This window comes from Rattus norvegicus, chromosome 9, assembly GCF_021556685.1.
Source record: "Rattus norvegicus strain SHRSP/BbbUtx chromosome 9, alternate assembly SHRSP_T2T, whole genome shotgun sequence".
Classification (NCBI taxonomy): Eukaryota; Metazoa; Chordata; class Mammalia; order Rodentia; family Muridae; genus Rattus; species Rattus norvegicus.
The window spans coordinates 77,304,799-77,376,887 of record NC_141542.1 but is presented as its reverse complement, the minus strand read 5'-3'; the positions used below and the strand labels follow the sequence as shown (position 1 = coordinate 77,376,887).

Here is a 72,089-nt window from a genome sequence, read left to right as displayed (position 1 = left end):
CATGTTTATATAGGCTTCCAGCGGAAGGTGTGGACCAGATTAAATGTATGTCTTCCCGAATCAAAATATTGATCAAAAACCTGTGTCTTCCTACCTCCAAGGTCAGGACTAGAAGTGTATTCACCTGCTTCAAACTAAGCAGAAATCTCAGGGGTGCCCTCCATTTTGGGGTTTTAGTTCATTCCAGATGTAGTCAAGTTGACAACCAAGACAAACCATCACTTCTATCTACCCTTTCAATCTGACCACCTCACAGGTACTGTCAACCACCTGCTTGCAAACCTCTTTCCACTACTCCTTATTTGTGTCAATGCCAAATTCTGGGCTAAATTGTTCTGGGAGTGATATTTATGTCACTCCACACAAACACACTAAGGTGTTCATGCTCCATCAGTCCCACCCATGAGAGTTTGGCAGGTGAACTCCCAGCCTTTTTCCCCATCAGGTGATGGAACTGAACTCAAGTCACACTGCAACCGCTTCTGTAACTTGGCTTTCGGATTGTCTTTCAAGCTGTGTAGGTCAAGATATCCAATGAATTTGACCCAACAACCAACTTTCAGTTCAGATGGTACTTCAGAGCTCAAAGAAGCTCAGATTGCGCTGGACCAAGTAGAGCCACTCCCTCTCTCTCGCTTGTTGCTGGTCCCCAGCTTACAGTTCTCAGCCACACTACAGTCTGTCAGGTGTTCTAAGAAAAAGGCGGCCATGTTAGTGGTCCATCATCTTGCCCTTCAGTTTGTCTTCCAAGATTTCAAGTTCATCTGCCGGGTCCTTCGTTGTGTATATCATCAGTATCTGCATCCTGCACCTGTGAGCCAGGCACTCCCATTGTCCACTTGTGTCCTTTTGTTTCATGAGGCTGAGGGTTTGTGTTGTTGGCATGGCTTGCATCATCAGTATCTTTTATTTCTTTATTCTTCCCTTATACAATACATCCCAACTGCAGCATACCTTCTGTCCTCTCCTCTCTGTTTCCCCCCACACACATCCCTTTGCCCCCAGAACCACTGTTCCTCCATTTCCCCTCAGAGAAGAGCAGGCCCCCCTGTGATATCAACTGTACACAGCATAACAAGATGCAATGATTGTAGGTACACACCCACTATAAGAGACAGCCCAGGATGCTAAAAGCCACTTTTGCCATGAGCAGGCAAGAGTAAGAGACTCCACTTCCACTTTGAGTAGTCCCACAAGAACACCAAGCTACCCACCCATAGCATGATGCTGGCTCCCAGTTGTGATAATGACCAGCCAAAGACTGTAGTGTGACTGAGAACTCTAAGCTAGTCATTTAGCACAAATATCAAATAGGTACCTTTGAAGTGGAAACTTCTAGTTCTTTGGAAAGTCATGTCAAATGTTTTGCTGGGGCACACAGGTGAAAGATGTCTTGCTAGAGCACCCGCATGAAAGACTGTTTTCCCAAAGCAGACACAGGTGAGAGGGTGTTTGGATATAGCAGACACATGAAAGGACACTTGCTGAAGGAGTATAAATACCACCCTGCAGACAGTGGGAGGTGAGCACTGACCCTTGGTTTGTTCTGCCTTGTTATTTTTTGCTAAAGACATTCATATATTGGTTCAACTTACATAGCACTGTTGAGCTCAACTTGTGATAATGCCGCCATTGAGAGAAACTTGCCCAAAAACTGCTCTCAGGGCTCTTGCAGCAGCTTGCCTCTTCTGCAGCCTCACCTCAGGACAGTTCGTGAGCCTGGCAGTTTCATCAACACTGAGTACAGTAGCCAGGTTATACCTGACATTGCTTGCTGAAAGGACTGGACTGTAGCTGCTGGTTAATGCCTGGTGTCTGCCTGCCTCGTGGACTGGTCTGTGGCTGCTGAATTGTATTTGGTGTTTGCTATGGGACTGAACTGCTGCCCAAGAAGACCAAGCTCACTCCAAAGAACTGTTACTCCTGTAGGCATAAATTTTATGCAACCTATTTTAATAAGGGATCAGCCTCTCCTCTAGTCCACCACCCAGCAGAGGTAGTAGAAAGGAAATGTTATTAGGATATGGGGGAAGTGGACCTGTTTATCAATAGTCTTCTGATAAGATTTCATTAGAAGAAAAACAGGGCACAGAAGAGCAGGATCAGTGGCTTAAAGTATTTGCCATGAAGTCTGATGACCTGAGTTCAAAACCTGAAGTCCACATAAAGGTGGAAAAGGAGAATCAACCCCACAAAGTTGTCCTCTGACATCTACGCATGTACCATGACACACACAAACCCCTCACACAACGATAATAAGTAAAACCTTAAAAAATGGCAAGATGAGGTACTACACATAGAGAAATAAGCCACTGATCTAAACGTGTAATAGCATTTCAAGTATGTTTTTAAATGTAAGTATATTTTGAATTTTTAAATTTACTTTATTAATTGTATTTTGAATTAAGGAGTGTGTCAGGAGAAAGAGACCATTGGCATAGAAGACTCTTAGCCTGATTCTGTGCTTTGTGTTTTAAAAGGACTCTGGGAAGTAGTGTGATAGTTCAATCCCCTGTTGATAAAAAAAAACAAAACAAAAACAAAAACAAAAACTTCAACTCTCCCAGATTCCTTCTAGAACATTCTCATCACCAATTCGTACAAAAAGAGAAAGAGGAGAAAGTATTTTAATTGTTTTTTTAATTTATAGTATATTTACAGCATTTCCCCCTCCCTTTCCTCTATCCAAATCCTCACATATATTCCTCCCTACTCTTTCAAATACATGGTCTCTTTCTTCATTAATTTGTGTGTGTGTGTGTGTGTGTGTGTGTGTGTGTGTGTGTGTGTGTGTGTGTTCCTAAATACATAAATACAACCTCTTTAGTCTGTACAGTTACTTGTATATACATACTTTCAGGGCTGACCATTTGGTATTGGAAAACCATTGATACATTCCTCCCTGAGAAGACTATTTCTCCTGCTCTCAGCATTCCTTAGCTGCCTGTAGTTCTTTGTGTAGGGTTGAGGCCTCATGGGTTTCACGCACCACTCCTATCCACACCAGCATGCCTTTTGGTGTTGGCCTTGTTCAGTTCAGGATGGTGAAACATTATGGGTGTAGCTTCTGACATTCTTTTTTTTATCTTTATTAACTTGAGTATTTCTTATTTACATTTCGATTGTTATTCCCTTTCCCGATTTCCGGGCCAACATCCCCCTAACCCCTTCCCCTCCCCTTCTATATGGGTGTTCCCCTCTCCATCCTCCCCCCATTACCGCCCTCCCCCCAACAATCACGTTCACTGGGGGTTCAGTCTTGGCAGGACCAAGGGCTTCGAGACCACCTCACAGCAAACTCTCTGCTCCTCTGGCTGTTAAATCTTTCCAGCCCCTCTTCCGCTCAGCCCCTGATCCCTGAGTCTCAAGTAGAGGAGTTGTATTGTAGATGTGTCAGTTGGTACCAGGCTCCCCAATTCTGCCTTTTGATTGGTTGTGGTTTTTCAGTTGCAAAAAAGCAGTTTCCTTGATGAGAGGTATATGTTCTAAATATATTAGAAGACAGTTAGGGATTATGTTGACTTAGGAAAGTAGGGGTGGTGGTGGGTTTAAGAGGAGAAAGTCTGAATGATTGCTTGAATCTTCTGCTTTTCTCCAACTTAGTGAATATCAGCAGCCAATGTTTCAAAGAAGCCAAATGTCTTCTGTTCTGAGATAAGGACATTGTCATCAATGTTCTGATAACATCTAGTTTCTTCAGGTTGTCAGAGACTAATAACTGAGCATGTCAAGAGGGTAAGGTACTGTTGAGTTCTTTATTTCTCCAAACAATTGTAACTTATGAACGTATATAACTCATAGATTATATAATATACATTATATAATATGTAATTAGTCAACATGCAGAAGTTAATTAGGATATAATATATAACTATATTATATATAATATACATATATATAAACTATATATATATATATATCTTCAGCCAATATTAGGACGTTAATTAGGACAATTAAGCTTCTTCATGTAATAAGAAAGTCCAACCAAAATGTCTTAAATAATAAAGCTATTTGTTGTCAGTCATGTCAAGAAGCTGAAGAAAGATACTTTCAGGGTTGCTCCAGCCTTCAGCTCAGTTTCTTCTAGTTTGCCTGCTTTCCCTGCCCTCCTCTCCTGGCCTCAACCAGCTCTTATTATCAAGCCAATTCTGTTCAGAGTCCAGAAGCCCCTTGAAAACAAAACAATCTAAGATAAAAAAGGATATTCTTTATTTCCAATTCTCTCTATTAAGAACAAAGAGAAACTTTCCCAGAGGTCCTTGGTGCACACTTACTGCCTCATTGGTTAGAACTGTGTCACGTATCTATGCTAGTGTCAGCCAATCATGGATGACAGGGTTACCATCACTCTAGCTTACACCTACCATTATTCACTCTTTGGATTTCCTGGAAAGCATTCAGTGGGGAAATAATGCAGTCAGAGTTCTGTTTGTTGCCAAGTTAGAGGACACAGTTTTTGAATTGAGTGTCTGAGCGATGTCCTAAGAGGCATCGGTAATAAACTACACTTTGACATTTTAAAAACTTGTGTATTTTATCAATAGTTTTCAAATTTCCCAAGCCTTTTCATAATACCTAGTTCATTTAATATATCAAAAGACAAAAACAGTTTTTGTGTATTTTTCAGATAAAAGGTTTTCCATTCATCTATCCACCTGTTTGTTCACTCAGAGAAGGGGTTTTGAGCACCTATGTATTACACTCAAGATATAATATAATCTGAAGAATTCAGTAATCGCTAGGTTTGTACTATCAAGTATTATAATTAAAGAAATGTTGAACTTTTAAAAACAATGAAATTGTTTTTCATGCTATTATGTAAAGGTGATTTTCAAATTAAATCCATACCAGAAAACCCACATAAATATTTCTAGGCTAAATCTGTAAGTAATTCACTATTTATTTAAGAAAAAGTGACTCAGAATTTTTAACTAGTGAAGATAACCTGTACAAGAAATTATAGGCTTATTCAAATAATCCCAACAGATAAATCCCAAAGATATGCATGCATATATAAGAGCTATAATATGAAAAAAATAAAACAGTTGCAATGTGGGATTAAAAAAAGTACAAGGCATCTGCACAGAAGTCTCTTCATCTAGTCCTTTCATATAGTAGTGAGTAAAAACCAAAGACAATCTGCCATTGTTCCAGAAGAAGGTTCAAGGGCCAAGCCAAGGTTCAGCCCCAAACTTAGTTTTCTATGGGGCACAATAACTCATAATTTCTCCCTGAGCTCCAAACTTGGAAGTTTATTCTTGCCTTACCACACGCGGCAAACAACCCACTGAAAGACGACAGAGTTGAGGGGCAGAGAAGATTAAAGCAAAGAAACAAACAAAGAAACAAAAACAAACAAAAAAACAACAACAACAAAAAACAAAAAACAAAAAAACAGGAGAGAGGTGCCTGTAGTAGTCAGGACCTCTCTTCCTGTTTTGTTCTCAGTGGTTTTCATCCTAGGTCACTTCCTTTAGAGAATGAGACTATGCCTCTCCTTATAAAGCTCAGTAACCAAATGGCAGAAAGATCGCAGCAGGCCCCACATGAAGATAAGTTCTCTCCTGTCACAGCTTCCTAAGAGGAGGCTGAGCAGACTTCAGTCTTTCTTATCCCCTCTTTAGAAGTCCTTGGGAAGGGAACCGAGTGAATGACCTACTTAGTAGCCCTATATGCTATGTAAGAAAAGTCTTGGAGGTCCTGAGGCTGCTCACCCAGACTCTAACTTGAGCGAATGTGCGAAGCCAGAATACACCATCCTGAGAGAGGTGCGTCATTCCTGATATTATAGACCATTGGCATATTAAACCTTAGGCATCTGACTTTTTGGTAGAAATGTCCTATTCTTGGCTGCACAAGAGAAGCTAAATCTTACATTTGACCCTATTTTTAAAATGCCCAGATGGTACACATGGGTGTGTGGCTCAGAGTGCCCCTATAGGCTGTGCTGTTTCCAGAAGGAACTATTTGTACCTTGGGTGTAACCAGCAGCTGTAGATAAATAGGGCGGAGCATCAATAAGGGATGACAAAGGTTGGGTCAATGTCGTTTTGATCTGTGTAAAACTAACTTTAACACCTACCTGTGAAACACTAAGCTTTAGTTTTCTCTTCCAGTGGGCAGCAGCAGGGGTGGAGGTGAGGGTGGGTTCTCCCGGTCACCTATAAATAGTAGCTAAATTTAGAGAGGAAAACTCATGGAAAGTGGAAGGAGGCCAGTCCCGAGACAGCTGCTTGTAGTCTCTGCTCCACCCACTCCACACTGGAGTGGAGTGTGTTATATGTGGAAGGATTTGCAGGGCAATCAATCTTTTTCATTACCTTGGACACAGGCCATAACCCCCCCCCCTTCCGCCTACTGTGAATAAAATTTTATTTTGTCTCCTTGGAGATTGCAAGGATTTGATGGTTGGATGAGAGGGAAAAGAGCAAAGAAAATGTAACAGTAATCACTGGGCTTTTAGTACTAATTTCCAGAGAATTCTGTCATCTTGCTTTTAGTTTCTTCTCCCCAGGCTGGCTCTTTCTTGGGCGAAGTCTCTCCCTCATTCTCTGCTGATCCATGTCCTTTTCCCTAAAGTTGGACACTCACTACTCCCGAGAGGTCTTTACACACACCCAGACTGATCCCTTCTAGATAGTGGCTGGCATTCAAAGACAAGCTCAAAGCTTAAAAATGGTGGCTTGGTTCTATCTCAGAGGTCACAAACTGCAGCCTATAGGCCATGTCTAGCCACTGTCTGACATTGTACAGCTGTGAGCTTAAGAATGGATTTTACATGTGCATATGACCAGGGTGAAGGTGCAACAATCAGAGGAATCATAAATCACTTGTTTATATCTATAGTGACAAACTGAAACAGCTACAGGAAACTATACAGTCACCAACACTGATATATATACTATACGTCCCTTTACAAAAAAATAATAAATTCAATTTCTGGTCTAAGAACATAAAGATGTTAGAGAAATTAAGCAAGAACATCTCAGAGAAATAAATTTTAGGTAAAGCAGGAAACCAAAAGCTAACAGTAGATACACAATGTCTAAGTCCTTACAGTCAAGACTAAGTATCTGCCCTAAGATAAGTGGATGGAGGTAAAGGGTTGTAAAATATACTCTGATTGGCCCATGCAGAGATAAGAACAACAGTGTTGCTTTATGATTTCTCCTATACCCAGTCCATTTTTCAGAGCTGGGAAGATGGTCATCAAAGTGTTGTTGGATGATGAGGAAGACAGGAGAGAGAAATAAAACACAAATTGCACCCCGTTTAGAATGAGATTGTCCCCATGACAACCTCCAGATAGTCTGGCTTCATATAATCTATATCTCTGGTTTCCAGATGTTAACAAAAACCCTCACTTTGGAATCCAACGAATCAAATGCTCAGTGTGTGCACAAGAAATTGAAAAAAATATGTCTGTAAAAGTCTGGTTAACTTTGCTGATACTAATTCAAACCCACCTTTCTGACCCTCTTCCTCAGTCACCAAATGTACATCAATTTAGTCTAGGCACTAAATTCAGATGTAAGAATTATCAAGGGAAAGGAAATCAAATATGAATTTCATAAATAAACCTCACTTGTTCATCTCCCTCTCTCTCTCTCCCTCCCTTCCTACCCCCTCTTTCCCTCCCCCTCCCCCTCTGCTTGCAGGTGACACCCACACATATCCTTCAGCGTTGGCAGAGATGCTCACTCAGATAATGACTGGAGTTCATGCTGCACATCCTCATCTTCATGTGTCATCGTCACCATGTAAAACCACAACTATAGGAAAACAGAGCTGTTTGCTGCTCTTCTGTCTCAACTGACATTTCCACCCAGCTCACACTTGCCCTTTGGAGACAAAGGGGATTGTCTGTTACTGAGATACCTTTGCATAATGAAGTGCAAGTGAGATCCAAGCTACCCTTTACAACTTTATATCCCCTTGAGTTTGTAGCCCTTTCAATCCTTTCAGGGAGTTTAAGTGGGTAAGTGAAATAGGGCATGGCCGTTGGGAAGCACATATTCTGATCCTTGATTTTGCCCCAAGAATGAAGTCAGTTCAGAAAGTCTGACATATTCTTGGATACACAGACTCTCAATGCAAGTGGTTTCAAGCACTGTGTCCAATGTCAACCCTGAAATAAGCAAAAATCATTTAAGCTAGTGTTACATATTTGCTCTGGACAAGAGTCTACAGTTTTAAGAACCATAACCCCCCACACATACACACACACCCTACTTTCAGGATGTCAGATGGGGAAAAGTGAGGAAGTCCAGTCCCTCAGATATGTTCCCGAAGAACCGAGATCCTGAGTACCACTGCCAGCACATCAATGAAGCCTCAGTTGTGGAGAACACAGAACATAAAACCAGCAAGTTTCTGAGGTGGTTCCCAGACTCTCAGTAGCTGCATTTTACTGTGTTGGTCAGATCTCTGTTGCAATGAACCCAGGCATTTCTTTGATTTGTCTCAACTATCTATCATCTCTGTTCCAGATACAATGAGAGATGGCAAAGATACTGCTTAAATAGGAATGTGGGTCTCAGGAGGTGGCTCAGTAAGGGACTTGCCACACAAGTGCAAGGATCTAAGTTTAGATCCATCCCAACCACTCACATAAAGAGACAAGCTTTGTGGGGCTAGCCTGATATACTAGGGCTGGGATGACAGTGGAGGCAGGAGCTTAGTGCAGCTCACTGGCATGGTTCTACGTTCAGTGAGAAAGTCTGTCTCAAAAGTGCAGTGCAGAAAGATGGAGGAAAATACCCAACATCAGCATGTACATGCACACACATGTGCTTATGCACACACACATACATACACCAAGATAGATACACACATCTCTCTCCTCACTGAAAAGGAAACTACACTGGACTGGGTATGCAGCTCAGTTGTTTGTGTACTTGTCTACACGAAACCCTGGGCTGAGACCCCAACAAAGTGTTGTTGATTGTAGAGTCACATATTTGTGTGGTTAAGGCATGAGAGAGGGGTCTGTCCTGCGATATCATAAAATTTGCCTTGTGCTTCACCTTGAGGTTGAGCTTGAAGGTACTTGAACTTTTTTAACAGAAATGGGTTATGCAATTTTCCATTAGTATAACAAACACATACTTACCGAGATCTGTGTAGAGGTTTTCACATCACTCATTCTGGTACGTTTCCAGTTGATCAGATTTCCTTGTCGAGGCATCCATGAAACTAGCTGATTCCAGACTTTCTTGAGTAGTAGCCTGGATGTGAGCTCATCTTTTCCAAGCTTTCATTACATCTACTAAACTTAATGAGTCTCATTTCAACAAAACAAAGAGTCGGTTTAGAAATGAATTCACAGTAAAAGCCATATACAGCAAACCAGTTGCTAACATTAAACTAAATGGAGAGAAACTTGAAGCAATCCCACTAAAATCTGGGACTAGACAAGGCTGCCCACTCTCTCCCTACTTATTCAATATAGTTCTTGAAGTTCTAGCCAGAGCAATCAGACAACAAAAGGAGGTCAAGGGGATACAGATCGGAAAAGAAGAGGTCAAAATATCACTATTTGCAGGTGACATGATAGTATATTTAAGTGATCCCAAAAGTTCCACCAGAGAACTACTAAAGCTGATAAACAACTTCAGCAAAGTGGCTGGGTATAAAATTAACTCAAATAAATCAGTTGCCTTCCTCTTTACAAAAGAGAAACAAGCCGAGAAAGAAATTAGGGAAACGACACCCTTCATAATAGACCCAAATAATATAAAGTACCTCGGTGTGACTTTAACCAAGCAAGTAAAAGATCTGTACAATAAGAACTTCAAGACACTGAGGAAAGAAATTGAAGAAGACCTCAGAAGATGGAAAGATCTCCCATGCTCATGGATTGGCAGGATTAATATAGTAAAAATGGCCATTTTACCAAAAGCAATCTACAGATTCAATGCAATCCCCATCAAAATACCAATCCAATTCTTCAAAGAGTTAGACAGAACAATTTGCAAATTCATCTGGAATAACAAAAAACCCAGGATAGCTAAAGCTATCCTCAACAATAAAAGGACTTCAGGGGGAATCACTATCCCTGAACTCAAACAGTATTACAGAGCAATAGTGATAAAAACTGCATGGTATTGGTACAGAGACAGACAGATAGACCAATGGAATAGAATTGAAGACCCAGAAATGAACCCACACACCTATGGTCACTTGATTTTTGACAAAGGAGCCAAAACCATCCAATGGAAAAAAGATAGCATTTTCAGCAAATGGTGCTGGTTCAACTGGAGGGCAACATGTAGAAGAATGCAGATCGATCCATCCTTATCACCCTGTACAAAGCTTAAGTCCAAGTGGATCAAGGACCTCCACATCAAACCAGACACACTCAAACTAATAGAAGAAAAACTAGGGAAGCATCTGGAACACATGGGCACTGGAAAAAATTTCCTGAACAAAACACCAATGGCTTATGCTCTAAGATCAAGAATCGACAAATGGGATCTCATAAAACTGCAAAGCTTCTGTAAGGCAAAGGACACTGTGGTTAGGACAAAACGGCAACCAACAGATTGGGAAAAGATCTTTACCAATCCTACAACAGATAGAGGCCTTATATCCAAAATATACAAAGAACTCAAGAAGTTAGACCGCAGGGAAACAAATAACCCTATTAAAAAATGGGGTTCAGAGCTAAACAAAGAATTCACAGCTGAGGAATGCCGAATGGCTGAGAAACACCTAAAGAAATGTTCAACATCTTTAGTCATAAGGGAAATGCAAATCAAAACAACCCTGAGATTTCACCTCACACCAGTGAGAATGGCTAACATCAAAAACTCAGGTGACAGCAGATGCTGGCGAGGATGTGGAGAAAGAGGAACACTCCTCCATTGTTGGTGGGATTGCAGACTGGTAAAACCATTCTGGAAATCAGTCTGGAGATTCCTCAGAAAATTGGACATTGAACTGCCTGAGGATCCAGCTATACCTCTCTTGGGCATATACCCAAAAGATGCCTCAACATATAAAAGAGACACGTGCTCCACTATGTTCATCGCAGCCTTATTTATAATAGCCAGAAAATGGAAAGAACCCAGATGCCCTTCAACAGAGAAATGGATACAGAAAATGTGGTACATCTACACAATGGAATATTACTCAGCTATCAAAAACAACGAGTTTATGAAATTCGTAGGCAAATGGTTGGAACTGGAAAATATCATCCTGAGTGAGCTAACCCAATCACAGAAAGACATACATGGTATGCACTCATTGATAAGTGGCTATTAGCCCAAATGCTTGAATTACCCTAGATCCCTAGAACAAACGAAACTCAAGACGGATGATCAAAATGTGAATGCTTCACTCCTTCTTTAAATGAGGAACAAGAATACCCTTGGCAGGGAAGGGAGAGGCAAAGATTAAAACAGAGACTGAAGGAACACCCATTCAGAGCCTGCCCCACATGTGGCCCATACATATACAGCCACCCAATTAGACAAGATGGATGAAGCAAAGAAGTGCAGACCGACAGGAGCCGGATGTAGATCGCTCCTGAGAGACACAGCCAGAATACAGCAAATATAGAGGCGAATGCCAGCAGCAAACCACTGAACTGAGAATAGGTCCCCCGTTGAAGGAATCAGAGAAAGAACTGGAAGAGCTTGAAGGGGCTCGAGACCCCAAAAGTACAACAATGTCAAGCAACCAGAGCTTCCAGGGACTAAGCCACTACCTAAAGACTATACATGGACTGACCCTGGACTCTGACCTCATAGGTAGCAATGAATATCCTAGTAAGAGCACCAGTGGAAGGGGAAGCCCTGGGTCCTGCTAAGACTGAACCCCCAGTGAACTAGACTATGGGGGGAGGGCGGCAATGGGGGGAGGGTTGGGAGGGGAACACCCATAAGGAAGGGGAGGGGGTAGGGGGATGTTTGCCTGGAAACCGGGAAAGGGAATAACACTTGAAATGTATATAAGAAATACTCAAGTTAATAAAAAAAAAAGAAAGAAATGAATTCACTGTGCACCTTTTATATCCCAGGTCATCTTCAAAGGAAAAGTTGAGGTCAAATAGAAACAGCTACTGGATTATCAAGTATCAGACAAGCTCTGGTATCAGTGGTTCAAGGGCCTACACCACATACAGGATTCTCTTGCTCTCCCATCCCCCTCTCTCTGCTGATGTGTTTGTTCTTCTCTTATTCTGAAGTTGCTGCAAGCTTTTCAAGCACCCACTTAGGCCACAAGCAAGACAGGTAAAGATACTGACATTTTCTATCCCAACCATCGTTTGAGATCTTTTCAGATCACAGCCAATAAGGTACTTCTAGACTTCATTGAGACAAAAGGCACTCCATAGAAAAGAGCAGCAATTCAGCTGTAGGTTCTAACTACAAAAGCCATATTTTCAGAAACCAGAAGCTAAAGATAGATTTAAAGCATTGACAAAATACTTCTCTCAGAAAACATGGGTTCTAAACAAAAAATCTCAGTGCCGAGCATGGAATATGACCCTACAAGTTATTAGGCAGGGAGACTGCTGAGGGCCACACAGCAACTACGTTGTTGTTGTTCCTGGTTACCCACCTCAACTACATGCTAAAGCCCTACAGCTGAAGATACAACAGACTTTGATTAAGGAGCAGAGAAGTCAAGGTAGAACTGACCTGAGGATTTGTCTCTGGCTGGTTAACTTTCAGAGTGCTGAGAGGTGCTTTTTGGACCACTGAGGGGTGGGCTGGGGATATAAAGTCTCACCTAGAACTGGACCCTGAAGGCTATAATATCAACCTGACAGAGAAGATACATCCAGAGATGCAATAGTGACAGGAAGTAACCAGGGGTAACCAGCCACTTTCTGATTAGATTTGACCCATACTCCATAGGAGGGAGTTGATGCCTGATGCTGTGAACCTGGTCAAAAGTCTGTGGCTCATAGGTCATAGTGGGGAACCCACTACTATTTTTTACTGAATGGACAGGTAAGACTTCCTTCTAAATATTTCTATTAATATCCATAGGTAAGTGCTGTTCTCAACTTTGGTTAAATAAGCCTCTTTTCTGCACTGGGCAGAAACTGTTCAAATTGGTGAGAATGACTTCTGTATGTTCGACCCCAAATAGGGGCGGTCTATAGCAAGCCACCTTCCCACAAAGTTCAGGAGACATCATGGAAGAGGGGACTGAAAGAATATAAGAGCCAGAGAGTGTGGCACACTGTGAAGTGCTGTCTTCTAGACATGACACAGCCACTGCACAGCCATTGTACTACAGGAGCCGTGGATACCTGTACAAGACCTGTACAAGGTCAAGTCACCAAGACTTGCACATTCCAGCAAGTGGCACTAACTGGATTCCTCAGATTACTGAAAAGAAAAGAAGAAAAGAAAAGAAAAGAAAAGAAAAGAAAAGAAAAGAAAAGGGGGAGGGCATGAAAATGAAAGAGGGATGTTGGGGACTATCCAGGGGACCTGGTGACCAGGAGCTGGGTATTGGTATTATCAAGATACATTGAACATATACATGAAATTGTCAACAAATACATTGTTTTTATTTATTTATTTATGTGTATATGCTTTACCTAAATATATGTCTGTTGAACCACATGAGTTTCATGAGCATCGAATGTGGGTGCTGGGAAACAAACCTGGGACCTCTAAAAGAATAACCTGTGTCATGCTCTTAACCACTGAGTCATCTCTCCATCCCCAATAACAATTTTTTTAAAAAGTATCCAAAAATAAAAACAATAAGGGTGTCACCAATCTATTAAGAGAGAATTTGAAAACTTTAAATGGAAAATCAACTTATTCCTAATTGATTGTTTTTAGAATAACATTTTAGGATGATTCTAACTATATTTACCTTTCAGGATGCACAAAAATTTCTAAACGGTAAATGAACTTGTATAAATTAGATGTCTCGCCACCAAATTTCTCTGTGACTGCTTTACCTCCTTTGTCTCTACGAAGTGGAAAATAGAAATGATTCTTTTCTTCTCAGAGTGTGATCATTTAGATTTGTGATTAACTCATAAACACATGTGAAATCCATCTATTCAGTGAATAAATATTTATTGCATGCTAAGCATTATTCCAGGCACTGGGGAGACAGCAATAAAATCAAAGCAAATCGAGTTCTATCCCTGTGGAGATCCAGTGTAGATTAGGAAAAAAAAGACAATAAACCGATAAATAAGAAAAACATCTAGTTATAGAATGATAGAGAAAATAAAACAATTAATAGAGACAGGTTGTAGAGGTAATTAACTACAGTTGAAGGTGACATTTGGACAAATATGTCAAGGAAGTAAGAATAAACCAAGTAGATATATAGGGAATAACATCATAGACAGAGAAAATGGTATATGTTATGTCCCAGATACAGAAACAAGCTTTTGATATTTGCATAAACATAACAGTGCAAGAGAGATTTAAGCTTCATAAACTCACTGACAAGTCCTGAAAGAACCCATACCACTGTGTTTTACTTGGGTTAATGGTGGCTATATGGACATGAACGTGGTGGTCTCTGGTCCATCTCGTGTAGTTGAATTTAACATACTCAGATGAGTATACAAGTCACATATAGTTCCCATATGGCAGTACAGAAAACTAGGGTGAGACACCAGACAGACATCCATTTGACCATCAGCGTGACTATTAAAATATCCATGCAGAATAGTGGCTCACTTAGTTGACTAAATGATTGAAGACCTACATGATTGAAGGCTCAATCAAGTTATATTTGTTCCCCGAAGTCATATCACAGAGAACACATTGGATAAACCCAGACTGAAATCTCCAAGAAATAAAACATTGCTACTGAAGCCTAGCAAACCAATCACAGTTCGTATTTCTTCCAAGGAATAACAATGTTTGAAAATCTGCAGAAAGAGAGACAGAGACACAGAGACACAGAGAGGGAGAGAGGAAGAGACAGAGACAGAGAGTTGGGGGAGGAGGAGACACACACACACTTGAGACGAGAGAGAGAGAGAGAGAGAGAGAGAGAGAGAGAGAGAGAGAGGAACCCAAAGGTGTATAAATGTTTGTCATACACTCTTTCAAATAGCAAAATCTCTCCTGATTCACTGCAAAGGGGGTGCACACCTGTCCTAAGGAAAACATTAAAGCATGAGTTTAAAAACAGGCACATGCTAGTGTGGTAATTTTATCATTGGATGTAGCTATAAGGCACACCAGCTCTCTTCAAAATTGGCATGCTCAGTCCCAAATAGGTGAGCTCACAATTAAAAATTACAGGTACACCTTAAATTCTAAGGCTCTTAGAATAATAGCAGCAAATGACATAGTTTTCTTCATACACACTACATCTGAAACTGCAAATGCTCTACTCCAAACCAGTGTTCTTAAACTATCTGTTGGTTCATACCAATAGTGAAAGGCTTCTGACACCTATGCCTTGGTTCTGTTCAGAGGAGGCAAGAAAAATCTCAGGTATGAGTCATCGCCAGTAAACCTCCTTTTCCAGTTAGAAAACAAAGTTATCGATTGCCAAAGATCAAATCTTTCCATTTGAAAAAGGGTTTGCTATCTGCTATTGCCCTTTCTATAAATTCTCCAGCTTTGTCATTTTCAAATATAATTTTATAACTTAGATTCAAGAACTCTACATGTCAAGAGGCTGACTGCAATCACAAGTGCCAGTATTTTATCACACCAGTAGGGCTGATCTTGGCCTTATCTGGTTTAATTAAAGGCACAGAATAGAAGCCAATGTTTTGGTTTTTTTTTTTAATCTACCAGAGCACAATATCTTCTGTCTAGAATTAAAAGATTCCTATCTCTTCCTACCCCTCATATTAAAAAAAATAGTTTAAAGACCTCTTTATACGCAAAACAGTGAGGGGAGTGGAAATGCCTCGTGTTTGATTACAAGATAAACTATTCCAATGAGCTGGAAAATTATTGAAGCTGAGAGATTCTCGTGAGCTTGGTTTAGATTTATGTTACACGCTGGTCATGATTGTGCAGTCCTATAATCCCCACCCTTAGGAGACAGAGGCTGGAGGAAACACAGCAAGTTTCATTATGTCCATTTTACAGTCATAGTCTTGGATGAACAGTGACTTGCCCAAGGCCATTTAACTAGTAATGAGAATTTTTTAACCAGGTTTTTCTGCCTTTAAAATCTCAGAATAATTCAAAGCACTATACAAATGATGGAGACAGCTGTACAGTCATTCTTCAAGGTCCCCATATACATTCCAGTTGACCCAAACTGGAAGGAAAACAAAGTATCAGGTCAGGCAGGATCTTGAGAACTTTGATGTTGTCCCTAAAGACACACTCCAAAATAGTTGTTCATGTCAATGAATCCCCATGAAGCAGCTGAGCCCACAAAGTTCTGGAGTCCTGAGCCCTAGAACATCCAAAATCCCTCTAAACTTTAGAGTCTAAAGGAACTTGTACTGAGGCTCTCTATGGTGCCTTCTGGAAAATATCTACCTCTTTCATACATGGCAAGAACAACCTCGTTCCCTTCCTCAGAGGAAGCTGCCACCTAACAAATACTAACACTAGCCTTTGTGTTCACAGTATCATGACTACAGCTATATAGACACAATTTCAGATATCCACAAAAACAACAAGTGGCCCAACTGTGGAAAGTTGAAACTTAAATGGTTTGACTATAACAGGCTACTAAACAGATAATTCTTCATAGCATTCATATATGTAGATATGAATGTATGTATATATGTGTGTATATATATGTATACATACATATGTGTGTGTGAGTGTTTTACCTAAAGTGACCTTACTTGCTCTCACGTTTTTCTTGGTGTGAGAGGGCTATTTAGTTCTGAAATTATGTTGTGACTATTAATAATACTGAATTCCCATGACAGGAAGTGAGGAAACAAGCCCTGGAGGGTACTTTGGGGCCATTCCATGGGTCAATGTGATTAAAATGGTCAGAATTCATTAAAAATATGGCCACATCCTTCTAAACTAAAAAACACTGTTTAGGAGCTAAATGGCTCATTTCATGAGTAAAAAAAAGTGTTTTAATTATTTTTCAAATAGTTAAGTACTATACTCCAACCTACCTCCACCCCAAACACCAACTTAGCCAAAGAGAAGGTTTTTCTATCCTTTCTTCTCCACCCAAAACGTCTTTGGCTATCACAGGTCACATGACTGAAATATGCCGGTAAATAAGAAAGGGGCGGGGCTCATCTAGGAGCCTGCAAATTGACTTTCCAAGGCTGAATGAATTCTTTCACTTTTTGATTTCTCTACTCTAACTTCCCCAGTCAAGTCAATAAATATATTAAGCTTGCGTCCGGGTCAAGCCACACAGAATTTATCCTGCCATAGAAGCTTCTTTCATTCATTGCAGAGTCTCGAGATGATCGTGATGTTAGATCTAGACACTCTTAAAATAGTGGGCATTGGTGGCCCAGTAGAGGTCCAAGGTGGCCGGCTGAAGATGAGGCTGTCCTTTCCTATCCAGAGCAGTGATGGTGAGCAGGTAGACGGGTACCAGCCGGCGGGCTTCTGGATAGAGGTCCCTGTCAGGGGCGGTACGCTGCAAAGTCTCTCGCTGGGGCATAGGGTTGGTAATGCTTGCGCGTGGGCCCGAGTCTCCGCGGTGTCATGTTCATGTAGTCACTTTGAAGGAGCCTGTTCCTTCTGCTATTTGTCTGCGGGGGAAAAAGAGAAAAGAGAAAAAGGTCAATATGGAAGGACTTAGAGGAGATGTTACAGGAGAGCTTCTAAGACTTTGCGAGTACTTTTTCAGATCACCAGCTCTCAAACATGTCATCTAATCCAAAGCCCAAGAGAATATTTTAGATCACATTGATATCTAAACACAACGGAAAGCCCTTCATCTTTGGGTAGGTTAAACATCCCCACTTAAATCATTCATTAAGTAAAGCTGTTTTTCTGTAATTAAACAACAAAAACCAAACCAACTACAACAACAACAAAAACCCTTTCAGATCCTTCAGGATCTGAAAAAAAAGTAATTATAAATTTAGGTTAGCAATCATTTCTCAGCCTTTTGGCTAAGATCAAGTATAAGTTTTGGTTATCAGAATCCAAATGAATGACAGTATTTATAGTTCTGCACACCTGTATTCCTATTTTCTATATGCATATATTTCTGCGAAAACAATAGCATCACCCACCACTGTTTTCCAAGACTGAGCAACCTCTGGAAGAAACCCTACCAGGAGCAGAGAAAAAGGAGTGACACTAATCCTGGAACTAGAGTAAAACTCACTTTGCATCTTGACCACATTTTGACTGTGGTTTAGGGGCATCATTGCCAGATCAGTGTGATGGTAAAGTTTGCATAATTGTCAAAAGCAGACAGTCATGTGGATTGTAGACTCAGGATTCTCTGTTATGAAAACCAACATCTACTTGTATGCAGAAAAGCCTGATGTGCTAAGTATGTATAATAGGTGTGAGTGACAGGGGATCCTGAATACATAATGAGTGGATGATGACAGGTTTGGTCTCCTTTCCACACCCACACGCCCGAGGCCTCGAAGTAAGCAAAGATGGCTGGAGATGCTACCCAGGCAAGCATTGTCAGTACTGGTGCTAACCTTTAGGGTCTCCTTTGCCAACCCCCAAATGCTAACCTTGCCTGGGGATACTCCAATGGCTTAAAGAAAAGCCTCAATAAGAAGGGTGTTGTGACTCCGGGGTTCTCCAGGTTACAGGCAAAGATAATAAAGAAAGTCTGTTACAATCAGCTCCTGTGCTTACCCCAACACTGTTATCAGACAGTGGATTTAACTAGCATCACCCTGACTCTTAACCCATGGGATGGAAATAGCTGGGGGTCCAGCCCAGAACCCACAGTGCTCATGTGCACTCACAATGTGTATGTATAGAGCACCCACCTCCTGAGTCTGTGCCTCTGTGACTCTTGCCAGCCAATGCCTGTTAAAGATGAGTGACTTCAAGGCCACTCTACCCTTTGCCCTTCCTTCTACCTCTGCCTTGTTTCTTAGACAAAACAGCAACACACAGGACACACATAAGCAATGTACTAAAATGGTCAAGAATGTAGATTTAAAGGCAGATGCTACCTAAATATACATTATCTATGCATTGTGGTACACACTGGCAAAGAGCACATCAAGAACAAAACAAAACAAAACAACCCTCCTGTGAGCTAGAAAAGGAAGCCAGTGTCACAGCTCAGCTGAGTGAACAGAGACTGGAGAATGACAGCAACCTGACCAAAAGAAGCTTATCTTTACTCAAATGCCAACATCAGGCCAAGCCCAGAGACAGAAACCCACACAGCCTGGAACTACCTACAGTAGCACACATGGATTCTCAGGAGGCTCTGGAAACTAGTTAACTTTCACCAAGGGCACACTGCTAACCAGCCAAAAATAGGATCCCAGAAAGTGGTTAAGCCCTAGGGATCCCTAAATGCCTAGCTCACCAAGATGCTTCTTGACCAAATAGCAGAAAGGAAAAAATGAGCCCACGGTAAAGGTGCTACATTGTTCTGTGAGGTATAAATTATTTTAATACCCCTGTTCGGTCAGAGAGTACAAAGATCTGGATTGGAGGTCCAAATAACTGACATTCTTGTTAGATAACCTGGTTTGACTCCCCAAGCCACAGATGTACAGCACTAAGGTCTATAGTCACAGTGAGCATGTGAGATAAGTCAAAGACAGTTTTCCCAAGGCACAGAATACAAATCTTACCAGAAATTGTGGGGCTGCCAAAGAAAAGCACAAAACATCTCTGGTGCATGATTTAAAAGGTGAATTGTTTTAACTCACTGAAAGTGAGAAGCTGCTTTTGGGATGATTTCAGTCACTCAGCCCATTGGGGCCTCATTTTGGAAGCTGTCTTCCTTGATATAAATTTACCATAAGTTTTAAAGTGGTGGCTTCCTAGATATATATTTACCATACGTTTTAAAGTGGTACCTGTGGGACCACTGAAAGCCAAGGCAGTTTCCAAGAGTACTTCCCATGAAGCTAGTAAATTCCTTTGACCCGGGTCAATATATGACAAGGGAGCCCCTTCCTGGAAGGGTACCTAGAGGGTTATTGCACCTGGTCTGTAGATTAGAAAACCCACATTCTCTCTCAGAGATCTGGAAAGCAAGAAAGTCAGTGGTTGAGGATTCGAAAAACCAAGCCAAACCTGAGGATTCTAAAATCATTGGCAACCCCCGCATAGCCAGAGGATAGCAAGAATGCTGACTCCAAAATCCAGAAGGATGAAAGTTCTCAACTAATACCAGAGCTAGGCCTCGGGCAATAGTTTCTGTACCCATACCCCTGTCACCATGCCCTGAATGGACAACTTTCAGAATTCCCAAGATGAAACAAAGAATTCCCGTGAACAAGCTACCACCGTGTTCCCCACTGTGTAAAGGTCATAGATTATTCAATAGGTAGCCTGACCAATGTCCACCTGCCCCCAAGGCCTGTGAACTACAAGAATGTGTGAGGAATAATAGAGGAAATTTGCATAAGAAAATAAACAATTTAAATCTACAGCTAGATGATACAACTCATGACTTAGAGCTAGAGCTGTCCGGTCCCCTCACCAACGCTATGGTAAATAAGTTGGCGTCACATGGCATGGCTTTCAGAAATCCCTGACTATATGTTGTTCCTTTAAATATATGCCTTCAAATGGGTATCATATTTCAAACAGGTTTAGTTAGGTCCTTATTTGGTTTGTATGGTGGTTACCGGTTTAGCAACACAATAAGCACTAAATCCTAAGTGTCCTTAGTAGTAGATGAGAGGAGAATAGCAAGAAAAGGGGTCTTTTCTTCCTGTGCAGCATACATTTCTCATTGAAAAAATTACTTGTATATTCACCCAGCTTCTGGTGAACAATCAGAGGTATGAAGAATCAATGCATAGGGCATTCTGCTCCTCATACGCAAGTTGGTTTCTAAGAAAAGGATCCTTGCTATGGTGGTACCATCTTAACAGTGAATATGTTCATCAAAATGTGTTCAAGAGCGCATAGGAAAGATAGCTCAGTGGTCAACAGCACTGCTGTCTTCCAGGGAGCCTGGTTCAATTCCCAGCATCCACAAGGTGGCTTACAAGTATCTGTAACTCCAATTTCAGGAAATCCGATGCCCTCTTCTGGCTTCAAATGGGTACCAGACACACAAATGGTGCAGACATCCATGCAGGCAAAACACTTACCTGAATAAAATACAATTAAAACTTTTTTAAATAGGTTCAAAAGCCAGACATGGTGGTACACACCTATAATTTCAGCCCTCAAGAGGCTGAAGCGGGAGGCTCTCTGTGAGTCGAGGTTAGTTTGGATTGCATAATAGGTTCCAGGCCAATCTGGTCCACATGGTAAGACATTGTCTCAGAAAAATCAAACAAAAAGTGTTCAAGCTTGAATCAAAACTTCAACATTGAGAAATGTGAAGAAAAAAATAAACTTTTTGCTGAGACATCTGCAGAGACTAGTAAGCTCTGAACAGTCTCTCTCCCCTAACGCTTTCATAATGACAGCATCCAAGCTGGCCTCACACAATGCAACTGCTTCGGAAGAGACAGGAAATAGGACTGACACAAACAGACCTGCTTTCTTCTGGTCTGAATGCACAATTCCTGCAGGCTACTCTCTCCTGGTTTTTGACCCTGAGACAAAGCATTGGCTTCCGTTGCCTAGTCCTGACGAGGCTTAGACTTTATACTCTATGTATGCACTAAGCTGCTTTACATGCAATTGTTACGTTGCAAAATTAAGAATAAGAAAGGTAGTTCTGTATAATTGCCCACCTTAATCTTCCCATTTAGTCCTAATTCTGATTGGCCACTGGGTGGAAAACAGAGCTCACATCAGGTCACTACTACATACAAGTTGCACAGACTGAAAAACTTCACCAGCTTTCATTGCAGTAGAAAAGACACAGGCCAGACTCTCAACATAGTCAAGAGGGCAGGGGCAGAGAAGTCATGTGAAAGCAATGTTGTTCCTCTTACCCAGATAATACAAAGAGTCACTGTCACTAGCAAGCCATAACACAGCAGGACTCCAGCAACCACGACCAGTGCCCAAAACAGCTTAGGAGACGTCTGAGCATGACAAAGATGTTTCTCTGAAAAACACAACAGAGTGGGTTAAAGGACACAGAAACAGCATTTGAGTACATTTCTGCCCTGAACATCAGAGAAGAATTTGAAAGTACTAAAACATGCAAAATGCTACCAGCTTAGGTGAGCGAGTCTTGCTCTTTGGGACTTATTCAACCCCACCACTGGTCATACTTTGTCATTATACGAGTCGAAGGTCAAAAAACACTGCTTTACAGTGCTGCACTGGTGGCCATCACTGGACCTTGTAGCATCTCATGATGCTAATGGCCACTTTAATGGTCAGTGACTTTAACCTGACGCCTTGCCCCTTACCCCCATCAGAAGCTAGTTTATACCCCAAACTCTATCTTGGAAATAAGTAAAATGATACAAGTGGAGAATCACCATCAGCTTAATCTGCCAGTCAGAAAACTAGCCCGGAAAAAAATAAAATATAAATATCTGACTCCAGCTCTAACAGATTATCCCGTGCAGTTCTACTGAAACGCGTGGAAAATTATAACTAGGAAGAATACTTCATAATTCGTTGAGATGACAGACTTTGGGTCTGATTAGTTTGGATACATGAATTTTTTATTTCCAGGGTCCTTATAATAAAGTTGTAATAAGATACCTAAATAAAAAGAATATCAACAGCTCTCTAGTCCGTGAAATTTTAATCCTGGCTACACATTAGAGCTATCTGACAAAGTGTGAAAACATTATCCAGCTCTTCTTCCTCAAGTCATATCTTTAAGTCAGAAGCTCAAAGTTGAGCACAGGCAGTTTCCAATTTACCTACTTAGGTTTATGATACAATTTCAAACAGGGTTGAAAGCTGCCAAGGACAGAGTCCATGACACCTTTTTCTCCTAACTGTATTTATATGCATGTTGTATGCACACACACAAAGTACTAACTAAAGTAATGTATCATTTATGTGAAGAAATGTTTTACTCTGGGCTTCCAAAATAGTCTACCTCTTTTTATCCTTTGACTTACTCCAATCAAAATATTTTGCCTGATATTAGAAATCTTAATTTGTGTATTAATTTCCTCTGTTTTTCTTGCTGGAACATAAAAGCGACTCTGCCATGTTAATATAATAATTCTTCTCTTGTTTGGTGTTTGAGTTTTCTCAAGTATACCTTTGTTATGGCATTAGAGAAAATGCATTTATTGTAATTGTGCTAAAATTGAATATAAAATGGAGCATATATTTTCTTATCTACCCTTTTCACATACACAAAAATCTATTCGACTTCCCTCAGTATTTATGTTAATGCCAATAGCTATATTTGAGTTGAGAATCCTATTATTTTCCTTCCCAATGTTACACAGAGCGTAAACATAACGTACTGACTGCTGCTGATTCATGAGTACTGCTTAATTAAATTGAGTTTGGAGCTATTAAAAAGTTGGATAACTTACTGGGGATCACAGATTGCACACCCCCTAAATTTCTAGTTCAGCATTCTTTTTATGTTTTGGAAAATGGAAAGAAACTTAGTAGTGGAAGAACACGGATCACAAAAATAAAAAAAGAAAGAAAGAGAGAGAGAGAGAGAGAGAGAGAGAGAGAGAGAGAGAGAGAGAGAGAGCGCTAATTTGGTATCCAACCCATTCTTCCTGAATCCTGATCTGTCAGACTATGTTTCACTGTAGAACACTCTATGCACAATTTTATGCTTGATCTTAACCGAAGGGTCCAAAAACTAGGTCAAATTTTAGTGGCACACTTATTCTGGGCATGAAGTACTTGGATCCAGAATAATCTCATAGGTTCTATTCCCATAGACTCTTCCCTCATCCTTCCATAGCATGTCAGCGAGGAAAGGTAAAGGCATTCCTAATAAGCTGGAATCGTTGCTGGAGTCAAAGGATCACGAGATCTCAGGGTTACGAGAGTCTCGGATCACGTGTGAGTGCCCCGGCTTCACTTGTCCCAACCTTGCTTTCGTCATTGCACAGCCGTCCTTCAGGTTACAGGAGTGCAGTGGCGCGTTACCTTTTATGTGAATAATAGTTCCGTTGCTCTTCTCGTTGTCCAGGTATGGCGGAGGATACATGACCTCGATTTTGCAGAAGTAAATATCTGTGTGATTAACATGCAGATTCCAGAGACGGAACGTCACTGTTTCATTGTCGAAATTCCCATCACAGTTGAACCCCACGTTTGGGCGGAACTGGGGCTGATAGGTAAAATTCCCATTCCCGACACAGACTTCCACGTCACTGTTCACGCCCTTGTAAAGGGATGCCCGGAACTCCTTTGCAAGAAGGTTGTAGGAATACCTGCAGCTGAGGCTGACCTCATTGTTATCTACCACAAGCAGCGGGGACTGCTTCACCAAAATCTTGTTTTCTGAGGGGGAAAAACACTTAGTTAGGAACATAAGAATAATAATTCCATTGCCCTGAAATCAAAGTGAATTAATTAGCCAACTGAACAGATCTCCAACAAAGTTAGTCCCTTGGCAGATAAAGATAGATTAATAGTTCTTCTTGGAATGATGACTGCATCTACGTCGAAAGTTTTCAAGCCTATATTTCAATAATATTGGCATCCTTTTCTGAATGGGAAGATGGTGGCCTGCTTCCACCTGGAAGGCAAACTGTGACCTTCCGTGAGCGTTGAGTACAACAGCTAGGCGCTAGGAACTTTTTGAATCAAGTTGAGATTCCTATGATGTTAATCAGGCCTTGGATTGACTTCCTGAATCAGCTTGGAGGCAGCTTGAAAGCCTGACACAGATGTCCAAATGATATTTTTCAACTCTGCAACAGATTTTTTGTAAAAGTATTTTTGAAGTTTCAAAACTTTCTGGCTTTGCTTATTGACCAAAACCAAGAGCGGGATAAAGGGGTAAGGAAAGAGGAAACAACATTGGTAGCTCCAAGCTCCAAGTGCTGGCTTAAATTCCTCTTCCACAGCAAATCCAGATAAGAGTATCCCAAGAAGCTTGCATGCTTATTCTCTCAGATCACACAGAGTTGTATCTTTATGCAACAAACGATCAAGGCTCTGGGTACCATCTAATTCACTTCCTCACTTTAAAGGCAAAAAAAATGAAATCATTCTCTCACTTCCATTGAGGGAGGGGAGACCAGGCTAATACTGCTCCCCCACCCTTTCCAGAACATAGAAATGTATTCCTTTTTAAAAAGAAAGTATCACATTTTAAGTGTCTGTGTCTGTGTCTGTGTCTCTGTGTGTGTGTGTGTGTGTGTGTGTGTGTGTGCGTGTGTGCGCGCGCGCGCGTGCGCGCGTGTGCAAGTGGAGGTCAGAGGTCAAGTTGCAGGAGTTGGTTCTCTCCCTCCACCCATACATAGATCAGGCTTGGCAACAGGTGCCTACCATGTCTTTGGCTGTATATTTTTTCTAAACGAACAAAACAAAATGAACAAAAACAGGGATTCACTCTACAGCCCTGGCTATCTTCGAACTCACTACACAGACCAGGCTGGCCTAAAACTCACTAATTTACCTGCCTTTGCCTCCTGAGTGCTGGGATTAAACGTGTGGGACACCATTCCTACATATTTGCTTAAAGAGAAAGACTGAACGAGGTCTAGAAACATGAATAGTTCATCTACAGTCATTGAGCAAATGATGAACAAAATCAGAACTGAAACCGAAGGCCACACCACCTAAGTAGCTGACCGCTTAGGCATGGAGAGTCAACTTCAGAGTTCAAAGACATGTAGGATGTAGGAATCCCCTTTCTGAGACATGACCTTAAGTTTTCAGAAGTAAATAAATTGCTGTCTATGAAGAAATTTTAAAATAGTAAAATCAATTTTGCTGGGGCAACATGCTAATAACTATCTATTTATAGTTTTTGTTGTTGTTGTGAGGTTATCCTTTAACTGTGGAGCAATCACTTTCATCCACTATTTCTAATTTTTAAAGGGTTATTTGTACCCACACCCAGGAGCCAGTCAGACTCAGAAGTTGTTAAAAATGAAATTTATCATTTAACCTGGGATTGAATCCAAGTACACAGGTGTTTTGTTTTGGTTTTTGCTTTGTGTTTGTGTCTGTTCGATGTTTTTTTTTTCTTCTTTTGTTTTTTGTTTGTTTCTTTGTTTATTTGTTGGCTTTGTGTTGAAGGTAAGTACACAAAATTGAATCTCTAATAGCTTTTGTCATCTATATTTATTTCTATACATGTAGAACCTAAAAAGAAAACACATATCCACAGCCTCTTCCTCCTAGAAATTCTGATATATCTGGTATAAGTTAAGATGTGGTTAATGTTGATATTTGGGTTGAACTAACTTTACTGAAATGTAATTCACATACCATAGAATTATTCTTTTAAAAATATGATTAAGGGACTTTTTAATACAATGGGAGTTGCAAATGGACCACAGCCATCTGTTTGTAAAATATTTTTGTTACACGAGAAGGAAACTTCATGCTCATTAGCCATCATTTCCCATCATTCTCTCCCTCCAGCCCCTGGCAACCACTTCTCTACTTCTTGTCTCTATTTGCCCACTCAGGACATTTCACACCCTTGGAGTCGCAGCATGTATGCCATTTGTATCTGGCAACTTTCGAGTTTCATCTGTGTTCCGATAAAGTATGAGAACGTTAGTTTATGACTATTTATGGTGTAGCTACAGCGCATTTTGTTTCTACACTCAATATCGTTTGCCTGTTCTGAGCAACATTACTGTGAACATCCGGGTAGAGAGGGAGGAGCTAGAGGGGAAAGGACAAGCTCCGGCATCCAAACTCCAATGTTCATTTAGTCATCCTTGTCTGATTCAGCAGATGACATCTTCCCAACACTCACACATGAGAGATAAGACTGATTCCCTAGACATGAATTCCTTGGGCAGTTCACAGCTAATAAGGGAGAAAAATATATAAATAGCTAGTTTTGATCCAGTACACAACAGTCTGCAGGTTCTGGGACCAGTTGATTTCCTAGACATGAAGACTGTGAAAATACAGGATGATGCCTACGTTGATTGACAGCTGCTTACCAAGATCTCCTGCCAGTGATACAAACCTAGTGAAGGCTTTTAAGCCAAAAAGCAGATGTACACAACTTTTCATTTATGCAGATCACTCTAACCAAAGTGGAAGCAGTACTTTGGAGATACAAGAATGAAGGCATGGACAGTAGGCAAGATGCATTCTTCTGGGTCAGAGGTAAGAGAGACTGAACTAGTTTACAAGGAGTGGATGAGGTGAGAAGTGTTTATGGGCTAATGCTTTCCCACTTGACAGAGATTGAGGTGTGGTTAAAGAGAAAAGGAAGCGTTTAGAATGACTTCCTCAGCCAACAGAGTAAGAAACAAGTAGCTATTTTTCTTTTTACTCATTTCTACTTCACTACCAGAATAAACAGATCCAAAACCTAAGTCAAGTTTGGACATCTGGGTATAAAAAAGACATGTTTTCAGCATCAGGGGTCATGACACAGGATGGAAACTTTCAGAGGAAGAGGCTGCAGTCATTCTCTGAAACGGTTTTTTTCTTCACAAGGAGAAATAGAATAACTCAAAGGTAGCTTTTCTTCTTCCCATCAAGGGGCCTCTGAGTTCAAGCCTCAGCAGGGTTGAGGTTGTCTGATTTCTCCTGAGCCCATCTGACCTCAGCATTACAAACCGGGCATGTTCTCAAGAGAACTCCACAGCCCCTGTGTCAAGGCTCTGTTAGCTGTCATTGTGCTAGATACTCAGAGCAAGGAAAGGGGAAATACTTCATTTTGTGACTGTGCCAAATTTTTTTTGGGAAGAGTTTGAACACTCTGATAAAGAGATGGGCAATTTATCTGTTGATGTTCACATTTCTCTCTTCTGAGTCAACGGATAAATCTTAGATTAGCTAATGCCTAAAGAGAGATACTGAGGTTGAAGTAATTTCTTATTTGTGCTCAAATGTGGCTAACAGCTTTCTAGCTTAGGATTCAAGTAGATAAAACCTCTTTTTAAATGTTAATACATTTTCTAGATTTCGGTCCCACCTATTTATTGCATGTGAGAAGGTATCTGACAAGACCTCGGAATCTACAGCTCCTCTGCAGACACACTAAGTAAAATAGGTTTATTTGTGCTATGAAAGAAAGATTACAGTTATCCTAACTGATATTGACCATTTGTGTTCACTGTGGTTTCTAGTACAGAGGATACGTCAGCTCCTTTTAATTTCCCTTAAAAACTGGAGCATGTGTGAGGAGACACACTTCCACCCTACCGCACTACAGCAAGAAGATACAGCTGAACCAAAGCCCATGACAATGGTCAGCTTGGCTGTGTATTTTAGTTTTTTGTTTGTTTGTTCATTTGTTTTCTGTTTTTTGGTTTTTTTTGTTTTTGTTTTGTTTTTGTTTTTGTTTTTTTAGTTTCTGGGAATCTGTGTCATTTCAAATAATTAAAGCAAATACTATAAAATTTAAGAAGATACCTGGACTTAGAACAGTGGTTCTCAGCCTGTGAGTTATGACCACCTTGAGGGTCAACTATAACATATCCTGCATCTCAGATACTTATGTTACAATTCATAACTAGGAAAATTACAGTTACGAAGTAGCAACAAAATAATTTGATAGTTGGGGATCAGCACAACGTGAGGAACTATATGAAAGGGTCACAACATTAGCAAGGTTGAGAACCACTGGCTTGGAAGGAATTAGAGATACATTTAGCTTTCCTATGCAGGTGTCTGTTTGAAGATATGTTGTTTTCTAAATCATGCAAGGAATGACTTTTCTTTCCCTCTGCAAATATTTGATTCTATTTTCCTTCTTGTGAGTGGTTTCCCTAGGTTACACCCACAAGAAACAGTCACTCTCCCACATGCACGCACTCAGCAGTGAGAGCCTGCCTTGGCTGGCATGCGTCTACTGACCGGCAGGTTGTTTTGGTGATGAATTTGTGCTTTGCTTTTCAAAGCCTTTCCTAGCAGCTAAACAAGACAAAGCTGTGGAGACAGGAAGCAGTAACCTCAAGACTCTTTCCCTCACAGGTCTGCTCTACAACCGGCAAGGTGAAGACTAAGATCAGAGGTGAGAAGGCACTTATCTGCAGTCCATACCAGGGCTGTGAGAGCCGGATTTCCCACCCATAGTCTGTGAAACTTGGGGCAGAACTGGCTTCTGGAAGGTTGGAAACTCATTGTGTTTCCAAGGGAATGGAATACTTACAAAACCAACTTCTTTCCTTCTTATCAACTCTAAGTGGGTCAATTACTACACTTAGGAACCAGACCAACCTCTGTACAGGTTCCATGGAAAGCCATCTTGGAGGTGTAGCTCCTAACATCAAAGAGCTTTGGCCTTTAAAGGATGTACACACACACCCCTCCCAGTTAAGCTAAAATCGTGTATTTACAAGGAATATGAAGCATAAAATACAATATAGGGAACATAGTGGCTTAGAGTCATGAGGCTGTAAAAATGATTTTAAAGAGTCCAAGTTCAGGATAAATAAGTGACCTTTGAGACTTGAACTCAAGCCTTCCAACAGATCTTGGTCTATTGTTCCTTTCCCTCTTGACACACTGCATCAACATTCTAACACAGTTTCAGTGGTTGGTTTAGGTCCTCTAGAGTTGGAATTGATGAAAGAGCTGGTACTAGGAGCTTCAAGTGAGGTCAAGGAAACTACTGTTTAGCAGTAGGTAAGTTAATGGTAAGAGGACTGGTCCAAAGCAAACTTCATTTTCTCCACCATTTTAGTGGAGTACTATATGAAGAAAAAGAAAATTACTAAAGAGCTAAAGTGTAATTTATTTGCAAAGGTGTAAAGAATGAATGAACAGAAGAACAAAAAGGAACAACTTTGTTCGTTCTACTAGACTAAGTTGGTTTCGTGCTCATGTTCAAGGGAAGTTTGTTTCCAACTAGCTTTTCTTTGCCTGTGATTTTCCTTTCTATAGTCTCTGTTCCTATAGTCAACTGCAAACTCAAACCATTAAATGAGAAATTTCAGACATAAGCAATCCATAAATTTTGAATTGGCGTCACTCTGAGTGGGATGATGACGCCTAAGATGGGGATTGTCCCTCTATTCTATGATGCCTGTGCTTCCACCACAATCACAGGTTAGTCATGGACCTGCTCCCTGAGCTATCGCATCAACCACTGAAGTATCTCACTGGTTTTCTTCAATCGACCTTTATTTTACTTCATAATGGCCTGCGGTGTACAAATAGTGATTCTGGCGAAACTTCTCCTCTTACCAAAGAAAGGAAAAGCAAAGGCTGAGGTACGTAGGATGCAGGCTAAGGAGGAAAGTCATGCTCGTTTGCAGCTACACCTCTGACAGCAAAAGTTGCAGCCACAGTGCATGGTGGGCTCGGCAAAGATGGAGGGGTTTCACTATCATTTGCAGAGTTTCACTATCCAGGGTTTCAAGTGTCTACAGAGGGTCTTAGAACATGTTCCCCATGGATAACATGAGAGAACTATACACAGAGAGTTTGCTCACAAGTTGAGAGACCTACAGGTCACAGATGAATCTCTTGAGAGACCTACCGACAATATTATGCAAACTGTCTCTCACAAGGAATTTCTACTTCATGAGTAGTTGTTATCCACTGTAGCTCTTCTATTTCAGTTTAGCCCCATGTACAAAAAAGATGTCAGTCAGCTCATAAAGTTGCTTTTGAATCCAACTTTTAATGGGTGTATCCTTAACTAAAAAAATTACATTTTTAATCATGTTTAAATTTATAATATTCTATCTTTCCTGCTTTATATCATAAGCACCATAGTGAAATAAAATGGCCCACTAAGGCTTGACTATACTGGCATGCTAAAGAAGATATTAGAAAGATATAATACATGCTTAATTAGAAATTGATTTTTCTTCTTGAAATTCTAATGGATTCCATTTATTCCCATCACAACATTTCTATAACATTTGAAAAAATGAAGTTATAGCTTCCTAATTCTGGTCTTCTCCTTTGAAAATTCAGAGTTTGATGTTTTAGTAACATGTTGGGTAGGGGACAGGGGTTCATTTGGCTGTATTGCAATCTCGTGTTTATAGCCAGTTATGGAGGTGTCATTGGTTGCCTTGGTAAAGAATGCCTGTGTCTAGACCACAGATCTGATTAAGTTATTATAACTTTCCTCTGAGCATATTTCGTGTTTGGGACTAGGATATCCTTCACTCTCTACCCCCTTGACCACTTGCTTCCTTTCAGACTATAAGGTACAGGCTCTCTGATAAGCCAACCTAGTGCTTGGTTCTGCAGCCTGTAAGTCAAACCTCCTCTGACTCTGACTAGTTTCAAAGTAACCATGGTCATTTTCTCTCATTTTCCATGGACTGTTTTCTTGACATTCTCCTCATTTTTAAAAGAAAGAATGGTGTAAGTAAAGTCTTTTTTAAAAAAATGAATTTGAACAATATGATATATAGGTGTGTATGCTGTCTCTTTCAGGATTCCTACTGAGAATACATGGCCTATTCCGTCACTGGCACCAGTAGGCGGGCTTGTTTATGAAAGATGCACCATTCAAGTTGTGAGAGAGCAGAACCCAACAGAAGCAGGGGACACCGGTGGCATGTAGCAGCACAGATGTGATCACTGTTAGATCTGAAGACAGTAGTTGCCAGAGCCAGAAGGAGACAGAAGTCTAACAGAGGCCTGTGTGACAAACTGACTACTGATACAAATGACTACTGTTGGTTAGCGACAACCAGCTAACCTTGTTCAAGGCTTCACGTCATAGCTATCAACTATACCAACAAAACTCAAATATCATTCAACTCAAACAATTACAAATTGATTATAGGTGCCAATGAAAACAGAAATAGAAGCCTGATGAATAAATTTACTAAATGAGTTTCTTGGACCATTATGGGTCTAAGCCATACCTTTACCTCTGACCTCTATTTTAACCTACAGTGCTTTGGATGACCACAGACTCTGAAAATCATATTAAAATTTTTAAATGAAAGTTAAAACTTTCAAAAAAACTATGGTCATTTTCTCTCATTTTTCATGAACTGTTTTTGTGAAATTCCCATTTTTATAAGAAATCATAGCAGAAATAGTTTCCCCCCCAAAATGGCTTTGTACAATAATACATAATAATTACATAGAGGACTATAATATAGAGGACACTTACCTTTGTCTCTTCAAATATTATTGTCCTATATACAACTATCAGAAAGTAACTCAGAGATCAAACAGTTCGATGGCAAAAAACAAAACAAAACAAAACCCATCTGAGTACTGAGATATAAAGCATTCCTTTCTAGGAGAGAAAAATTATCAGAATAATTAATGTATACACTCTGAAAGCAAAATTTGATTAGTTAGAAAATTGTTCTCTGATATTCTGAATTCCTCTATGACAAAGTCATTAATTCAGCAAGTAAATAATTAATTCTAAAGTATTTTGTTATTTGGAGATGGAAAGATGTAAAAGAAACCCTGCTAGGTACACAGTTATATGCCAAAGCGGTGCATGAACTCTATAGAGAGGCAGTGACAGTGGCAAGAGAAAGGTCACAGGTGACTCTGGAGGCTTCAATACAGAACAGCCTTTAGCTGGACCATGAAGTCTACAGCAAACTGAGATAGGGTAAGACTAAGGAAATGATCTTACTGCAAGGGTTTATCAGAAAGGAGCAAGGAAGAAACGGGTAAGATGATTACACCATCACGCAGGCATCTTTGATGCCAAGAAAAGGCTCGTGGATTTTTCCAGGACTCTTTACATCTAAGGTGAGAATGGAGTCCCACCCCCACCCCTGAGGGAAGGGGTGCGTAGGAAGGTTAAGGAAAATTCAGAGCAGTAAGACTGTTGCCGTAAGAGTTGTGAGCTGGTGAGGCCTGCGCTGCAAAGGGATGAGCAAGCATCACAAAGAGTGTGCACGAGTTCCTGTGCCGGCTGAGAGCAAGAATAGAGGCCGGGTGACAATGTAAGTGAATAGAGGCCGGGGTGACAATGTAAGTGAATAGAGGCCGGGGTGACAATGTAAGTGAATAGAGGCCGGGGTGACAATGTAAGTGAACAGAGGCCGGGTGACAATGTAAGTGAACAGAGGCCAGGTGACAATGTAAGTGAATAGAGGCCGGGGTGACAATGTAAGTGAATAGAGGCCGGGGTGACAATGTAAGTGAATAGAGGCCGGGGTGACAATGTAAGTGAATAGAGGCCGGGTGACAATGTAAGTGAATAGAGGCTGGGGTGACAATGTAAGTGAATAGAGGCCGGGGTGACAATGTAAGTTAATAAATGATACTGTTTGGAGAAAAGAAATGGATGCATTGTTTCAGAAATGTTAGACTTAAGGGGTGGATAAGGCCTCCCTACAGGGAAGATTAGAAAGGAGACAAAAGGTTTAGGAAGCCAGCCAGAGACTGAAATATACTTACGTCACCTGTGTTGAGGGTGGATGGTAATTTTAAGATGTGTAGAAAGCCATTGCCTACTCCTGTGTAATCCAGCCCCACCTCTCAGAGACCACCATGGAACTGAAACTTCTAAAAACACAACCTCAGAGGCCTGAGAACAATGCCACCTACCATTCATAGGACAACAACTGTCCTGTTTTCTAGAGCTAGAAGGACACCATAGTGGAGCCGTTTGAAGTAAATGGAAGTTGTACCATAGCAAATACCACTGAGCCATTCAAAAAAAATCAAACTGTATTATTCTAGGACCCAATGAGTAGGTACCTTTGTTAACTTTCAACATAAATGTAGTGACCACAATTCAATTCTTGAATATTGAAAAACACAGTTGTAAAAGAATTATTTACATGAATATAATATTTTAATCACTTCATTGTATAAACTCGCAAATAAGATTACACAAATAAATTAAGTTTGACTCCCTCAATCTGGCTACCTTGATATATTGTTTTCTACACGTGCATTTTAATCTAATGACCAGATCTTGGGGCTCCTGAGCCTTCATCATCTGAGCTTTCATTCAAAACACATAAATAAGACAGCAGAACACTTCTCTTATCTGTTCTGCTCTCTGTAAATATTAAACATTTGAAGAGGCTGCTCAGGGTTCCTGCGACATACACAGTCTCTTCTGGGTAGGTGTTAGAGCCTGGAATTTTGGAAATAATGACTGTTTTAGACCTGAACTTTACAGTGGAAATTAAGAGTCAACAAAGCAACATTGCTTCCCCAGACCCTGCAGTCACTTAGAAGCACATAAGCATCTACGATTCTAAACAACAGATCTAAGAGATTTCAGAGATAACTGGCTTGCAATTCTCTGCACATATATATATATATATATATATATATATATGTGTGTGTGTGTGTGTGTGTGTGTGTGTGTGTGTGTGTGTGTGTGTGTGTGTATGTGTATGTATGTGTGTATGTATGTATGAGTGAATTGATACCCAGATAACATATGTCATGATGTGACAAATTAAAACCCCTAATCACATCTCCCCATCTTGAGAAATCCTTAGATTTACATTTTGAGTTGGGGGTGAAATAGAAAGTTAAAAAGAAAAAAGAAAGCAAACCAGTCTTGGTCTTCCAAAGATCAAGCAGCTACATCCTTATTCCAAAAACAAAACAAAACAAACAAAACAAAACCCCACAGAGAGATGCTAAGATTAACATCCCTGACTGGAAACTGGAAGCTTCCAGTTGGTTTGAACCTTGTGGCCCTGTTATCTCAGCAGGAGCCAAGATCAAGTCCCCACACACTGTGCACTTAGAGATTTGTCCTCTCTCTAATTTTCACATTGAGAAGACTTCCCAACCTCCCTTTTCCTTCTTCTCCCTCCTCCTTTGTTTCCTAGGAGTATTTTCTCCTCGCTAGTCCCTCAGAAGCACACAATACACAGACAGACAGAAACACACACACACACACACACACACACACACACACACACACACACCCAGCTCTTAACTCCCTTCACATTTCAGACATGGCTAAGTCATGAATCGAACCATTTATCGCATTGTTGCTTTGTACAAAACACCATGGGAGACATTTCAGGAGATCCAAGTTCCTGATCAGCTTGCCGTTGTCTATCCACTTCTCTTCTTTGCACTACAGTTTTGTCCCACTCAGCATTCTCTTCATCTTGTGACATTTTCTTTTCCTTCCCCAAAGCTCTGTGTAAACTCAGAAGTCTGACTGGCCCTACTTGTCAGCATCACCCATTTCTCCTCCCTTCTCCAGTCTCCTCTGGAAGCCCTTTGATTTCAATAGTGTTCCTTTGGCTCTCTCCGGTCCTTCCTTGGAAGTCTGTGCTCTGTCTCCAGTGCTCACTCCAGCTGCCTCCTAACCAGGGGAATTTCCCAGATTCTATTCAACTCAGTTTCCCTGATCCTTTTAACTAGCCTGCCGTTCCCAGGCCTTCTGCTTCATTGCACAGATAAGCATTTCTAAGTGCTTTCTTCTGAATCACTTCAACTGCTTCATGAGACCCTAAAAATCAAACTCCAGCATTTTTATCAGTATTCAGCCCTTTGTTTTAACCTGGTCCTATCTTACCTCCCTAGACTTCCAAGTCTGACTGCCAAGAACATGGAACCATATTTCTGATTTTGTTTCCTTACTAATGTCCTTCCTTCTCAGGTAACATAGTCTTGGTCAGAACATGAACCCTGAAGCAACACACTGGATTTTACATATTTCCTAGCTGTGGGATGCTAGGAAATATGTAAAAATATGTAATTAGTTGGACCTGCTTGGTATTTCCATTTTCCCATCTAAGAATTATGATACAATTATGATAAATTCTTAATGGGCTTTAGGAGGAGATTGAATGCCTTCAACAACGGAGAAACAAGTAGAACAATGTCTATGGGGTAAGTGCAAACTAAATGTGAGCTAGCAATTTTCACCAGTGGCATCCTCCATTAACATCCTACCTACCAACAGCTTTCCAACTCTTCATAAAGACTTACCATCCTACAATAATTTGTGGTTGGGAGTGGGGAGTTGAGGCAAGGTGTCACAGTATAGCCAGGCTGGCATAAAATTTACTGTGTAACCCAGACTAGCCCAAAGCTCCTGGTAATCCTCCTGCCTCCAATTCCTGAGTACTGGGATTTGGGACTACAACATGAACTTCATGTCCAGCTCCCACATTAATTTTGACAGAGTGCTTGTTTAATGCTTCTCCCTTTCTGACACATTGCAAGTTCATTTTCTTTTTCAACAAATATTTGGTTAACCCCTACATGCTTCCAGCATTTATGCCCAACCCCAAGTTTAAATGAGCAAATGAGACAAGAGCCTCTTACTGGGGAGCTAATAATAGTCTAGTATGCAAAACAGATGTTGTCAATTCTCAATAACAATTTTGGGAACTCTAAAGAGAACAGAAGTCCCTTGTTTTGTTATTCGGGTTCTCAAAGAAGACCTTCAAAAGATAGGTAGAAGGGGTATCCCAGATTTGAAATGTAAATAAAAAATTCAATAAAAGAAAAATGCAAATAAGAAAAGGATAGTACATGCAAAGCCATTAAAGCATCATATAGCACCATGAGGTAAGGTAGGGGAATGCCCAACTCTCATCATGTAGCTGCCTCTCAACTAAATTGCTGAGCCCATGAAAACAAGAAGACTCAGCTAATGATACAAGCAGGTCTTGTGTGCTGTGCCCATGTGCTTTTGTCCTTTCCCTCTGTTTCCTCAATGCCATGAAGGATTAAACTATGAGGAGTTTAATAAATATTTGCTAAAGTGAGCTACATTCTCATAGGACCGCCTCTAACAATAAAGGCAGACTTTTCCTCAAGGAGGTGAATCGTTCACACACACCCCCAAAAAAACTAGTGTGAAAGACAGTAGATCAGGAACAGCAGAGATGGACAGAAGGAACCGCAAGATGAAACCAGCCTCCATGAGGTCAACTAGAGTGGGTACCAGTGTGTGAGACCGTGGAGGATGTTGGAGTTAAGAGCTTTTTATTAGGGTACAGAAGAAACTAGCTTGGATAAACTAGGATGAGAGCAGCCCAAAGGCATCCAACAATCCCTAGAAAGCTATCAATGTAACCTTTCTCTCAACGTCTTCTGGTGACCATCAACACAACTTTCTTCCCTGCAAACTGAGAAATACCTGTTTGCTCCCATCTCGAAACACCGGTGTTTTTTAATTGCTTTCCACAATAATAAATTAGTGTGGATAGAAGGCTATTCATAATTAACCTAAGACTGAAAAAAACCTAAGACTTTTATAATTCTCCTCTTTATCACATCTTAAAGAGTTTTTTTTTTTTAAATCTGTCACAGGAATCTTGTACATAGAAGATTTTCAATAAGTGTCTGCTGCAGGAGTGTATGAATGAGAACTTACCTCACCAAAGCACATGGAGGAGCCAGCACATTATAAAACAGACACTGGCACTCTGCTCTGGGGTTCCTGGAGCATGGCAATAGAGGAGAACATTCGCCTCCTCTGTGCCCTTTCATACTTACTCCCTGAGGATAGATTCAGTGTATTTCAGGTAGCTCCCTTTTGATCTCCAATCATGTATTAGTATCACTCAATATCAAAGACAGTTACCAGGTTCCAAACAAGCTGCAAATACATCTACATGACTCTCCCTCCTCTGCAAAGTACCCCTAAGCAAGAAAAACCTCAACCTTCTACTTGCTAGCTGATTTAAAAATTAAAATGGTGACCCTGGAGAGATAGGTCAGTTGGTAAAGTATTTGCCTTGCAAGCATGAGGAGCCAAGTCCAATGACCAGAAGTCATATTAAAAAGCTAGGTGTAATGGAATACACTTGGAATCACAGGGCCAGGGAGGCAGAGACAAGCACATCCCTAGTGCTTACTGGGCTGTCAATGAAGTCTACTTGGCAAGATCTGGGCCAGTGAGAGAACCAAAACAGAGAGAGTCCAAAAAACAAAACCAAACAAGAAAGAAATGGTGGTGGGTACAAGAAGAGTGGAATCTGAGGCTGCCCTCTGCTTCCACACACATGCTTACATGCACCTGTAAATACATAAACACAGAACAAAACACAAAAATGAAAGGCTGAAATTCCAACACCCACCTAAGCTCCTCAGTAAAAGAACCAGTGTCACTGTTGGAATGAAGGACATTCAATAAATCAGATGTCTAAAGGAGCTGCTGGACGATGAAGAGACTTATATGGTCGATTACGAGCCAACAAGTCTTATCTTGATTATGATTCAGCGGCTGTGGAAAGGATTTTGTGATTAGATTAGAGACTAATGTGAACTGTAAGTAATTTTGAATGACATCATTAACCTGGTTACCTTGCCAACCAGCATCCGAGAGATAACAATGGTGGTGGCAAGGAGATGACGGTAACCATGATGTGGAGATAAAGGAGCTCGAAGTTAAGCAAAAAACTCTCCACCACCTTGGGGGATCTCTTACTCATGAAGAACACAAATACAATTTGCATAATGATACAAAGACAAAACCATGGTACCAATGACATTAGCAATGAATCACTAAAAGCAGAGAAAACACACCCTTCCTGAGTCTCTGCCAAGAAACTGGGGACTTCTTGATCCCACCCAGCAAACCTCTCTTCTACAGCTAAAGTCCATCAAACCTAGAGTCACAAGCACAAAGAGAGAGAGAGGGGGGTGGGAGGGAGAGAGAGAGAGGAGAAAGCCTACTTTGTGAATGTTTTCCCCCACCCTTAAAGCCTGAATCCCCCCCTCCGAAGCCTGTTCCCCAAGTTTCAGAGACTAATTGCCACTCACCAAGCCTCCTGCTGGAAGCACGGGTATGTTGAGCATTTGTTGTTTTAGTCCTCTTCTTTGGTTGGTTAATTAGTTGACTAGGTGGGTGGGTGGCAACAGTGCTATTAACCGCATCACTGCCCAGAGAGTCCAAAGAAAGCCTCACCTGACTTAGAGAAACGGACACCCCTCCAGTGAGTCAACAAAAGCACCCAGGTGTCATTTCTCTGCAAGTTTGACTAAACCCTCAACAGGAAAGTTCCAAAATCTGTTAATTTTTTAAGGAAAAAGATAAACTATAATTTAGCTGAGAGAAGAGGAGAAAAGGATTTATCCCTGTCAACGGTCTGCTGTGAGGTAGCTTTCTGGGAGTTCCGAGCCTTCTAGTCTCAGACAAGTGAACCCCTGGTCCCCGCCAATGTCTGGGCAGGCGAACAAAAAGAACAATGGCCTTAGATGACAAACCACAAATGAAACTTGTTTCTGGGATCTTAGTGGCATAATCTTTTTTCATTTTGTCAAGGTCAGCACACAGCCAACAAGAAATACATGAAGGAAGATATCCATATATGACCATCACGGCGACTACAGGAAATCCTTCACTCATGCAGATAGGAGGGGCACTTAAAAGAAGAGTCCACATCTAAGGAAGGGAGGCAACAAGAGCCCTTCCCCCACAGCAGAAGTTTGCATGCCTGCTCTTCACAGTAACGATCACAGATTCGGTTCTTCTGATCTGCCTGTGGCGATGACTCATTCTACTTCTTGGAATTGATAAATCAATATCAGTTTTAAAAGTCCTTGCTATTAAAGTCTCTGCTAGACAGGTTGCCTTTAAAAGAGGATGGTTGAGAGGGCACTGAAAAGACAGTGTATTAATTAAGAGCATGGTAGCCAACCAAATTCTCCGCAAATTCCATATTTTGGAAGAAGCTATCAAATGCACTTCGAATGACAGAATGCCTGGTTAGCTTTTAGCAGTCACAAGAGCTGTCTGCAGTGCATCAGAATTGGTGCAAGTGTGGCAGTCTGCTGATTCCATTACATCCTCAGTACTCATCTTTTTTAATCTTACCTTTGCAAGCCCAGCCTCAGAGCGATACTTACCGTGAGAATTATCTCTGTGTGTCTACCACAGAGGAAATCATTTGCCAAAGACTGAACAAGAGTAAAGTTTTTAATTACTCTGCTTTGTAGATATGACTTTTTATTAAATGCCAATTATTTTTCTTTACCTCTCTATGGAAAAGGAGTTGTGAGGGGAATACAGAATCATTGGAGAAATCATTCATGTTCAACCTGGCCATTTTGACACGCTTTATCCACTAAGATTTGGGGAGAAATGAAAAGCAGTGTTCTCATGGAGAAAGTAAACATATATATATATATATATATATATATATATATATATATGTATATGTATGTGTATATATATATATATTTGGTTATATGTATATAACCAATAATATATGTTATCTACACACACCTACTATCAGCCACAAATGATTATGCCCTCAGGAACCTGCAGCTATGAGCTGGATTCACACTCGAAACCCAACAGAATCCTGTCTTTTCAGATCTCAGAAGCACTATTATCCCATATACATACAAAACACATAACTTTAGCAGAGGAATTATCTGAGGTACAGCCTTCTAACCTTTCCTGTATCCAACTTCTTTAACTGAGCCATAATGATCTTTCTGCTGTATCACTCAAACCATGAGAATCAGGTTACACTTAGGCACCATCAAGTAAGTATGTTAATGCATTCTGTGAGCCAGTGAGTCGAAATTATTTAATTCATGAATATGAAGACCTGCCCCTAACCCACAGACACATTTTAATGCAGTTACATGTCTCAGGTAGCCCAGGTTAGCCTCATACTTGTTATGTAGCCAAGGATGACTTTGATCATTTTGATCCTCCTGCCTCCACTAGATTATAGGAATGCGCTACCACGCCTGGTTGATGCTGTGCTGGGATCAAACCCAAGGGTTTCATGTATACTCTGCCAACCGTACTACATCCCCAGCCCAAACAGTAACATTTCCTTGTGCAAGGTGGTGGACATGGGGAGAGAAATGAAAAGCACACAAAAGGCTTTACATCCTTTTCCATGGGTCACTCATCTTTGCATGTTGCAATTATCTTCCTTTCCTTTTAACTTCCTTCTCTTCAGCTTTCTACCTCTGCCCCATCCTACTTCACCAATTACCACTTGGCATCAAATCCTAAGAGTTAGTAGGAAAATGAATTGGTGTCTGTGAAGCAAAGCCTATCTTAAGGTAAATAAAAACCAATGATCTGAGTGCATGTAAACTTGCCAACTTCTCTTTTAGCTATCCCCCTAGTAAAGGTTCTAAAGGGAGAAAGTACAAAGCTTTGAGTCCAACCCAAAAAGTTTGCAAAGAAAATATGTGAGTTTATGACAAATGGTTGTCTACAGAGGGGATCAGAAAAGCATTCTGTGTAATATCACTAATGTTGAATGACTTTCAATAATGGTAAGGCCTTACTATCTAGTGCATTAAAATGTCTTAAGTATTCCTTTAAGAGAAAGTTAAGATCCCTGAAACATGATGTGCAGAAACCTTTTAAAAATAACTTTTAAAGACTCTCCAGCTGTAAATGTGTGTTGCCAGTTACTGGGGACTTGCATCCTCTGAAGAAATTATTGAACGTTCTCTTCAGGAGATGGCCTCCTTCCAATGGTCTCTTCATTCGGAATGAAGTTTATGACAGTAAACAGCTCTTACTTTCGAGAACCAAAGACTGTTCAGAGTAAGAGCTTTCAAATTGATAAATATATAGCCTCCTTGTCGTTGCTATTGGGAATTTGAAGGATTTAACCTAAGTAAACATATTTCCACCAACGGTGAACGGAAACTTACTAGTAGCTTCTGTGCTTACTACAGGATTCTTCTTGGCCCTCGCTGAATTCAGGTAGATGTAGTACTTGCATGAACACCACGCTCACTGGTCAAGCATGAACTAAGACCGTCACAGTGATCATTTCCTTTTATCGCACAATGAAATTGAGGGGATACTCATTTAGGGTCCCATTTTACACAGCTTTATATCGTTTAAATACTGTCCCAAATTCTATGAGGAAGAATTGAGATATGAGCCCAGGCAAGCTAATCCAAAACCTTCAGAATTTACCTACTTACTTTTTTATCACAGGTTTCTAGGATGTAAAAAGTAAAATCCTGACCTGGGCGGTAGTGTCACTCGCCTTTAATCCTGGCGCTCAGGAGGCAGAGGCAGGTGAAACTCTGAATTTGAGGACAGCCTGGTCTACAGAGTGAGTTTCAGGACATCGGAGGCTACAAACAGAAACCCTATCTCAAAAAAACCCAAGACAATAAATAAATAAAATTCGAATATAAAAGTTCTTGGGACTAGTTGTTAAATAAAATGTTATTTCTTCCCAAAAGGTTCTTGTTAAACTTCTATTTACGGTATTATGAGAATTAGCTAGTTTCTAAATAGTAGCTTGTCATATTAGTGCAACATTTTAAATGTTTTCAAGTTCCACAGGTCACTACAGTTTTAAAGCAAACCAGGCTGGGTACAAGAACACAAATAAAAAAAATACTTAAGGAAGAAACAATATCAAAATTGTTTACCTGTTACTTGAACTGAGAAGAAGCTGAGAGCCAAGAATAGCAGTCTGAGTGTCATTGTCCTGATGAGGGTCAGGGCTGCAGCTCCTCCTGTGAGCAAGGCCGAGTGTGGTGTGAAGTTAAGTGGCACCTGCCAAGGTCTGTGACTCTCTGCCATCCAGGGCCACCTTACGGGGCACATGATCAAGGGATTCAAACCACAAGGCTTCGTGACTTTCACACAGGATATTACATTCTGTTTTTGATGACTTGACTTTTACTTCTTTTAGCGACTGCCCCACCCCCAGGCACTGAAAAGAGTGTCAACCACCAGATAATATGCTCAGGAGAGTTATTTGCTGATGAGTAACAGAACCGTGAAATGTGAGTGCTGAGGGTCCAGCAATGACAAGAGCAGACAAACAAGGTATTCTAAAGAAAAGAGAAAACCCTCTCGTGGAAAACAAACTCTTACAGACAAGCCCAAAACATAAGGCTGTGTGGGAAGTTGGGAGATTTCTATATAAGTGTTTAAATTCTATATAAATGTTATGAAATTGATGCTTGTAACAATCTTAACATAATCCTATGGAATGTATGTACAGCTCACTTCTACCAATTTTGAAAACTGCCCCCAAGTACACACTTTTCCAAGTACACACTTTTTCAAGTACACACTTGGCAAGCACCCAGGGAGCTGAGCAGCTGCAGAAATTTCCAGAGCAAAGAGGAAGTCATAAAAACGCCATATTTTTTTTAGGGAAACAGGAGGCAAACAAAACAGGTTCCCTATGTCCCTCAAAGAACCATTCAAAACCCGGACCATTGGAAGGTGCACCACAGAGACATCCTGGGGTATCTGTAACCAGCCCTCCACACCTCTCAACCCCTGGCCTATAGACAGGACTAGTATACCAGCATGGCCAGCCCCATATTCCTCTTCTGGAACCTTCCTTGATCCTCCTGGCCAGCATCTGTACTCAACAGCTTCCCTGGTAGTCCGGCTTTTATACAAGCTGTAAACACCCGATGAGGTGTCAGCACTGCATGGTTATACGAATCTCACACACGTTAGCTTTTTCAAAACTTTCTCCATGATTATTTTTTTCTTTCCTGATAATCTAAGCTTTGTGAAACCAGCCTCGTTTGTGGTTTTGTATATATTTTAAAGGACAATTTGTATTGTTTTTTTCATATGTAGAAAATTTAGAAAAAGAAATATAAGCATAAAAATCAAGGTTTACCTGCATTCTTCCCAAATTGTAAAAGCACTTAATATTTGAGCCATTACTTTCCATGTTGTTTTGTTTGTGGTTTTTTGTAGATATGTTATCATATGTTAATTTCAAAGGCATCCCCATGTGATGTAGATATTTTATTAAGTTTTAGCTGGTATATAAAACAAATATTAAATGTATTAATGAAAAAAACATGAAATTTTATAGGCATATATTTTTAAATATTTAAATCAGATTAAGAATTGGTTTTTGCATATTTATTATCACTCTGTGTGTGTGTGTGTGTGTGTGTGTGTGTGTGTGTGTGTGTGTGTGTTCCAACTCTATCCTGTAATAGCACACTAAATTTCTTGCTTTTATCTATCTGCGGCTTAGTACCCATGAGTCAACCTTCCTCTCCTCTTCCTTTCCCAGCCGTTGTTTGGTAACCACTGTTCTACACTCGATTATTTTTAAACAGGGTCTCCATATGTAGCTCAGGCTGGCCTCAAACTTGTAATTCTCTTGACACATGCTAGTATTATAGAAGTCAACCACAATACCTGATTCTATTCTCCTGTTCTAGGCAATCAATATTTTGTTTTGTTTTGTTTTATCTTCAATTGGATGAAATTATGTGGTACTTGTCTTTCTGTAGCCAACTTCTCTCTCAATGACAGTATACAGAATAGAAAAAGATTTTCACAAAATCCATATTTGACAGAGGGCTAATATCTAAAGTATTTAAAGAACTCAAGAAACTAGACATCAACAAACTAAATAATCTAATTTTAAAATGGGATACATATCTAAACAGATAGTTCTCAGCAGAGGAATTTCAAATGGGTGAGAAACATTTCAACATTCTTTGCCATGCAGGAAATGCAAATCAAAACAACTTTGAGATTCCATGCTGCACCTGTCAGGATGGCTAAGATCAAAAACACAAGTGACAGCTCGTGCTGGTGAGGATGTAGAACAAGGGGAACTCTCCTCCATTGCTGGTGGGAGTGCAAACTTACATAACCACCTTGAAAATCAATATGGCAGTTTCTCAGAAAATTGGGAATCTCTCTACCTCAAGACTCAGCCATACCGTGGTAACTCCTGAGCATATAACTAAAGGACACTCCATTCTCCCACAAGGGCACTTGCCCAACTATGTCCGTAGCAACTATATTAGTAATAACTAGAAACTGGAAAAAATCTAGATGTCCCTCAACAAAGAACAGATTTTTTTTAGAAAATGTGACACATTAACACAATGGGGTATACTCAGCTGGTAGAAAATGGCATCACAAAATTTTCAGGCAAATTAAAGAACTAGAAAAAATCATCCTGTATAAGGTAACTCACACCCAGAGAGACAAATGTGGTCTGTACTTACTTCTAAGTAGATATTAGCTAAAAGTAAAAGACAGTCATGCTACAATTCACAGACCCAGAGAGGCTAAGTATCAAGGAGTACTTTAAAGGGGCATTGTGGGGGGACACAAGATATTCCCAGGCAGGGGAAATAGAATAGATTTCCCAGGTGGAGATGAGAAGAGGAAGGATTGGGTGGGTGAGGGTGGATGGAGTGAGAGAATACTGGGAGAAACAACTAGAATTGGGGCAAGGAGCATTTGAGGAATGAGTTAGAAAACTAGTACAGTGGAAACTCCATGGAATCTATGAACAAAGCCTCTTAGTAATGGGAAACGAGAAGCTACAGCCATCCTCTGTAACGAGGCAAGGCCTCAAGTGGAGGGATGGGACATCAACCCAGCCATATAACCTCCAACCTACCATGTCATGCCTGCACGGTGTGCTGGCACTGGAGCCCAGCATAATCACCATCAGAGAGGCCAGAAAGAATTCATCCAATAACTAATGGGAGAGGACACAGAGTCCCACGACCAAACATTAGGAGGAGCTCAGGGAGTTCTGCAGAGGCGGGGGGAGGAATAGAGGAGCAGAGGCGAGAAGGGCACCACAAGAACACAGCCCACAAAATCAACTGACTGGGACTCAAGTGGACTCACAAAGGTCAGCGATCCTGTATGGGTCTGACCCAGGTCCTCTGCATACACGTTATGGTTGTGTAGCTTAATGCTCTTGTGGGATTCCTAACAGTGGGTTCCAGGATATTACTGAGTCTTTTGCTTGCTTTTGGGACATTTTTCTTCCTCCTGGGTTGCCCTGTCCAGTCTTAATGTGATGGCATGTGCCTGGCCTTCTTGTAGCTTGTTATACCATATTGGGTTGATGTATCTGGAAGACCTGCTCTTTTCTGAGGGGTGGAGATGGGGGATCCAGGAGAAAGGGGAGGTAGTGGGGGAGTGTAGTTGGACATGTGACTACTTTATGGGTTCTTTTTTCTTCCACTCTTCTCCACACCTTTCCTACTCTTTCAACTCACTAACACTAGGTAGGGGTAGAAAAAAGGATAGAGGTGAAAGGGGTTGATGTTATCATTATACTACTTCCTGTTGATTGGGGCACTGAGTTTGGCACTGAGTTTAATATTTCAGTCAAGATATCTAATTATTTCTTCTTCTTCTTCTTCTTCTTCTTCTTCTTCTTCTTCTTCTTCTTCTTCTTCTTCTTCTTCTTCTTCTTCTTCTTCTTTCTCCTCCTCCTCTTCTTCCTCCTCTTCCTCCTCTTCCTCCTTCTCTTCCTCTTCCTCCTCCTCCTCCTCCTCCTCCTCCTCTTCTTCTTCTCTGCACATAACTACTTTAAAAAAAACACAACCCACCATCAACAACAACCTTACCTCCTGGGTCACTAGCATTTATATATCTTCTGAAAAGTCCTCAGAATTTCTAACATCACAGTCACAGAAACTGTTTTCAGCAGCAAAGTCATGCCCCTGCTAGAGCACAAGGCAAATCGTAGTCAGCTACCGTGGACAATCGGAAGCAGCCCCTATATCCTAGACCTGGGATTAAAATGAATATATATTCCTATAATATTTTTGTATTTTTAAGAAACCAAAACTCTCACTATAGGAGAGAGACTGAGAGGAGGGGGCAGAGGGAAAATTCCAATTGGGATGTAACATATAAGAGAAGAATAAATAAAAAGGAAAAGGCCTAAAACAATAAGTTTGTGTTTTAAATTATGTACACGCATACATGTGAGTGCAAATGCCTGAGAAACTGAGAAAAGGATGCAGAGCCTTTGGGGCCCAAGTGGCTGCAGGGAACTGAACCTGAAGCAGCAAGCGTTCCTAACCACTGAGTCATCTCTCCAGCCCCTTTACTTACTTCTCTGAATGCAATGACCTCCATTTCTGTTCACACAGCAGCACCTTCTTCTTTTTCATTGCAGAGTCTATTCGTTCCACATGCTCCTGGTTCATTCATAATGAACAGACTCTTAGGTTGCTCCGCGTCCTCTGCTGTGAGTGGTGCTGCGGTGTACTCCCGCGTCCTCTGCTGTGAGTGGTGCTGCGGTGTACTCCCACGTGTACTCCCGTGTCCTCTGCTGTGAGTGGTGGTGCGGTGTACTCCCGCGTCCTCTGCTGTGAGTGGTGGTGCGATGTACTCCCGTGTCCTCTGCTGTGAGTGGTGGTGCGGTGTACTCCGGTGTCCTCTGCTGTGAGTGGTGGTGCGGTGTACTCCCGCGTCCTCTGCTGTGAGTGGTGGTGCGATGTACTCCCGTGTCCTCTGCTGTGAGTGGTGGTGCGGTGTACTCCCACGTGTACTCCCGTGTCCTCTGCTGTGAGTGGTGGTGCGGTGTACTCCCGCGTCCTCTGCTGTGAGTGGTGGTGCGGTGTACTCCTGTGTCCTCTGCTGTGAGTGGTGGTGCGGTGTACTCCGGTGTCCTCTGCTGTGAGTGGTGGTGCGGTGTACTCCGGTGTCCTCTGCTGTGAGTGGTGGTGCGGTGTACTCCGGTGTCCTCTGCTGTGAGTGGTGGTGCGGTGTACTCCCGTGTCCTCTGCTGTGAGTGGTGGTGCGGTGTACTCCCGTGTCCTCTGCTGTGAGTGGTGCTACGGTGTACTCCCACGTGTACTCCCGCGTCCTCTGCTGTGAATGGTGGTGCGGTGTACTCCCACATGTACTCCCGTGTCCTCTGCTGTGAGTGGTGGTGCGGTGTACTCCGGTGTCCTCTGCTGTGAGTGGTGGTGCGGTGTACTCCCGTGTCCTCTGCTGTGAATGGTGGTGCGGTGTACTCCCACGTGTACTCCCGCGTCCTCTGCTGTGAATGGTGGTGCGGTGTACTCCTGTGTCCCCTGCTCTGAGTGGTGGTGCGGTGTACTTTGGAATGGGATAGCTCCTCTACTTCTGATTGAATTTCCCTTGGATGCCCTCCCCCAGTAGGATAACAAATCACATGGGGGCTCCTTCCCCCACATCTTCCCCAACATTTACCACTCTTCCCTGTAATATCTGTTCTCTCTGTACTGATAAGGTACCTCACTGTGGCTTCGATTTGGGTTCTCCTCATAATTAACGATGTTAAGCCTTTTTCCTGTATCCTTTGCCCTTTTGTGATGGCGTCTTTTGAGAAATGTCTATCCAAGTTTAAAACTCATTTTAATTGAGTTATTTACAGTTTATCCATTGGGTTTTGGAGTTCTTTATATATTCTAAATATCAACCCTTTATCAGACACATACTTTGCAAACATTTTCCTTTTTTAATGTGTTTTTGTCCTTTAATGATTTGTTACACTGGAATACTAGATCTATTATAAACAACTTATAACTTCTCATTCTTTTTTAAATATAACATTTTTACTTTTTAATTTTTCTTTGCTTATTCACTTATATCCTGCTCACTGCCCCCGCCCAGTCACCCCCTTCCCTTCTCCTCTGAGAGGGTGGGGGCCACCAGGTGTCCCTCCCACCCCACACCTGCCACCCTGGCACCTCAAGTCTCTGCGAGGTCCTTCCTCTTCCACTGAGGTCAGACAATGCCCAGCAGGTACAATCCATCCCACATACAGGCAACAGCTTTTGGGACAGCCCTGCTCCAGTTGTCCAGGACCCACATAAAAGGCAAGCTGCAGATCTGCTACATGTAAGCAGGAAGTCATAGGTCCAGCCATGTTCTTTGGTTGGTAGTTCAGACTCTGAGAGCCCCAAGTGTCCAGGTTAGTTGACTCTGTTGGTCTTCCTGTGGAGTTCCTATCCCCTTAGGGAACACAAACATTTTCTTGCATCCAGTAGATCATTTCTTTGCTTTTTTATTTTCTTAATGACTTTTAAGTTTACTATAGTGACATTCACCTGTTTTTGCTTTATTTTTATAATTTTGATGTCTTCTCCAAAATGTGGTGTGTGTGTGTGTGTGTGTGTGTGTGTGTGTGTGTGTGTATGTTCTGTCACAGTTTTCTATGGCTTATTTTAAAAAGGTAAAAGTCAGTTAATGTTCTCAAGCATATTAAGATAGTAAGATAGCATCCAGTTCATGTTACACATATGGTAATGCTTAACTGAACTGAGCTTACATGGAAATGAACCAGGACAACTGATCTGATTTGACTCCTTTATTGAAAATGAAGGAAGATGAATCTCTGGGTAAAGTGACACAGATTTAAAAGACAGCAATTAAGCATACTCAAGTCTTTGAAAAGGGATTTAATTTTACTTATGTATGTATATGACTGTGTGAGAGTATGTCACATGGATGCAGGTACCTGTAGAGGCCAGGAGAGGGCGCCATGTTCCTCTGGAGCTGGAGTTACAGACCTAAGCTACGTAATAGGGATGATGGAACCAAATTCTGATCCTCTGAAAGAGCAGCAGGAGCTCTTAACCACTGAGCCATCCCTCCAGGCCCCAGTGCACTTAATGTTTATCAATGGACTAGTAAAAGCTGGCTTTCTTTCCTTAGAATAAAAAGAAACACAAGCTGCCATTTGTTCCCCCACACACCTTTCAAAATACATACACACACACACACACACACACACACACACACACACACACATAAATATATATATTGAACTCACAGGATATCCTCTTATTTAAATAATTAATTTAAAATAAAAAGGCCCATACTTTATTTGCCATTTCACGTTTGTTCTTGAGATTCAATGGCATTCCTGTAATCCTAAGAAATAGAAATGAGAGAAGGAATCTTAAACCCGAGAGTGCACAAAGGTACCCTGACATGTCTGTAGCATTAATAGTTTAATAAATCCCGGCTTGGAGTTACTACCCACCTCGATGGCTTATGTTCCCAAATGAAAGACACCCACACAGCCTTTATGTTTTAATAAGCCTTAAGCAGCACAATAGCTGGGCAACTGTCTAACCTCCATGCTGTTACCTCCTGCCGATAACTCTGAGTTCCTACTTACTAATTTCCAGGTTCCATCTTGGCTGCTCTTGACTCAGTTGAGCAGAGCCCTCAGCCCCTGTACATGGAGGCTCCACTGCTCCATCCTACATGTTCTTAAGGCGTGGCCTCTCTTCTCTCCTCTCCTCCACACTGTCCTTAAGCATGGCTAAGCTATCCCCCCTCTCTCTCTCCTTGTGGTCCCAATCTCCATAACCCTAAACCTACCTCTCTCTCTCTCCCTCCCTCTCTCTCTCCCTCCCTCTCTCTCTCTCTCTCTCTCTCTCTCTCTCTCTCTCAAAAGAAGAAGAAGAAGAAGAAGAAGAAGAAGAAGAAGAAGAAGAAGAAGAAGAAGAAGAAGAAGAAGCAGCAGCTTTGAGAGAGCTATAGCCTCAATTCATCTTATATAAAACAGAGATGAAAATATCTCACTCAATATGTTGTTCATATTTCACACAGTATGAATCTTCTCCATCCTTAATCTAGAGACATACTTGATCTCTATTTCACATTGCTTGTAAAGGCTGAATAAATGTTTGTTAACTCCATCAGAACAGATCATAAAATGTACCTGTGGTCTATTTAGATGGATCCATTTTACTACACAGAGTGGTTTCTTCCAGCATGTGTCTTTGGAAATTAGCATTGTGTTTCCCCTTATTGGACACTCTTGAAGTTTGAACACACATAGGTATTAACTACAAAGTATCATTGAAAGCTTCCAAGAGTTACAGTGTTGAGCTGCGAGTTATCAGTAAGAAGGCTTGTAGCTACTGTCACACAGAACAAGCCAAACAGCATAAAGCATATTGATCTGGATTCCAGTTAGATACTTGCTATTCATTTATGTTCCTAATTCTTCCACAGCTCCTTCTACACAGGTTCAAATGCTCCCAGGATGGTTGTAGGAAAATAGTGAAACAAGTGATTCTGTCTTTGGGCTTTATAGTATTATGCCAGCTGCTAGTATTTTTTTAAGAATTTATTTAAAATGATAGGCAATGATGAAGTTATGAAAGTCATGTATATTACCCCAAACATGCAGAATCAGTGCCTTATACAGAAAATAATGCTAAACCCGGAAGAAAGGAAAGTTACAGTGATCATCTAATCCAACCGAGTAAAACTTTTGCAAGAACAACTTAAGAGTTTTTATCAAGAACTACATGAAACAATATTGTGAAATTTTTCCTAGAGCAATTACCTAAAGGACCTAAGTGGACTTTGGCCCCTTAGCAGGTAGGCTTATCACTGAGTTATAAAAGCTGTAGCTAAGATTTATCTGAGGCTTCCAGCTGCATGAGCTAAGAGCTAGGCATGCTTCATCTCACCTAATCCTCACTACAACCCCAGGAGGTGAAGAGCATCATTATCTCCATTTCATGGTTAAGGAAACAAGAGCTCAGAGTGGCTAAGCCGTATGCTCACAATGCAACTCTAAGCAGCTGTCTTAATTTGTTTCATTCTGCTAAACGTGACTCTAAGGCAGTGGTTCTCAACCTTCCTAATGCTGTGACCCTCTAATACATTTCCTCATGCTGTGGTGACTCCCAACCATAAAGTTACTATGTTGCTACTTCATAACTGTAGTGTTTCTACTGTCATGAATCCTAATGTAAGACTCTGATATGCAGGCTGTCTCATATGGGAGCCCCAAGGGGGACACAACCCAGTGGTTAAGAACTGCTTCTCTAATGTCTTCTTTAATCAGGACGATTTGGTTCTCAGCACCATCATGCTGACCTTATACTCATGGAGACCTCACCAGAAGAGGAACAAAGTATCAAAGTACAGCATCATCTGAAAGGAAGTTATCCTGACCAGACAAAGAACTCAGACTACTGTGAGCAAGGCAGACCTATCAGGAGCCCAGACAATAGGCTCTGACAAGAAGTTCGTGTATTTGTCAATCTGAAGAAAGCAAAGGGGGCGTGGCATCATGAACACGGAGAAGGTGTGCTGCCTTCAGACTCCAGCTAGGCCACGTCAACAGGGTAAACTTACATACCTGACATTGTTTGCTGAGAAGATGGTTATCAGCGAAATAGTCAACTATACCCAAAATTCTGCATTTCTGAAAATCTGACGGTTTCACTGAGGTTGATCTAAAGACAGTCTCCTACCTTCTGGATGGCATGGCACAGGGGCAGCAAGCTTCCTGTGTCTGATTTGCTGCTTAAAGGCACTGGGATGTTTAGGTATTTTCTGGAGTCCAGATGACAATTAGACATGATTGTGGTGGGAGAGCAAGGAAAGGAATGCATTTCACTCTGCATCCTGTATTGAACCTGACGGATCCCTTTTCTATTCCTGACCATGTAATAAGTGGATTGTAAGCCGGCCACCTCTAACCTCTTCAGGAACTGAAATCCTGTCCAAGCCTTGGGAAAACTGTCATGCTTAAGCTTCCTCCCCCTCTGCTACAAGTTTTATAGGCCTTCGAACGTGTTGCTTAAAGCGGCCCCCCCAGGAAATAAAGCTGTTAACTTCAACATTGCTCTCCATGGTCGCTCATGTTACTGACCCACTGGGAATCTGCTCCTCCTCCCTGCTCTGCTGTGGCCCCCTGTCTCCTACTCTTTCCCACAAGTTCCCACAGTCACTGAATAAGGAAGGTCATCTGAATACATCTGTCCACTTCCCGGAATGTCATAGAAGAGTAACAGCTGTTGACCTGCTATCCTGTTTGTCCCAAAAGCAGCCTGGATGAACTCCAGCTAATATATACAATCTCTACTTCCTATGAAGAATGTAGGGCCAGGAGAGTGCTCTCCACACTTGCTTTGATTTTTAGCATAAATGCAACCTGCTTTTAAAATTCGAATCTTATTACTAACAATTAATGATTATACTTGTGGCTATAGTTTATTAAGCATTTGCTATGTAAGGCAAAGGCAAAACCATCTCAAAGATTTAAGACTTAATTTTTCTAGAAAAAGCAGTGTGTTTTTCTTCCTAAGTGATATCATGCTTAGTTATCTTTACACACACACACACACACACACACACACACACACACACACACACACACGTCTTTATCAATCTCCCATAAGTACACAGGATGAAATTAAAATTGTGTGCTTTCTTCTAGAGATAGGAAGGAGAGGTACTTGGGAAGGGGAGAGGGAGCTGAGTGGTGACATGAGAGAATCCAGAAGCTATGGCAGGTAGATGAAGAATTTGGGTGCCAGCCTGGACTATATACAATCAGTTTGCAGCCAGCCTGAGCTATGCGATCTCAAAAAGAATGCACAAAAGGAAGAACAGGAAAAGACCACTAAGACCAGATAAATCTAGGATTTGTGTAAGAATGCACCTAGAACACCCACAACACCAACGCTACATATGGTGTCTTTTACATATTGCCTTGAGAAGAAGTCCAGACGACTTCAGTGCTCACAGAATGTAGCTCCCATGGCATCCCAGCCCACTCAGACTTGGAGTGCCTAGCACCGAGCTCATCCATCTGCCCAATCGCAGACTCTGGATGGAGACTGGGAATATGGGGAAACCTTATCCTCTCAGGGCTTGGCTCTGAGCTAATTTCTCCTGATATTGCTCACACTGTGACATTTACTCATGTTTGCTGGACCAAATTATTATCAGGCTCTTCTGGGGAAACCACAGTTGTGCAGCTCTAAACGGAACAAGTAAGACCGGAAGTGTATGTAAGTCAGGTGAAGTCACCTTAGAAATGCATTCATTCACCCAATCGACTGGTACAGAGAATATCCCAGGAAGATTAAGAGAATTCCCATATCCCCTCAAAAATGTCAGCCTTGAAGAAACGTGGAGGAAGAAGACCCTAATCTACCTGGAGAGGCACGTGTGAGCAGGGTCACATGATACAGAGAATACAGACCATAGTCAGGAGGGGAACTTGCTTTTCAGGCACAGTATACACTACTAATAAAAGTCTTAAGGGGCCTGGCCTGCTTGCAGACCCACAAAGAGTTGGGTGACGTGAAAGTGAAATTTCACCAAGGAAGGCTTGGGCTGTGGCAGACTTGTCAGTCACCACGAATCTCCACACCATGCTTGGACCTTACTCTGTGAACTGAGTTCAGTGCAGAAGTCTTACAGTAAGACAAACCCCTGCTTTGATGTCATGGACTCAGGAGGCATCTGCATAATGGATCCAGTGTTTAAAACAGGTCTGCTCGCCAATGTCGGTTTCATATGATTGTTATCAGTGGCCTTAAGCTCTGTGTCCAGCCTGACTGCTGAGCGCTCAGAGCAGAGGAAGGCGAAAGCGGGCCTTAGGGGACTTCCAGCTCAGGGCCACTACAAGCAGTGAAATGGCTCCTTCCCACTTGTGCCTTAAATCTTGGTATTTTTCTGTTGCTGAGTTTGGAAAGGATAATAAATTATTGCCTTCCACTTGCTGACTCAGTTTTAAATCAAGTGAGAAAGATTAAGAAAGGCAAAGGAGTCAGGCTGATGGGCAGAGAACTGTCCCTGAGAAAAACCACTGGAGACGGTGACTGAGACCTGCAGCCACAGAAAGCAGCCCAGAATTCTGCACATTTATACAACCGGCCACAGGCATCGCTGGAGAACCACAGACACTGCCTCCAAGGATAGAGTCTTTACTCCTAGCTAGCGCGTGGTACAGAAAAAAGGTTGGTCAGGAAGGTGGGGATGAGACACAAGAGAGTCGGGGGCGGCGGGAGGTGTGACATCAGGGGAGCAATTGTTTAAATCAAGAGAAAAGGCGAGATTTCAAATCCACAACAAAATGCATCACGAGAAGGAAAACTGAAGGCCTGAGAAACAGAAAGAAAAAAGAGGAAGTGACCAGTTTCTTAGTGTCCATTGTCTAGGATCAGAAGCTACAGACTGACAAATGATGGTCCCTTTTGCAGTTCACCCATATTATCTCAGAAAACCCATGTGTGGGAGCTTGTAGTCCATGTTATTGATGAAGAGACCTAGGAAACAGCCACAAAGGACTCAGGCACACTTCCCCCAGCTCTTAGATGCCTTGACTTCTTGTTTTTTGTCATTAAATCACAGCTTCCGAATAAACTCCACCTAAGCTGTATGAACTGATAGGAGAAGCATCAGAAACTATACTCCCGTGGATCATGAGTTCAAGGTCAACCTGGGTGGCATGAGACCTAGTAAAAAGGAAGGAAGCAAGCAAGGCAGGCAGGCAGGCGAGCAGGCAGGCAGGAAGACGAGCTCACACCTTGTAGCTCACACCTTGTGGTGGGCGACGGGTGAATATTCTGTGCATTCTTATATTCAGTTTTTAGTCTTTGGTGATATGACCAGACACTGCTTCTGTCTCTTCTCCCTCCCTCCAAAATGCAGAAATAGAAGCATTTTCATTTCAGCAAAGAGTGAGAATATGGCACTTAACTCGAGGGTGCCACCTCAGACAGTCATCTAACCTCTCAGGCTTGCTACTGTTGCTGTCTGTGCTGAGAAATTCAGACTTCCAAAAATATCACTGGTAAGGTGGCTGAGCGGTGGAAGTGGCAGACTGGATAATGATTTGCACTATGTCTTCAGATGTGGTCCCTAAGGACGCCGAGGCTGCAGCCCACAGGGACTGGGAAGGCTATGGCTGGCTGCTGGACTTTACCCAGGTCCTGGAGGTCATGGTTTCAAAACAAATGATGTCTGTTATTTTTTCAGATTGCTGCATAGGGAACATTTATGAAAATGTACAATTTGTACCCAATATTATGGGCACAGTCTCTCAGATCTATCTAACTCTAAATCTACCACTCTTTCTAGTTCTTGGAAATCCAGTCTCTGAATTGGTCTACAAACTGGACAAAGTGTGTGTGGTGTATCTGCATAGATAAGGGGTTCACAGAACCTCTTGACTCTTGCCTTTTTGCCACCAAAACAGAAGAAGTATATCATATGAGAGGAGATATGAAAATGAGATAGGTTAAAAATGAAAGCCTATTGAATTCCAGTAACTAAGTCTGCTGTTCTTGACCTTTCTTGTGTCCAGAAACCCTTTACCCATCTAAGAGCCTTATCTCAATAGTTTTTAAATGTATAGGATAAATACATATGGCTGCAAAATCAAAAGCTCATCTATACTACTAGAACACAGTTTTCATCAATCAAGCATAGTGGCGTGTCTTTAGTGCCAGCACTCAGGAGACAAAGACAGGCAGATCTATGAGTTCAAGATCATCCTCAACTACAGAGTGAGTTCCAGGACAGCCATGCTAAACAGGAAAACTCTGTCTTGAAAAAAAACCAACCAACCAAAACAAAACAAAATACAGTTTTCAAATATTTGAGGAAGGGGTCAATGTGGTGGTGGGGTGGTTTGGGATGTGCGTGCATGTGAGTGTGCGAGAGAGAGAGAGAGAGAGAGAGAGAGAGAGAGAGAGAGAGAGTGTGTGTGTGTGTGTGTGTGTGTTTTGAGGGGTATCAAACTTCAGGCCTTGCTCGTAAGAATGTTCCTTAACATTGAGCTTCATTCCCCAGAGCCATTTTTACTTTTCTGATGCAGGGTTTCACTGCATAGCCCAATCCAGCTTGGAATCCACACCAGTCCCGCCTTGGCCTCCCATTAAAGGTGTATACGTCAGCACTTGGCTTTACCTTTTTTCAAAGGAATATTTTCATCAAACATACTGTGGTAAGAAAATAATCTGTGATCTCTACTGATGACAAAGTCACGAGTTAAAGTAAAATCACTGTGGTCCGTTGCCTAAATATATCTTTGCAGTGTTAAATTTCAGTTAGAGAGGATAGTGGAAAAGAGGATGTCATTCTCCTCACCAAGTTTATATGCATGGCTCCCTGAGAAGCCCTGGATAAGGCAGGACATCTGACAGCCATTAGCACCTCATCTACCTACGCATGAACCATAAACACAAACTCGCACATGCACAGTAAACACTCAGCATCCGAGACCTGGCGTCTGGATGCGTCCTAATAACCTCCATGAGAGAGGATGGCTGTCATTCTAAAGGATCGTGAAGCAGACAGGGTAAATAACATTATACACTCCGGCCGCCATATGCTCCTAGACCTCCAGTTCCAAATAGCAGCTGAATATGGATGGGGGCTCCCACCATGGTGCTGATGCTTGGGCCAGAATCACAAGCTCCACCAGTTCACTCTTCTAGTACTTGTTTTTTCCTGCACTTTAGATGAAGTGCAACTTTCCATTCCCACCACTATTACTCAGCTGAGATGAGACCTTAAATTCATGACGGGAGGACCTCGCCCAAGTTCGGAATCCTTTTTTCATTTGTCTGTCTGTTTATTTTTTATCTTTATGTATATGTGTGTGTACACCCTGTGTGGGAAGCATCTGTGGAATCCAGAAGAGAGTGTTGGATCCACTGGAACTAGAGTGGCAGTCAACAGTTGCTAGAAGATAGGCTCTCGTATTCTTTAGTGGCGTAGCCACTGTTAAGTTAGCCATGCTCGTGAAAGCAATCCTAATTAGACTCAATGAGTCACATCCGACACCCTCCAAACACCAAGAAAGTGCATAAAAATAAGAGGCAGGCTTGCTGAAGAGGAGGGAGATTTAGCAGAAATGGGCAGGAGGCAGGAGGGTGTAACGGGTGTTTCTGGGTGTCCTGGTTTGCCTTCAATTGCTATAATAAACCCCATGACCAAAAGCAACTTTCAGAAGAAAGGTGGTGATGCACCTCCTATGGACCCTGTGAGCCATGCCATGTGGATACTGGAAATCAAATCCAAGTCCTCTGTAAATAACGAGCAAACCATCTCTCCAGCCCAAACAATTCTTGTTCTAGATATGGAAATAAAGCCCCAACTTCTCCAATACACCCAACACATACCTTTGCACATTGTGTCTTGGGAGTACATCTAAACATTTTTGGAAGACTTTTGCCAGTTAGAACACATACACCTGCACACCTAGGAAACTCCTGGCCTTGTTTCCTTTGCTTTCTTCTCTAAAACAACAATTCATTCTAGTCACTAAGTCATTAAGATGACTTCCTTCCAGTCTGTGATATGTTCCTCTCACTCTCCCCAAAGCTTCTCCTAACAGGGTTTTTTGTTTTCTGGTGTATGTGGGGTGTGTGTGTGTGTGTGTGTGTGTGTGTGTGTGTGTGTGTGTGTGTGTGTTTTAGCTTTTTCTTCTTTCAGTCTCCCTTCATTTTCTTTAAAAATGTTTTATTCTTCGACAATTTCATATATGTTTGCAATATTTTGGCCCTTTTTATTATGCTGGCTAGTGTTTTTAGCAGCTTGACACTAGCTAGAGTCTTCTGGAAAAGGGAAACTTCACTTGAAAAAAAATGCTTCTATTAGATTGCCTATAGGAAAGTCTATGAGGGCAGTTTCTTGATTAATAATTGATGTGGGAAGGCCCAGCCCACTGTGGGTGGTGCCATTCCTAAGCAGGTAAACCTAAGTTCTATAATTAAACAGACTGAGCAAGCCATGAAGGGCAAACCAGTAAACAACAGTCACTGTGTCCATGCTTCAGATCCTGCCTCAGGTCCCTGTCTTGAATTCCTGCTCTGACTTCCGTCATAGCGATGTTTATCTATAAGATGAAATAAACCCTTTCTTCCAGAAGCTGTTTTTAGTCATGGTGTTTGTCTTGTTATTGCTGTGAAGAAACCAGGGCAACTCTTATAAAGGGAAACATTTAATTGGGGATGGCTTACAGTTTTAGAGATTCAGTCCATTGTCATCATGGTGGGAAGCATGGCAGTGTCCAGGCAGGCACGGTGCTGGAGAAGGACTGAGAGCTCTACATCTTCATCCACAGGCAGCAGAAGGAGACTGTGTTGTATTTCTGAGACCTCAAGCGAGCTCCCAACGACAAACCTCCTCCAACAAAGCCTATTCCAACAAGGCCACACCTCCTAATATTACCACTCCCTGCAGGACTAGGGGGACTGGTTTCATTCAAACTACCACAGTGTTTATTCTAGAAAACAAGGACAATCACATTCACCCATTACAGCCTCTCACACCTCCTGCCCATTTCTGGTAAATCTCTTCTTTCCAACAAGTCTACCTGGGTTTTGTTTTTTATTTTTGATTAGTTAGTTTATTTATTTACATTCCAAATGTTGCCCCCCTTTCCAGGTTCCCCCTCCCAGAGTTCTTTATTCCATTCTCCCTCCCCTTTGACTCTGAGAGGGTACGCCTCCTCCCATCCTGGGCATCCTCCTTCCCTGGGACATCAAGTCTCTACGAGATTATGTTCATCTGCTCCCACTGAGGCCAGACAAGGCAGTCCTCGGCTACACATGTACTGGAAGCCTTGGACCAGTATTTTGTTTGCTCTTTGGTTGGTAGCCCAGTCTCTGAGAGCTCCTAGGGGCCCAGGTTAGTTAGCACTGTTGTTCTTCCTATGGGTTTGGCGTCTTCTTCAGCTCCTTCAATTCTTCCCCTAGCTCTTCCACAGGGGTCCCTGACCTCAGCCCAGTGATTGGCTGTAAGTATCAGCATCTGTCTCAGAGGACAGCCGTGCTAGACTCCTATCAGCAAACACAACATAGCATCAGCAACAGTGTCAGTGTTTGGTGTTCACCCATGAGATGGGTCCCAAGTTGGGCCCATGACTGGACAGCCTTTCCTTCACTCTGCTCCACTTTTGTCTCTGTATTTCTTTCAGGTAGGGGAGGAGACAGGAGAGAAGCCCATGGGCAAGGAGAATGAATGGGAATAAACATCATGCAGCCTCGGAGGGGGTAGGTGGAGGGAACCTCTAGAAAGCCCCAGAGACCTGGGATGTGAGAGGCTCCCAGGTCTCATCGCAGGTGACTTAGCCAAAATTGCCCAGCAGTGGGGGGATGGGATCTGCAGAGACCACCTCCAGCAGATAGACAGGGCCCCCAGGGAGGAGATGGGATCACAGCCCACCTTCCACATTGTTGACCCAGAACTGTTCTTGTCTGCAAGTCTGCCTCTTTATTTACTTGGTTTTGGATGGTGGTGTGGGGTGTGACTCATTGAGTCTGATTAGGATCGCTTCCACGTGCACGGGGAGAATGTATGTACTGGAGCATGATTGACACACCACTGAAGAAGATGAGTTTCCCTCTTCTACCCTTCATTGCCTGCCAATCATTCCTCAGGAAGGGGGAGGGGGCTCAGGGTATAATGTGATAAGCCCTCATCTTGTTTGAGTCTTGGGAAAGTAACTGCTTAATTCATGGGTATCATGGCCATGTCATACCCACCAGGCAGCATTTCATTTCATTTGTTTTCTAACCCTCTGCCCATCACTTCTGCAATGTTTCCTCATCCTTGGAGGAAGTAGCCTAGATGTCCTGTTTAGATTAGAGACAATCACTCAAAGGTCACTTACTCTCAGCGCTTCAACCAGTTTTGAGTCTCTACGTCAACCATTGTTCACTGAAAGGAGAAGCTTCTCTGACCAAAGCTGAGAGCAGTGCCAATCTGTAGGTATAAAGACAGTGTTTAGAGGCAGTTTAACACCATTGTCCACTTAACAGTTGTAGGTTACTTCTAGACCTCCTTCCAGCCACGGGATGTTAACCAGGTTAACAGACCCAGGCATTAATTCCTTTGAAACAACCTCAAATCTAAGCAAGGAAGAGTTGGTTAGCACTTCACAGCCGTGCCACTACAGCACCAGTAGGCACATCTTGCCCAGACACTCATTTCTGACCCCTGGTAAATTTTCATTTATTCTCTACCTCACATAGCAGTTTATATTTCATGAATGAATACAATTTATAATTATTTTGTGGTCAGGTGTTTGTTTGTTTGTTTGTTTGTTTGTTTGTTTGGTCCATGTCTTCATTCCAGCCCCAATACATGCCCGCAGCTAATAGACACTCAACAAAAATTGTCACACATTGAACATTCTGTATTATAATATGAAACTCTACAAGCTGTAATATACACTCTAAACTTCTGTAGCATAGCAATGGAGCAAGGTCAATAGAGTGAAGTATATCACTCTACCTGTATGTCCAAAGTTGTCCCTCTAATATATGGACCAGAACTGGAATCCTATTAATTTGGTGTGATTGTCTATTACCTGTTGGTCCAACTGGTGTGATCACTCCACATGCTGTGCCAATATCTCACAAGGTGTAGGTAACCCTAAGCCTGATTCTTAGAAGGGTGGTTATATGAAGCATAGTGTTACTTAATCTCTGAACCATGAAGTTCATTGCCTTAGTCAAATTCTAGCCTTGGACAACAAATTGACCTTTCAGCCAGAGTCACAGTACCAGGACAGGTCAAAATGTAGGTAGAAATCTCCTCACTAAAATCTACTTCCTTGGCAAGCCATTCATTCATTCACATTCATTCATCCAAAAGTGGTTAATGCGATTAATCATTTAGTGTAGGCTGGCAAATAAAACATCTCAAGTGGCTTGAGGCAGACAAGTGCAAGGTAAGTTTCTCCTTCCAAATTAATGGAAACAGGACATGTTCTATTCTGGCTCCTATAGAATTATCTTTCTAAAACATCTATACACTATATACATCAACCCACTTTATAAGTGTGCCACAGAAGAATGAGTGAAACTGTGCCAACATATGTGTACAGTCTCATTTGTTGCCTCTCATGAGAGATCCTGAAAGTACAAAAAAGAAAATGAACCTCTCTCCCATAGACATACGAACCAGATTTCACCACTTAATGTGATGACTGTTCCTTTAAGAGATGTCTGGAGTCACTTCCCCGCCCAGCCCAATAAGCACAATGGAACATTTTCCTTGAGATTACCTCACTCCCGCTGACCCACACAGGAAATAATTATTTTGGTAGTCTCTCATAAACAGTAAAATATACTTACTTGAAAAATAAGCTCTTTGACCCTGTAAGTCAGTGGCTTCATGAACATACCAAACCAAGTATCCTTCCAAATCCAACAGTTTTGTACATAAATGGTGCCTTATTCTTGAATTGTGGGTTCCCAGATCCAGGCTACACTTGAGAGTTCTGCCAAAATGCCACCACAGACAGTGGTTTCCTTGTATTTCTGCCTAAAGAAGAATGTAGCATCAAAGAAAAATTATATTTCTTTCCTAAGATAGAATTTGGAAATTCAACAGATGTCCTAGCAACAGATTCAAACACTGTGTAGTCATGGCTGAGAAATCAACCGTCTTCTTGCACACATCCATCCTAGGGCACACCAGAGAAATGCAGCGATGTTTGAAAGAATGATGGTTTGGAACAGAGTTTCTGAGTCTAATGAAAGATCAAGATATCCACCCCTATTCTAACTGAGACCTGCTACCGTGCCCCTTTCTTATAGAATCCTCGAAAGACAGCAATCTAAATGGAAACCATGAGGAGTTCAAGCAAACTATCTGTGAGAGGAGTCTGGCTACCTTCAGAAAACAGAAGCATTGGAGCCATAAGGCCATGTTCTCAATTGAAGCTGACACTAATCTATTGAACATCCAAGTCACTCCCTTGGTGTAAAAACCTGTTGGGCAACTGGAGCCAGGGACTGTCCCCAAATCTGATGTCTGTCTTTGCATCCTGTTTCCCTAACTGGGCTGCCTTGTCTGGCCTCAGTGGGAGAGGATGTGCCTGGCCCTGCAGAGACGTCATGGGCCAGGGTAGGGGTATACCCAGGAAGGCCTCCACTCTCTCAGAGGAGAAGGGGAGAGATATGGGGGAGGGACTATGTGAAGGGGGACTGGGAGGAGGCAGGGGCAGTGATCAGGATAATAAATAAATAAATAGAAAGAAAGAAAAAAAGATTGTTAGGATTACCTGACAAACACCCAAATTGATTCCTAAAGACATAAAGGCCACGGTGTGCCTTCTTACCTCATTCAACAGTCTGCGACTTAGCAGCTCAGGACTCAAAATGTCAACTGGAGAGCCAGGAACTCAGTCACCACCCGTCAAGTAGCCACCCCCTTTCTCTTTCAGGTCACAACCCAGAAATTGCAGTATTTCTGCTTATTTCCTATCAACCTAAGCTTAGTCACATGGCCAACGTAGCTTCATCATCTTTCCTATTTGCATACTCAGAATTCCAGGACAATGAGCAAAAAGGAAATCAATGCTAAGAGACAGCCAGGAGTCTGACACACTTACCAGTTTTCCGATTCTTTCATTTGATGATGGAAAAGTAATCAGAAGACATAACCTCTTGTCTTACAAAGCTGTTGTAGTACCCATCCCTCCCAAATCACTCTGCTCATTAGACCTCCTGTGCTAGTTGGATCCCCTGACATGCTAAGGAGCAAAAGGTTCTAAAGAACAGAGCTGTGGTCCTTGTACACAACTGTGTGATAATACCTGGCCAGATGTGTAAGCAGACTTCCTCTTACCTCTGGAGTCTACCTTGATGACCACAATACCCAGCTATTGGCCCCATGGCTGTGAGGGTCACCTTGTTTCATTTTGTCTCCCTGTACAAAATGATAGAATCATCCAATAATGAGCCAGGGAGGTGACTCCCAGGCAACTTCAACATTGGAAAGGAAAGAGAACGTCTCCAAACCTCAACAGAAGGGAAACTAGTCCAAGAAAGGATTTACACATCCACTTGGAGCTTCTCTGAGAGTTTCTGGGATCGTGCCAAGAAGGAGGCTATGTACAGAGGAGGCTTGGGAGTGACTGGGCCAGTTCCCTTTTTGTGTCGTTTTGGAGTGAAACTTGCTGACTTCTAAAGGCACAGAGAATTGCTGACTGGTACTTCCCACTGGTTCTCGTTCCCTACGGAGGAACAGAAGAAGACTGCGGATTAGAATCCCACCTGGTGTTTACACCAAACTACAGGATGTGCTTAACATCCTGGCATGAATAGGCCAGCGCCTGGCGGCAGTGGACAGCACCTGCTTGGAGTGTCCACTTTGGCCAAATAAACTAACAATACTCAAATATTAAGTAATTTATGAATCAAATATATGGATGTTCAATAGTTCAAAGATCTCCAAGGGACAAGCCAGTAACGAAACAAAGCTACTGTAGAGGGATGAGACAAAGAAGTAAATTTGTTTCTGTGCTATTAGCAGAAATCATGATATTCTACAACTAAGTTATTACTGTTGTGGTAAAAAGTATTTGAGGTAAGAAATATTAATAAGCAACCTTTATTCATCATAGACCTATAAGCACAGAAATGGGACGATTTAGCCAGTCACACACCTGGTGTTTATGGTTTTTTTTTATACAGCATGTTTATTAAGACATATAAATATAGATAATGTCATAGAACCTTAACAATATTTTAATTACAAACCTATTCCAAACTCCAACCTAGGTCCCTGGTCGGGAAACATTAGCACATCCTTTTCCTGTTTCTGCCTTATCTGTGAACTGGAACAAAACTCTTGGAAGGGATCCAGGGTGTCAGGAAGAAATTATTTTAAGTGTTGTTATGTATGAGCCAGGCAGCAGGGCAGCATGAGTTGACCTCCACATCTGAGGCTGTGCCTATGTAATAATAATGCCAGTCCTAAAAAGACTCTGCTGTGCTCACTTCTGGCAGCAGGCAAGGGACTTTGTACAAATGGCTGACTCTCAGATCGGCTCAGTCACTGCTTCCTCTGCTGCATGCAGCCTCCCCTTAGCACTTACCTCATTCATTACCGGGTAATTATTTGTTCACAGGCCGGTCTCCAGGATGTGGAAAGGAGTTAAGAACATCAGCTCTGCACCCAACTGTCTAGATTTGAATCCTAGCTCTGCCACCAGGTAATTTCTGCGGCTCTCATCAAGGCCCTTTAACTTTGCCAAGCTTCCTTTTTACCATCTCCAAAGCCCAGTTGACAACAGGTCATTAGAGTGTCAGCTGTGCAAACCTCGTGACAAATGAATGAAAACCACCCCCCCCCATCCTTAAAGAACATCTTCAGTAACTGTCAGTGTTCTCACTTAGAGTAAAATCACTCATCTGTGCCTTCCCATCCCTGGTGCCTAACTCCTGAAGGCATGAGAAACTGAGGGAAAGACAATGTTCTCAGCTCTTCTGCTACAGTGTACTAGTGGGACTTCTGTGCTAGATACTTCTCTCCTGGGCAAGAGATGCCCTCACAGAGCGCAACCCAAACCCTACATTCCCATCTTCATCGTGGTGGGCAGACCCACACTTTTCCTCCCCAAAAGAAAACCAACATTCCCTGCTTTCCTTCAAGAGCTGGCACTCCCACATGCTTTGGTGCTATCTCTGGGTCTCACTGGGAAAGATATGAATTCCAGGTCCTGCTGGCAGCTTCACACGTCCCCATACTAAGTTCTTCCCTGCAACCTAAACTGATCAGTCATAAGCAGGACAGTTTGACTTCCACTTGTCATTCTGTGTGTCGTTTCTCAACATGTCCTGTTCACTGTGCCCTCTCTAAAGCTCTAATTGGGGTGGGGGGAGGAAAGAGAAGAGGAGGAGGATGAGGGGGTAAGAGGGGAGGGAGAAGGATTATATTTGCACCCAGATGGTAGCACATACCCCAGCAGCAAGGGGATTGAGGCAGGAGGACAAGTTCAAAGCCAACCTGAACTGTGGATCAGGATCCTGGTCTTGGAAAAGTAAATTCAGATTTCTAATTTTTTCTGAGTTTAATGAAGTGTTGCATATGGGAGAAACTGAGAGGCAGACTCCTGAAGGACTGAAGAGTTGAAGAAACTAGGTTTGGCCTGTTCTGACGACTTTGGACAGTATGACCCGGACTCTCTTGAACCCTTTGCCTTCCATTTGAATTCCATACTTTACATAAGACTCTGTGGGTAGGAGAGAAAGCTAAGCATTTGTCATGTCTCCCCTTGCCCTGACTGACTAGTTTTGGCAGTTATGACAAACCTCTACACAGCTCTCGCTCTGGTTGTGTGGTCCTCTCTGTAGATCTAGCTCTTGTTGGATTCTCTCCATTTGTCCCCTCGAGTCTAAGAGCAGTCGCAGCTTCCTATCATTCCTAGTCACACCCTCGTTATCTCTCTGAACCCTTTCCATGCTTCTGAAAAGTGTCCCTTTGTTAAAATCTCTTTAAGGATGCCGGGCATGGCTGGGTCCTGCCTACACTGTTACATGGGCAGGGGGCAGGGGGATCGTGTAAATTCAAGGTCAGTCTCGTCTGTATAAAGAGCTCCAAACCAGCCAGGGTTATATAGCAGGTCATAGAGGGGGAAAAAAAACCAGAAAATTTGAAGTTAGAAATAAAGTCTTTTTGTGGAAAACTCATTTGACTACTAGAACCTACCCGAGATGAGTGGTCAAATACAACAGAAAGACTAGTGGAGAGTGAAACATGAGCTCTTCATAGTCTGATGTCGGTGAGCATTGCCTCATCCAAAGCAACACCATCCCTCTTTTCATTACACCTTGCTCTAACAGCTTGACTTTCAGTGCTGTTCTGCTTAAAGAGAGAGACCCAGATCAAGCCACCCCTACACTCAGTTGCTTGTGGCAGTTTGGTATCTCTTCTCAAATCAAAACATGATAACAAGTGGAAAGTAGAGGAAGAAGAAGAGACAGAATTAACTGCTTATTTTTAGCTCGATGGGGAAGGATTTGCACATTTGAAGACGTGACATTCTAACGTTGAGCGCACCCAGATCAACACACAGAGATAAAAGATCTGAAGTTTGCAAAGACATGAGCTTCCGAGAATATTGTCTCTAAGCGAATATAGATATAAACTTTCTATTTTTTTCTATCCAGTTCCATCTTCCCTTTCACATTTTAATGTGTTTGACTATTTATCCATATTTCCAAATGTAGGCACGATTTCTCATAGCCTAAAACTCCATGTGAGAATGAATTCTTGCTAGAAGGGTAGCATTAGTAAAGATTAGCCCATTGAGAAATTTCTAAAGATGGCAGTCAAATGATAATTATTTCTCTACAAATAGTAAATGGCAAAAAAAATAAAAAATAAAAGTCACTCTCAGTTCAACATCTAGACCTTCAGAGCCTACAGCTTCCCTACTGAGTGAACTCCTTGACACAACACTGCATGCTTTCTCCTACTGTTTGTCCTTTGTGCACCCTGTGACCCACAGTCTGAAACACTGTCCTCAGTTCTGTCCTTCTATCTCAGTCTGACTTGTCAGCATCAATACTCAGCTGGGACCCACATAGTCAGGTGTAAACCCCCTTGTCAATCACAGTCAGATGTGATGAACATTCTCTGCCCTCAGAACACCGTGCCACTTGCTACTCTGTCCCTGGGTAAACTGCATTTTTCGAGCCATTCTATTGTCTCCACTCAACCCATTCTTAGCTAGGGTTTTACTGCTGCAATAAAACACCAGACTAAAGGCAACCTAAGGAGGAAAGGATTTATTTTGCCTACTCTTCCAGATCACAGTTCATCACTTTCAAAAACAGCCATGGCAGGAATTCAAACAGGTGAGAACCTAGAGGCAGGAACTGATGCAGAAACCATGAAGGAGTGCTTCTTGCTGGCTTGCTCTTTATGACTTATTTGGCCTGCTTTCACATATACATATACATACACACATGTATATATATATATATATGTGTGTGTGCATATATGAGTATATATATATACATACATACATATATATATATATATATACATACATACATATATATATATATATAACATAACCTAGGACCACCATCCCTGAGGAGGCACCACCCATGACGGGCTGGGCCCTCCCTTGTCTATCACTAATTAAGAAAATGCCCTACAGGCTTACCTACAGCCCAGACCCATGAAGGCATTTTCCCAGTTGAGGCTTCATCTTCTCAGATGACACTAACTTGTGTGAAGCTAACACAAAACCAGCCAGCACATTTTTACTGAGGCTATTCTTCAGGACTTTAATATCCTTTTAATAGCCTGATCTCTTATGTTCTTTGGGTCAACCCTCTTGAGCTGGCATCTTCAGAGCAATAAGCAGACAGACCCTTTTATCATTTTCATTAACTGGACCACCTTCATAAACTTAATTTCAAGCATTCCAGCATACAGTTGCAACCCTCAATATCTCAGATTACTCTGCTACTGCAGTGCTCCTCAGTTAACCAAGCCTATATTTTTAGGTTCTCACATCCTTAACAATTCTCTTTTTACTGCAACTTAAGACCCAATAGCCATCATGTATGTATGTATGTATGTTATATATGCATATATGCAGGTGTGTATATGTGTGTTTATATGTGTATATATGTATATTTGTGCATGTACATATATGTATATATGTATACATATATGTATATATGTGTATATATAATATTTAATTCCCTCTATTTTCTCTGCTTCTTTTATAATCCTCTGGTGAAACCCAAGCTTGTCTAAACCCAATCTTCTAACTGTATTTGAGTGTGACTGAGAACATGCATATAAAACATGTTGGCTATTCTCCTTACTCACTTTTTACATTCAACGTGGTTTTTGTAGAAACTACAATCCTATTTCTTTTCTATTCACTGGTTTATCTAATGTCTCATTAAATAATAATTGTACTAGTAAATGCAAGTGCTATAAACAACTCAGGGAACAAGCACACTGACTCTGGGTAAGCAACTGAAGAGATCAACGTAATATAACGTAAACAATGAGTCGCCTACCTGTATACAATGTTCAAAGCGCCACATGCCCCAGTCTAGATATACCACAGGATATATATATATATATATATATATATATATATATATATATATATATCCTCCATTAACTTAGCAAGACAAGACAAGTAAGGAGGTGGGGAGAGTGTCTACTGGTCTACTGTAGATTCTAAAAAAAGTACAAGAGATTTTACCTCCTACTTCTTTTTTTTTTTTTTTTTGGTTCTTTTTTTCGGAGCTGGGGACTGAACCCAGGGCCTTGCGCTTCCTAGGTAAGTGCTCTACCACTGAGCTAAATCCCCAGCCCCCCTCCTACTTCTTTTAATTCCAATTCTAAGAGTCTGGCCTACGTTTCTTGAGTTTGTAGTAAGTAAGTCTATTGAAAAACCCATTTATTTGCCCCAATAATTGCCCACTATTTTTTAAGCCATGCTACCATTTCAGCTTCATCCCACCATATCAATTTCTAGTTGATGTTATTGAATAAACACCAAGTTACTCGAGATTAAGAAGTTTTTCCGGAAGTAAGTTACCTTCTCTGTACAGCATGAGCATCCCACTAAGACAGCACTTCTCGGCCACTTGCTTTCACTGTCACCTCCCAGTGAAGAATCTTTCCAGACATTCTTTTCCTAATTGCCACCCTATGGATTTTTAATACCATAGTTACACTGTATACCTGCCTAAGTAATTGTGCATATATCCATGCTTTATACATTAAAAAGTAATTTTACACACACACACACACACACACACACACACACACACCTCTTTTACCCCGGTGGGTAATTTCTGTTGAGAATGTATGATTCAGAGCACAGGAAGTACATCCTGCATGTGGCTATTAGGTGTAAATGATAAGTGCAGATGGAGTACTCCTTTGGGAAAGTGTCTGCTTTAATGGTTAAGTCCTTCTTTTGGTACTTCATTTCCTTTCTTTTATTTGATCCCTCTTACCTTGCTATCTTTACTGAAAGGGAGGAATGGGGGGGGAAGGGAGAAGAAAGGAAGGAAAAAAGTAAAAAGGAAAGAAAGGAAGGTAGGAAGGAAGGAAGGAAGGGGGAATGGAAGGAAAGGAGAAATGGAAGGAAAGGGGAATGTAAGGAGGGAGGAGAGAAGAGGGAAGGGAAGAGGAGAGGAGAGAGGAGAGGAGAGGGGAGCGGAGGGGAAGAGAGGAGAGGAGGGGAGAGAAGGGGAGAGGAGGGGAGAGAAGGGGAGAGGAGGGGAGAGGAGGGGAGAGGGGAGGGGAGAGGAGAGAGGAGGAGAGGGGAGGGGAGAGGAGAGGGGAGGGGAGGGGGGGGAGGGGAGAGGGGAGGGGGGACCATGGCTTCTTATAACTCAAAATTCCAAAGGGCCCCAGGAAACACCAATGTAATAGTAGGGTATTGTTCTATTAGAAAGGTCAGCTTGCTCCCCCAGTGTTCATATCTAATACTGTGAAGTTACTTCGAGTTATTTTCTTGGCTCTATAAGCAGAAAAAATGCTATTCCGTGTATATTAACCAACATCCGGCAGTAATCTTCCTGACATTTGGAGAACAGAGAAAATTCCTGCTGCTCTTTTTTTCTAATTTGGCTTTTCCTTCTAAGCTTTCACTGTGCAGGGATAACTGTCCTCTGTTCAGGTGTTAGGAATATCAGGCTTCAAAAATAGTCACAAAAATAGGTTTGACATATCAGGACAACTTTTTGATAATATTTTGAAAAAATGGGTTTGATAATATCAGGACAACTAGAAGACGGATTTGGAGGGAATCTGAATGCTGGTTATGATTAACTGGTATTTATTTAGCCCCAAAAAATGTAGCTCTTGCTATTATCAATTGAGCGAGGCCAGAAAGCTAAAATATCTAAAAGGAGCATGTTGTGTGTCCCTCTCCCAATAGAGTATAAAACATTAATTATTATAGAACAACAAAAGGGAAGAATGATAGAAATATGAAATACAGTCTTATAGGCATCCAAAAATGCATCTAAACCTTTGATTTTCTTGCCATTCTCAGCTAAAATCTTTTATTTTGAGATTTGCACTTATATTGTTTCTTCTGGTAAAATTGGAATTCATGTATTTATAAGTTACTATATAAAATTCACAATGTATGCCCATAAGAACCAGAACTGTGTGGTGTCTGCTCACCGCAAACACAGGACTGAGCATATTAGGTGCCTTCTTATTTAGAAGAATTAAATAAATTCAATGGAAATATGTTTTGACATGACCCCCTGGGCTTGTGGAAGAAAGCAGGCTGAGCAAGCCATGAGGACCGACCCAGTAAGCAGCACCCTCCATGGCCTCTGCGTCAGCCCCTGCCTCCAGATTCCAGTTCTGTTTGAGTTCCTGCCTTTACTTCCTTTAATGATGTACTGTGATTTGAAACCATAAACCAAATAAAGCCTTTCCTGATCAACTTGCTTTTGGCCATAGTGTCTTATCATCACAGCAATAGGACCCTAGTAGAGACAAAGACAAAGTCAAGAGCTTTGTCCATCTAACCCTTTAAGTTCTTGATTTAAGCATCCTTGTGAAGTATCTACGCACACACACACACTACCACATTAGCACACTAGTTTAGGTAGCTAGCTGAGCCCTCCACTGACTAGGAAGCCTATGAGGGCCAGGAATATCTCTAGTCTCTTGTTTATTAGATCTCTAGAGACTGCAACTATTTTTCATGCATAGTAAGTGCTCAGGAAATAGTTGACGAAGGCCTCCTTTACAATATATTTATTTTTCTCTTTTTTAAAACCCTATTCATCTTATTCTTCCATTCAATTAATAAAAAATTATTTCTGTCCCTAAATAATATTATTTGCCTTCTCTTTCAAGATTTTTTTCCCTTAATTTCCCCAGGCAATTGAATTACCATTCTGTAACTTGGAATGAACTGTGTTTTGTGCATTTGTACCCAGGAAAGAATTTACCCCGAGGAGTGTATCTAAGGTTTTTTCCTTTACTCTTGTCAGGTGGCCACAGGGGCTGCTTTATTTGTAGGCTACCAGAATTGCTTCCCCATGGGGTTTCTCTTGCCTTCTGTATACACAGAATTCAAAGAATTTAGTCTGAAAAAGTAAGTTTCTTTTGGAGAGTAGTTTAAAATGAATGTTCTCAGGGGACTGGCAACAGGTCAGCATAGCTGTCTGTTCCCAAAATTAATTCTTACTCTCTGTTTTCACTTACAAGGGGAAGGGGGAGGAGAAGAATAAGGTCCTGGTTTAAAGTTTAAAGTGGTTCAGATGTTTAAAAATAGAAATGTAGGAAGGACCCTGAAAGAGTTCTAGTCCTAAGGCACCCAGAAGTCTCTAAAGTCGGTGACTCCTAAGTTGGGTGTCTCCTTGGGCCATCTGGCAGCCAGAGAGAGCTATTTTAAGCCATGGTAAGGCATGTTGGCAACCTCAAAAACCACACCCTTTGAAAGTGAACCTTGTCCACCAGCATGAGGCACGTCTGACAGGGGCAATGGGCAGGAAACAAGGGCTGTGCTATGGGCTTGCCAGTCCCACAGAAATGCTGTTGACTTCTTTAAAAGGCATGTGTCAGGACAAGTGCCTTATTCTTTTATTTACTAAATGCTCTGAAAACTGGAAAAGTCAATCAAATGTGGATGTTTCCAACATCCAGATGTGTCCTAGATTCAGCCTGGATGTGAGGGAGAGACTCAGATTGATTTAAATGTGGAGTGTTTTTTTTTCATAGTAGAAATAACTTTTCTGAATTATACAATCTTTCACATGACCCTCTGAAGGAAACAAAAAAACATAGTTACTGAGAAAGAATTATATTGGTTCTTACAAATATTCACTAAAAGTAGACATAGGACTGAATAGAAGAAGTTCAAAGTTTCTCTT

The 72,089-nt window shown here is 41.6% G+C and overlaps 1 protein-coding gene and 1 long non-coding RNA gene across 9 annotated transcripts; both read right to left on the bottom strand.

The window, feature by feature from the left end:
• Positions 1-14,037: 14,037 nt before the first annotated feature.
• Cd28 (Cd28 molecule) lies at positions 14,038-42,438 on the bottom strand. 4 transcript variants are annotated; one of them, XM_087564865.1, is made up of 5 exons: positions 42,327-42,438; positions 38,033-38,178; positions 24,066-24,422; positions 21,965-22,080; positions 14,038-17,650 (listed from the first exon to the last, which is right to left on the bottom strand). In XM_087564865.1, the coding sequence occupies exons 2-5, from the start codon at positions 38,079-38,081 to the stop codon at positions 17,522-17,524; spliced, it is 651 nt and encodes a 216-aa protein (XP_087420991.1). In that variant the 5' UTR covers positions 38,082-38,178; positions 42,327-42,438; the 3' UTR covers positions 14,038-17,521.
• A 1,225-nt stretch (positions 42,439-43,663) lies between these two features.
• On the bottom strand, positions 43,664-64,580 carry LOC120094692 (uncharacterized). 5 transcript variants are annotated; one of them, XR_015629601.1, is made up of 6 exons: positions 64,295-64,481; positions 63,216-63,430; positions 63,043-63,123; positions 61,545-61,734; positions 60,077-60,168; positions 58,389-59,243 (listed from the first exon to the last, which is right to left on the bottom strand). It is a non-coding gene; the product is annotated as an uncharacterized LOC120094692 (long non-coding RNA). The 5 variants fall into 5 exon arrangements; XR_015629602.1 differs by lacking the exons at positions 58,389-59,243; positions 63,043-63,123 and adding an exon at positions 43,664-46,234 and having other exon boundaries at positions 64,295-64,580; XR_015629600.1 differs by lacking the exon at positions 63,043-63,123 and having other exon boundaries at positions 64,295-64,580.
• Between the last annotated feature and the right edge of the window lie 7,509 nt (positions 64,581-72,089).

Coding starts and splice junctions, on each gene's coding strand:
- Cd28 (XM_087564865.1), bottom strand. CDS start 38,081: ATGTCCTTCATTCCAACAGTGACACTGGTTCTTTTACTGAGGAGCTTA. Junction 24,423..38,032: donor TCTTTTACTGAGGAGCTTAG/GTGGGTGTTGGA, acceptor TTTCCCCCTCAG/AAAACAAGATTTTGGTGAAG. Junction 22,081..24,065: donor AACTATTATTCACATAAAAG/GTAACGCGCCAC, acceptor TGTGTTTTTCAG/AGAAACATCTTTGTCATGCT.